Source organism: Lolium perenne, chromosome 4 (genome assembly GCF_019359855.2).
Source record: "Lolium perenne isolate Kyuss_39 chromosome 4, Kyuss_2.0, whole genome shotgun sequence".
Lineage (NCBI taxonomy): Eukaryota > Viridiplantae > Streptophyta > Magnoliopsida > Poales > Poaceae > Lolium > Lolium perenne.
This window is the reverse complement of record NC_067247.2, coordinates 184587478-184659566: the sequence shown is the minus strand read 5'-3', so window position 1 is coordinate 184659566 and position 72089 is coordinate 184587478. Positions and strand designations below refer to the sequence as shown.

Below are 72089 nucleotides of genomic sequence, written 5' to 3'. Positions count from 1 at the left end.
TAGTCCCTGTAGAACTTTTATGGAATACAAAAACAACAGAAAACAATGAACTGGCACTGTGGTATCTTGTTAATAGGTTAGTACCGAAAATGCATAAAAGTGCCACGAAGTGTAAACAAAACATGTAGAAATTGGTGTAGAACAAGCATGTAGCATCAAAATTATACATACATTTGTAACGTATCACGGCCGCCGTTGGACGGAGCTCGCCTAGCCGCGCCATGGCGGATCTCGCCCGCGCAATCACCTCGCAGATCCCGTGCCAGCCCTAGCCGAGTGCGTCCGTGTTGACCTCTGGGAGCTCGTTTGCGCTAGCCCCTAGTCATGGTCGCCCGTGCCGGCCTCTGCGGAGCTTGACAATGCCTCCCCGGGCGGATCTCGCAGCGCCGCTCCATGGACGGAGCAGCGGTGGCTGGTGGCGACGACACAAAGGCTCCCGCGGCTCTGGCCTGGTCAACGCAGACGAGAATAGAGAAGTAGATACACAAAAATAAATATTTTTGTGAACACATCGCCACCTGGCACCAGACAGCAGGACCCATCTATCATAAACGTGATTAACCCAACAAAACGTGGAATCAGTTCTTTGTGTCTAGCACCGGCCCCTGAGTTTGTGGTTACGTTTCGCTTAGCCTCCCGTCCGTGGTCATGTGACACCGCCGCCCAAATTGTCATGGCTTTTTGTCATTTCCTCACGGCGGAGAGAGGGACGAATCGCGGCGTGGAATGCTACTCGCGAGGGGAGAGGAGTGACGCGACACACAAGCAAAATGCGAGTGTATTTTCGGAAACACTGAGATTTCGGGAGCGTGACGAAAATTGAACGCGGATTTCTTCCCGGAGGGCATCTCCGCACAGTCGAAAAATACGTCTGGGACCAAGCCTAGCGACCCGACGCAGAGTGACCGGACTATCCGTGGAGACGTAAACTTGGCTCAAATATGCATCTCAGATGCAACTCCACGGACGGTTCGTCGGGCCCGCCTGGCAGCGACCCAGGCTCGATGCATCATCTCAGCCGCGGTAGTACTGGCGCCGAGGTGTCGCTTCGTCAGTCTGTGTCACATTAATGGCGATGCCTCGCGTGCCGAGCAGCCGCTGCCCACCTCTGCCAAGGAAGTAATGGCGATGCCACTCGTTCCACGCCCCTGGGCTGCCTCTAGCAAATATAAAGAGGGCATTCGCTCGTCTTCCTCATCCTCTCCTTCGATGTAGCGCCGCCTCCACATAGCCCTCAGCCTTTGCCATGAGCACCGCCGGGCGTGACTAGGCTACTGCGCCTCCACCAGCAGCTCTACCTCCCCATGTCGAGATCTCCGACGAGAAGGGGGAGGACGACGAAAGCACGGACAACGTCATCGACGCGGCCATGGACACGAATTTCATGGCTGACACGGAGCAGGAAGCTGAGAAGGACCGGCGGCCCACACATCGTTCGATGCGAAGATGGAACGCCGAGGGAGGCGGCCGCCGCAGAGGACATGACTCCTTCGAGTTCAACTGGTCCTCTGACGATGGGCCTGACCCGGAGGAGAAGGTGGCGGAGTAGAGGGCTTTAGTAGAGTTCTTCGAGATGCCCAAGAATGCCGAGGATGCCGCCAACAAGACGTTGCGGCGGCGCCTACTAGAGGACGCGGCGGCCCACCAAGCTCTAGGGGCAGCACGGTGGGCGGCGGAGAAGCAGAGGAGGGAGTGACGCAACAACGGGACCGGGCCATCGGGCGGCAAGTAGTCTAGGCCTTGTTTCTCTTTTAGCTTTTTACTTAGTAAATGAAAAATATTGTTGAAAAAAATGGGTCGCTTCACTGGAAACACACCCAGACGCAAACAAATGCGTGGTAAAAACAACCATTTCTATGTCAGTGGACGACAGAAACGGACACGCGATTTTGAATGTCCGATATGGGTCGCTTAGTTGAAGATGTCTTTGTAAAAGTAAACGGAGGGAGTAAAAGCTATGGCATTAATACTTCATTATGTCTGAAAAAAGTTATTTTTTGAAGTATTGGAAAGACAACCCGGACCGCTTGTTCAGATATTGACGTATTATTAGCAGCTCTAAATACTATCGCTTTGTAATAATTCAATTAAGCTAGGTTTAACTCTCTCGGGTTTTTTAGTGCAACTAAACTTAGCATCCCACCTCACTCTGGGTCGGGAAATTCTGAAATTTTAGGACGGGAAATTGGGGAAGAATTATTTCAGGTTCCAACAAATGACAACCGAAAATGCACCACACCACAATATTTGATTCCCGACAATTCAGGATCGAGATCGGGAATTTCCGAATAGCCCGAAATTACACACTGACAAAAAAATTAACAGCAACCAACGCGCTGGAGGTGTTGCTTGCCATCGTGGGACAGGGAGGTTGGAAGGCAGAGGTGTCCCGTCCAGCATCAAGGACGACGAGGAGGCGTCGACGAGAAGAGGACGATAGGGAGTTTTCGAGGAGTTAGCAGCAGACGACAGCGGCGACCGACAAGAGTGGTTGTGGCGAGCGGTGGTGGCCAGAGTATTTGGCTGTGGCGAGCAGTGACAGGCATGTGCGGTTGTTGCTAGCGGTGGCGGTCGGCGGGTGATGTCGTGGCGAGCGGCGGCAGTGAGTCTGTGAGGGTCTCGGGAGACGGGGCGTGGCCGCGTGGGGAAAGTAGAAATGTAATGCGATAGTCTAGGGTTACACGTCTTTCTACTTGGGCTGGTTTGAAGTTGTCTCCATGTCTGGTCTGGGCTTTCCGAAACCAAAATCTTGCTGGGCTTCTTGAGATATTCAGGAAATTCGGGTGACAATACTATAAGCCCGAAATTCCTAAAATAAATTCGGGACTTTCAAATCCCATCCCGAATAGTTGCTCAGGTCTTTCGGGTTCGTGATATACGAGTTCAGGATCGGGAATTTCGGTTCGGGATTTGGAATTTATGCGCGAACCTATGGCTACACCTCACTTTTTTTTAGGAGAGCTATGCCTCAGATGAGATGTTACAAACATGGGCGTTAAGATTTAGTCAAAATTTAAAATGCTACATGGGCCACATGAAATTGGTTCATTATTTCAACGAAACTAGGGTTGGAGAAAATCAGTCGACCCCTAAAAAAAAATATCCAAGAGACAAGAGGATCGTGGACGACGATCGTTGCGGCGCGCGTGCTCTCCAAGAATCGGATCCTAATCGTGCGCGCTCCCGGCTGCGCTCCAAGAATCGATCTGTTAAAAGGGGATGCACGCATGACACCAAATCAAATCTGCACGATTGCATCTGCATCACCATGGATATCTCCCGCAACCGCAAGGCGAAGCTCGGGGACGCCGCCGGTGCTCGTGGCCGCGACCGCCTGAGCGAGCTGCCGGACTGCCTCCTCCACGTCATCCTGTCACAGCTCAAGGCCCGGCAGGTCGTGCGGACGTGCGTGCTGTCGCGGCGGTGGCGGCACCTCTGGCTCTCGTCCCCGTGCCTCGACGTCGACACCAGCGAGTTTCTTCTCCCACACGCCGCTCCCCGTCCATCTCCACCTCCAGATATACGCATGTGGTCGTTCGACGTTGCCGTTGGTCCCGTAGCTGCAAATCACGCGCCTCCCCCACTTCCACGCCAGCACATTGCGCACGAGGAATTCTACTACGAGTTCGAAGATTTCGTCGACTGCCTACTAGTCCACCGGAGCGCCGGCGGCACGCTGCCGCTGGACACCCTGCGGCTGCGTATCCCGCTATGGTCGCTAAACACCCAGTGGATGCTCAGCGCCCTCTCCAACACGAGCAAGTACACCAGTTGGGTCCGTCGTGGCCTCAGGTGCTCCCCGGCGGCGCTCGACGTCAGCGGCTTCGTCAAGCTTCCCGCTCTAGCCTCCTCCGTCACTCGCCGTCTCACGAAGCTGCGCCTCGACCGGGTGATCCTCCACCATGATTTCGCCGAACACCTCATGTCCGGCCTCCCCGTTCTGGAAGTCTTGGAGATCAGCGGCACCGACCTGTCCGGGCTCCCGCGGATCCAATCCGGCACCCTCAAGCATCTGGCCGTCGATTCCTCCTCAGCGATCACGCTGAACACCAACGGCAGACTCGCGTTCCACATCGTGGCCCCTCGTCTCGTGTCTCTGCACCTCGCCGTCGAGTTCCGTCACCTGGTCTTCTTCGGCGTCCTCGTCCAGGAGGCGCCTCGCCTTGTCCAAGCATCCATCCGCCTGGGGGACAGACCTGAGCTCCGGCAGATTCGGGGGAGCATCTACCACTCCCAGGATGACAGAGCTCTCGTGAAATCTCTGTGCGACCTCCTCGGCTCTCTTTCCCACGTCCGCGCCTTGACGCTGTCAGGATTCCATGACACGGTAAATTAACTTGCTTAATCTCTATCTCTATTATACAAATTTTAATTTGATGCCAAAGTTTAACAACTGTTTGCTTGTCAATCTCTTGAACGCAATGTAGACGTTGGTCCAGCAGCAGATTCCTCTTCTTCCACAATTGCCTCTTGAAAATCGATGGATGCAGCATCATCTTTTTATGCAGCCTCCTGGTCTGGGGATTGGGCCTCCAAATTATATGCCACTTCCTGATCCGGAGACGATTATTGCGGCTTACAATCCTTACCAGTATATGCTTAATCCATACAATATGCATCCGCCGCTGGTGCGCCCAATGTTACAGACAATCCTCGAGGAGGAGAGTGTCGGATTGCCGGTGTTCAACGGCCTGACATCCTTGGTCCTCGACGAATGCGAGACAGGCCTCGACTTTGAGACGCTCTGGCGTTTTCTGCATAAGGCTCCTCTCCTAGAGGAGCTCACCTTAAAGAATTGTCAGGTACGCACGCTTAATGGGTTTTGCTTGATGTAGTGTAACTATGCGCGTACCTCCTATAATTTTTCTATATTTGCCCATATGTTTGCAGTGCCAAATGTTTCCAAACGGTTCAGAGATGGAACCACCTCAGACTATCTTCGAAACGGCGACTAGTACTGTATCCCCTAATCTGAAGTCGGTCGAAATCATGTACGACGACCGAAATGCTGGTGAGGGTAGAGGCCAACATAAGGTGCAAGTCAACGAGGTGTCATCGGACATGATAAAGTGGAAACTGCCGGCCACTACCATGATCCGATTTACCAAACTGCCAAAACACTAGACTTATTTTGCCCCTGTTTTGTTGCTTCTGAGATATATGGTATCCTCTTGTCTTGCACTAAGTTACTGAGTTTCGGCGATTTTAATACGAGTAGTTAAGTTATGCTGAGTTTCACAACATGAATTATGTGCATATTCTAATATTATCATACACACTTGTATAGAGTGCACAGTACGTACGTAGTACTATATATCAGTCAACCAATGTTGCATCCACAAGTTTAAAGGCGCTAGTTGCTAATGAACATATGTTACGGCAATTAAGGTTGGCAGTTGGTGATGAACATATGCTACTTTTACGGCAATTAAAATATTGGTACGTAGTTGTGATGAACAAAATGGTACTCTATCCGGTTCAAAATAATTATATGGTATCCTCTTGTCTTGCACTAAATTACTGAGTTTTGACGATTTTAATAGTTAAGTTACGCTGAGTTTCACAACATGAATTATGTGCATATTCTAATATTATCATACACTAGTTGAATGCCCGTGCGTAGCTACGGGCTTCTAACTTTTTTTAAATCTCATTATACATGTAAACACAATACAATATGCATGAAAAATCATGCGTATAGAAGTAGATATCCATATAGTTTTTTTAAAAATGATGCTAGTTTGTTTCAAATGTAGTTTCAAAATTTTGTACCAAATAATTATTTCTTTTCATCTAGTATTAATTTTTAATTAGTTAACCTATCAGAAATCATTGTACTTACCATTTTGTGCTAGATCTTATGTGCATCCATTTTGCGGTACCCACCAATTTATCATTTTTCATAAACAATTGAGTTCTTTTTGACAATAAGCTATTCACAATTCCATTGTGTAAACCTGAAAGTTTATATAAACATAATTTCAATCCTATAGAACCATGGATCATTCTATATTTGAAAATACCCCTTTGAAAGATGAGGTCCCGTCTTACTCCATGTACAAATAACAAAATACATTGATAAAAAAGTAGGATGTTTTTGCAGGCTTGCAATTCTTAAATGACATGAGGAGGAAACATAAGATGGGTCCATTTAGAGGTAGAACAATAGCAGTCTTACATTTGCTTCTATTTTCTGGGCATATGAAATGATCCAGCTTATTGAATTATCAAGAACAAGGTTTGTGCCCAAAACCAACATAACCATTTCTCATCACAACATCCGGGTAATAAACACATGGTATAATTAAAGGCCAGCTCTTGGCTTGAATTGAGTCTTCCAAAACTCTTCAATTCTTCACACTGATGACGTGCCTAAAACAAATGTGGATCACCTCTTTTAATAGGTCAATTTATCTTAATTTTTGTTGCTGAATTTTTTTAAGGCATCTAAATTTCCGAACACCGCTACTCTTTAAAAATAAATATACATTTTAGAATTTGGACCAATATCTCCTTTAATCCCATTAAAAAAACTAGGACAAAACCCGTGCGTTGCAACGGAGTAAAATAGAATTCCGATTCCCATTTCTCTATAAAAAAAAGGCATGTCGATTCCCCATCGTGCATACAAGTACATCTCGGTAGTGGTCACATAATAGATCCTCCATTGCTCCAACTTCTTCTCCAATCCATAAAATTCTCCTGGCGGATTGACAACATAGCTTTCTTGCCGATGCAGTAGCTCCTAGTTCGACGCATCTCCTCCATTTGGAAACGTTCCCCCAGCTAGCGGTGGTTTGACTTTCCGGGCTTCATCGCCATGCTCTCATCGGTGGGGATGCTTGTCATGGAGTGTGGGCATACATGAAGTGGCGACATGTTGGGAGAGGGAGCATACAGGCCATTGATGTCTAACTCAGAGCCGAGCACCTCCATACAACGGATGTTGATACAGCTTAATATTTATTGAATAGGCTGTGGAGATTTTCACTACCGGCAAAAGAAGACCAACATGCAAGCCATGATTTGCAAAATAATATTGAATTAGTATAAAGAATTTTGATAATCATGATTTTTTAAGGTAAGTAACTCATTTAATGAAATTTGTTATAAAGTCAACCAAAACATATGAACTAATAATTGTATCTAAACGACTAAACCTGAAACATTTATGCAATTTGTTGTCATACACTGAAGCCTCACAGATATCATGTACCAGATAGTCTGACTTATGAACATGAAATTAAGTATATGTATTAAGAAAAATTAAATAAAATAGGGAGAGAGAAACTCATCATACCTGAAGAGCTATGGAAACACACGGAAGATCACAATGTTCGGGATTTTGAGTTCTCAGAAGTAGTGCAAACAAAAAGTATTTCATGAGACAATCCTAAAATTTCCAGTGCTAATGTAACCGTGAAATCCACACAAACTAATGCTGCTATTAATTCACAAAATCTTTGACATTAGAAGTTTACTTCAGTTATATAATTTCCATGGACATGTAAATAATAGCCCCAGATCGACGAGTAGTTTCTTTCCGGTCCGAGCTAAGCTCCTATGCCTGAGCGACGATTCTTCATCACTTAACCATTGGCTTCAACCGGGCAGCGCCCGTGGAGATGTGCAGAGGCAGCAACGATTTCAGGCAAAAGCACATCCTAGAGAGAGGTGAGTGTGCGTCTGGCTCCGTGATAATCAAAACCGCTTCGCCAGGGTTTTCCGGTGCTCTGCTTTTCTCGTCTGCACATACAACGTGTTTTCGTGGTCTGCTTCTCTCATATGCACATACAACCTCACCGATGCGCCTCTGCCGATACCGGCCGGGCCTGACACCTTTCCTGCTCGTAGCTCTCCTCCTACTCTTAAGTAGACGCATCATGGCCCTCCAGGATGGATCCGTCCTCTAGGGCCATAAAGTCTCACGCGAACAACATGGGCTGCGAGAGCATCATCATGTGCAGGGATGCCGGGGATGCAGAGGATCCCTAGGTAATTGATCCATTGAGCTTCTTGATCGAGTGGCTTCTTGGGATGGTAGATGATTCCCCGAAAGAGAATCCACAAGCTCACCGTCGATTGATCCGCCAATCCCCGTTGGGGCCTTGCTCTTGCGTGTGGTGGGCGAGGAGGCTTCAGGCGAAGTGGTGGTTTCCGTCCGTGAGCCGGCGGTGCAGGTCGGACAAAGGCCATGGGCACCAGGTCGTACTCCTCCTATTCCCTACCGTCTTCGGTCCCGTCGACTGCGTCGCGCTTCATCTCAGCCATCCTTCGCGCCAGTGCTCTGGCGGCGATCGGCCATGGCAACACAGCCTTAGGGCATCCCTGGTTTCCCGATAGGCCTTCCTCCTTGTTCATGTGAGCCGTGCCGCTCGTCGTCGAGATCGATCGATTCCTGGACGCTCGGCTAAGCGGTGTACATATATGCAAGGGCACAGAGGTTACGTTTATCTGGACAACTCTTACGGAGCAAGGACGAAGACCAAATCTTATACGATTAGGTGTCGTGGGAATTTGACAAGGGAAAGAAACGATCACGCGACGGACGAAGAAAACACAACAGACGAACCATAACACACGGACGAAACCGCGGAAACCTTATTTTCTTTATTATTAGGTATAGATAACAGGATATCCAATGCATATCTCTGCAACCTTCCGGTGAGAGTAGGCCTCCAACTGAGCACTATATGAAGCTATATCTAAGACTCTTCGATCTTCCAAGTACTGAATATGTTATCAATTTCAACTCTACATATTTTGCAAATTAAAAATGCACAAATTTTGCATGCTATCTATATATTTTCATAAAAAATGAGTAGAACAATTATTCTAGTAATTACTAATTATCATTTATTCAGCTAATTGGAATGAAAAAGTTCAAATGTGGCTTATGTAAATCTGTGCATTTCACACATCACAAGTTATTCATTAGTAGACCAAAGGAATTGAAGTTCATGAAACAACAACGTCTAATACATGAATATAATAAGGGACAAAACACAATGTGGTGTCATACATCACCATAACTAAAAAGTATTGGTACCAACAAACTTATTTCGTTTCTCAACCGATCACCATTGACATTAAAACTATAATAATTCGAATACAACTTTGCTAAATTTTTAAGTTGTGTCCATTATTTAAATTGGTAAGCTTGTTGAAGAAATAATATGATGATAGTTTGATGTAACCTATATAGATGCAGACATAGAATAAAAACGAGATAACTCTTTATAGTAATGATGACCAAGATATGAAACATGTTCCATAAGCTTTCATTTCTCTAGTGTCCCACAGTGCTTGACACGCTACATTCGAATATTCGATAAAATAGTTACCAGTCCTAGAAGCGTTCCTAATTTCTCGTGCGGACAATTGTTGAATTCCACCTTAGCATCTATCAACAACTTCCTGCTGCTACATGGCGTGAGGATCAAGCAATCAAATAGGTAAAAAGAAGGTTAAACTCGCCATTATATAGAAAATTGCACAAACACAGCCAAGACAATGTGACAAGTTCCATATGGAATATTACAAATGAGATTCACATAATATAAATACACCTTACCAGCTTCCCGAAGGTCAGCTCTATCAATTTAGATCTCTGCAAGTGTGCTAAGTCAACATGAGCAGGATAACAATATGTGCTTTAGACCCATGAGATTTTAGACAATATCTCCAAGATGATTGTAAAAGAAGTCGCGCATATGCAATGCTTAATTCACAAGGCGCTGCCTACCCGTTTTGTATTGCACCGGTGCCCATCCCCATTTCATCATACTCTCTTCCATGTCGCACTCCGATGACACTATCACATGCCCTCGACAGCAGCAACATGGTGTTTAGCTCTCACGTGGACACCAAGGCGGGAAGCAGGCCACCACCGGCTGGTGACGAGCACTGTGATGGAGCTGGTAATCACCATGCACACCGATTAATAGTCCATGTGTTCTGTGGACATTGATTCTAATTTTCAAGATGTAGACAAGAAAAATCATCTTAAATCGTTCATTCCAACTGTCCATGAATAAGTTGTAGGAAACAATATGAAATCTTTGCTGGCTTGATGAAAGCATCTGCATGTATTACTATATTACCCCAACCTAAAGAAGGTGCATGACTTCCCAATTTCTCACATTCCTATGAATCTATGATGTCCTGAATGGAATAATGTTATAAAAAATATGGTAAGCTAAACTAAATTTTCAAAAAAAAAATCAAAGTTCACCTCCTTCCCTTTATGTCTAGTCATTACCACAACTCTACGTTTATCAACAACAAATTATGCTTTTGTATCCTTTCCGGATCGTCCTCTTTCCATTGTTAGCACGGAAGAAACATTAACCAATTAGACATTTCATCAAATAGGGTATATGCAGAGATGGCATTGATAGCAGCGCATGTAGGTGGCAATAGTGCGTGATGACGTTGCCGAGAGACGGTGCAGCGCAAGGCATCGTGGGTAGGACGATGCCGTCAGGAGGTGGCGGTATGCGATGGAGATGGGCAGACGACAGCGGCGTACGATGATGATGGTGATGCCCATGCGATAAGTACGTGGGGGCATGAGGCACATGTGCACGGTGATTGGGCACTCACTTGCAGCTGAACGGGCCAGCGCCTAGGGTATCGTGTGTGGGCATGCTATAGTTTGGAGAGAGACGAGCAGACTGTTTTGAAATAAAGAGGCATAAACGATAAATAAGGAAATGGAAAAACATACACGTAATATATTACATGATTGATTAACTACCGTGATTTCTGTAGTTTCTAATCTCTAATTATGAAGGCAAAGATTGATGCTGGACGGATCTGTTTCCTTGTGGACGTGATTATGTTGGATGTATGTCCTTGATTGATTGAGCACGCGTTTCCTTGATTGATGTTGCATGCGATATGTTTCCTTATGAACGTGATTTGTAAATATCCTTGATTAATGCTGAATGAGTTTGTTTCCTTACGCGTGTGTGATTGACGCTGGATGTGAATTGACGTTGGATGTGATTGTGAACGACTAGGATCTTCTGAATGTTTGATGTCAAAGTGACACCATCCTCAACTCCAATATAATACCGAGTAGTAAAGATTCTGTAGTTTCTAATTTCTAATTATGAAGGCAAAGATTGATGCTGGAGAGATTTGTTTCCTTGTGGACGGGGTGATTGTGTTGGATGTATGTCCTTGATTGATTGAGCATGCCTTTCCTTGATTGATGCTGCATGCGCTATTTATCCTTATGAACGTGATTTGTAAATATCCTTGATTAATGCTGAATGGATTTGTTTCCTTACGCGTGTGTGATTGACGCTGGATGTAATGATGAACAGCTAGGATCTTCTAAATGTTTGATATTAAAGTGACACCATCCCTAACTTCAATATAATAGTAAAGATTTGTAAATATCCTTAATTAATGCTGAATGGATTTGTTTCCTTACGTGTGTGTGTGATTGACGCTGGATGTGATGATGAACGGCTAGGATCTTCTAAATGTTTGATATCAAAGTGACACCATCCCCAACTCCAATATAATACTCCCTCCGTTCCTATATTAAGCCATATAGTTTTTTGAGAAAAATTCCAGAATATAAGGTTTATTGCGTTGCCCTACTTGTATGGATAATATTTTTGGAGATTTGATTAGGTTTACTTATCTTATCTTATCTTATACAAAGTCCTCTATTAGCTCACGGCAATTACATACGGTTAACCCTAGCCAAATATGGTGTAATTTTTCCTAAATATGTGTTTCTTAATTTCCGTGCTAAAAATTATATGGATTATATTTAGGACCGGAGGGAGTAGTAAAGACTTGTGCAGAGTACTATCAGTCAACCAATGTTGCAGCCACAACTTTAAAGGTGCTAGTTGCTAATGAACATATGTTACGGCAATTAAGGTTGGCAGTTCGTGATGAACATATGCTACTTTTACGGCAATTAATGTTTTTTTTTGCGAATACTTTTACGGCAATTAAGATTGGTACGTAGTTGTGATGAACAAAATGGTACTCTATCGGGTTCAAAATAATTACCTGAAAGTGGGTGGGTAATTATTTTTTAACGGGAGGGAGTACTATTTTCCTTATTAAGGTTGCTAGTTTCTAACGAACATACGCGCTATCAATTTCCTAATTAAAATTGTTAGATGTTAAAGTGGAACTAGACTCTTATTAGGGCCTATCTTTGATTCAAAGAATTTTAAAACCACAGGAATAGAAAATACGCAAGAACAATATGTCATGACATGTGAACTCCTACTGAAATAAGAAACACATTTTTTTAATAAAAGAAATATATTAATATCAAAAGATACCAATTAAAAACAGAAAAGAAAAATAAGACATAAAAGTCCTGCAACAGTATCCCATGCCTAGCAATAGCAGTACATCCACCACCAAGACAATATCTGAAATACAAACTCTCCAAAAACGACGCCTCCAAAAAGAAAACAGTGCACCCCAAGAAACACATGAATTAGTTGTAGAAGTTGTTTCGTTGCACCATAGGAAAAACAAAGAAAAATTCTTGACTACATCTCAGTTGTCATAGAGACACACGAAGCTTCCCAAGAACCTCTAAAAATCCTATGGGATTGTATTATACAAAAACAATCCATAAAATATTTGGAGGGTTCAATCCTTTGAATCAAATGGCCAGTGTAGGAAAAAATTTATGGGTAAGAATCCTGCAAAATTCCCTTAAAAATTCTTTGAATCAAACAAGCCCTCAAGTTGTTCTCTTAAAGGTTCGGTTCAGACGGACATTTTTCATTAAATTAATCTGAACAGAGTACCATGTCATTTCTGAATTCAGCTAAACTGGGTATATATTGTGGTTGATGAATCGATCCTCTGTTCGTGTGTTCTGGAACATCTAGAAAGGCAAACAAATATATCATAAATTGGATTGTTCCTTAGAGTCATCACACCTGATTAATGCTCACACGTATGTATTAACAAAAAGGGTGTGATGAAAAGAATCTTGTACAATGGAGAGAAATCTCGTATTTTATACTTGAAGAGATCTCCCATTTAAAAGGAGACGGAGACAACAAATTTCTTTTGTCTCTCGCCATAATACGAGCAATCAACCTACGTGACTCGGCTACCTCGTCTATTGTGAACTTAACCACTAATAGAGCGACCCTCCTCATTCGTATTATGTCACGCGGAGCATGACACGGGAGGAGCTACCTCCAGGGAAGGCGCCTACGGGGGTTACGTCTTCAGAAGTGGATGACGGGAAAGTGTGACCTGTGGTCACGTAGCTAGCAAATGCCAGCTGTGTCTGGCGAGAGTTAAATACAGGCGTGTGTCGCTGTGTGAGTGGTTAGGAAGAAATGAAACGAATCTGATCCTTCTCTGTATTCTTCTTCTTCTTCCCCAAGACAATCTCTAAAACGAATCCTGTATCGTTATATCAAGGTGTGATTCCAAATCATACACCTTGTCCATAACAATTGGTATCAGTTGCTTTGTTCGATCCGTTCGCGCGACTAGATCTCGAGATCGTACCGGTAAGGCATCTGCTCACGGTTGCTAATTGCTCTCGAGCGATCTAGCGTAAATCCCACGCAGCGTTCGGTTGATTCAGAGAAGTCTGCTGCAACGGCACCGTTCAAGCCGAGTGCGCAGGTGCGTTTCACGGTGACGGCGATGGAGGCGATGGAGGCGCGGTTGATGGAGAAGATGGGAAAGCTGGACACGCTGGAGGAGCGTTTCCTGTCGATGGAGGCGAAGATGGATCTCCAAGGGCAGCGCCTGGATCAGGTACAAATCAAGGTTGATCTGTCCATGGAAAAGCTGGGGAAGCTGGAGGACGAGCAGGTGTCGCTCGCGCACGGGGTGAAGAACAAGGATGCTGCGCCCACCCACCCACCGCCGGTGTTGGTGCGCCCTCATACCACGGGAAGCATCTTCGGCCCAAGGCCGACAAGCGCTCCAAATCCGCAGGTAGCTATCTTCTCCCCTCGCCCAGAGGAGTACCCTGAGAGTTCCACTGTGCGTGATTCGTTGTCACCGGAAAATGAGGATTCTCACCAGAGAAGGCCATGGATGCCACGGATGGATTTTCCTCGATTTGATGGCACTGATGCGAGCATTTGGGTCGATACCTGTGAGACGTTCTTCACTCTGTATCAGATTGCTCCTGGATTTCAAGTAGCTGCAGCAACGATGTACCTGCAGGAAGCTGCAGCACACTGGTATCATGCGTTCAAGCAAAACCGTCAGCGGTTGAGTTGGGAGCAGTTCAGGCAGGCAGTGCTCCAGGAGTTCGATGTCGATACGCACCGAGTGAAACTGAAGGAATTGCTACAGCTGAAGCAAACAGGAACGGTGGCAGAATATCGGAAACAGTTTGATAAATTGGTATATCACATCAAATTATATGATCCAGCATTTGGTGGCGTGATGCTCGTTACTCAATTTGTGCTAGGCCTGAAAGAGGAGCTGCGGGTGGCGGTGGAAGCACAATTGCCAGATTCAGTGCAAAGGGCGACACTGATGGCACAGGTGTTTGAGCAGACACCAGACAGTTCCAAGCCCGCATATAAACCGTACAAGCACTATCAAAACACGCCATGGAAGGAGAAGAACAAATTCACTTCGGGGGAGGTGTGGAAGGCACAACAACCGAAGGAATACAGAAGAGCAAACAATGAGTGTTTCAAGTGTGGGGCAAAATATGCTCCAGGACACCAATGTGCAGCACCAGTGGTGGCACAACTCAAAGCAATGCAAGTTGATACAGCAACTGAAGTTCTGTCGGATGAAGTGCTGGAAATGGTGACTACCATGGAAGCTTTAGCAGTAGATGAGGCAGAACAGCTGTCTATGAACGCTATTAGTGGAACAGATGCTGACAGCACGATCCAGTTACCAGCTAGAGTCAACAATTTGACGGTACTGTTGTTAGTTGATTCAGGCAGTACAGGAAGCTTTATTGATGCAGCTAGTGGAACAGATGCTGGGGTTTGTTTGGCTTCTTCAGACTTTGTTGCTCCACCAGGAGCTTCTCAACTCGATGGCACACAGCCTCGGAGCTAGGAGTCGCCTCACCTGCAATTGCCTTGTTGCGGACGTTCCACCATTCCCACATCAGGGTCACAGCCTTAAGCTGTGTTTCATCGCTGCACTTCCAAAGATCTTGCAGCATGTTGTGGGCTGAGGTACAAGATATGAGCTTCTCACGTCTCTCTCCTAGAGCCAGGATATTCCAACGCTTTTAACTTTTTTGCACTTCAGGAAAACATGTCCCCCATTCTCATTCAAGCGATGGCACACAGGGCATGTCATATCGAGGTCCACCCCAAGCCTTCGGATTTTCATTCTGTTGGCCAAGCTATTGTGAGGAAGCCAAATATGGTTTTTAGAGACCAAATATGGTTCCAATCAAATTTTACAGTGCTGTTTGCCAGATTCTCCTTGGGGCATGCAGCATCTCTGCCCAATCTTCTGTCCCTCAGCTGAACCCCAACCTTGTATGCAGACTTGACTGAGAAAAGGCCGCGCGGATCAAAATGCCAAGCATGGATGTCCTCCATTCCATCACAGATGGTGATGCCCTATTTAAGACATGAACCAACATGGGACCTGAGCTAGACGATGTCAAGCCTTTCTTGTGCTTAATACTAAAAGTTTTGTTTTCTCGAATTTACATTCAGATGGGTCATAGTTAAACAGTTAGCAGGAAGTAAATAGTAAGAAAATTAAAGGCTTCTTTGATTCTGTAACAGTAGGAACGGGTACCTCTTTATTTGCACGAATATGATGATACAATTAATTGCCATTGAGATGTAACCAGAACTTTCTTGTTGCAACCTGTAATTGTACAAATGGTGTTCCCTGTACCTGCAATGCACCTGACCATTATTTCCTAAATCCAACATAATTAAAGAGAATGAAATCTAGAGAATGGATCGTTAGGGTGGTGGATAGTAAGACTATAAAAAACCAAGAAAGAAATAGAATGAAAAATAACATTTAGCTTGAACCACATAGGTACTGGCTACAAGGACAATCATGTAATCCCCACTCTCCTAAATATTAACTAACCATATCTAGGTGATTTTACTGTAAAAAACAACTAGATGCACCTAGATATAGATCTATGAACTGCACTTGTTAATCAGTTCAAATGGAACATGCTAGCATTCATTTATTTCAAGTTAAAGGTGATTCTTATAACACTAACTGCAGACAAAAGTCCTAAAAATATAAAAACTAAAACAGAAAAAGAACAGTCTCACGAGTTACCTGGTACTACTCAGCGGAAAGGGTGAAGCTGGAGTTCAGACCTTGATGAGGGGAGAGGCGTGAGCAAACAAGTGCGCAGTATAAATTGTGTGCAGTGGCCCATCATCAAATTTCGTTAGCTAATTGATGTTCTAAATGATCGGCAAACTGTCAATCTAGTTATTAACAAGTGTAATCACATCATGTCACCACTGCACCAGAAATGCACTAAACCAAGATTACACGCGGAAATATGTATAATAAATAAATAAAAATATAGGAGAATTGTTCTATGGAGGGGGCGGGGAGTGGATAATCACATTGGAGAGATTGTGGCCTCTGGATAAATATGTGAAATTTACAGCGGATAACTCCGTAGAAAATGACACTGAGAGACCAAAGAATGGAACCTCTCAGTCTCCTATATTATCTAAAAAGCATTCCTACTGAATCAAGAAACTAAATCAGAGCTTCTTTGAGAGCAGTATGCTACTTTGCAGCTCTTCTACTTCTACTTTTTATTTGAGAACACTCTCCATCACACTTTTTCTTCAAGATGAAATAGATTTCAGAAAGTTGGAAGGGAAATCAAAATAGTACCGGTGATTGAGAACAAATTAGGATGTAAGAACTTATGAGGTGCTTAGAATGATAACATTATTACTTATGAGGCGCCTAAAATGATAATCAGGAGCAGGAAGCATATATGCCACTATATGATCAGATCTACGATAGCTTGAGAAAAGCACCTTATATGAGCAGCTTTGGAAGAAAAAAAGTTGTGCATCTGCGAGCGGACTGATCAGGGTAAAAATCTGTGTATTAGCATTATTGATCCATCTCTGCATGGAAAACTAGCCTGAAGCACAATAATCCGATAATAAATCACTACTCAATAAAGAGCCCGCCTCAAAGGGTATGATCAGATCCCGATCAAAGGGAGTACGCCCTAACCGAAACTGGCAGTTCATCAAAGCAGAGGGCTGCACATATCAATTACAGAAAACCGCCTAAAACTCCTAAATCAACACCCTGCTGATCAGTACTGCTGCTGATGCCCTGTCCTGAAAGCTAAATTTTACACAGATTGATTAAAATATCCCCATCACGCAACCACTATTCTTAAATTGGACATCATGGATCGCAAAGTAAATGATGTGAACTCAACGCAAATCCTCAAGTAAGCAGAATCAGTTCATCACAAAGACGATTGCACGGAAGAAACAGGTCTTTTATTCTCTTACCATCCTCGCTTGCCAGAGCTAGAGTCGATGTAGGTAACAGACACGACTTCGGTAGTTCAGGACCGAAGATGCAGTGCTGAGATGTGAGGTATGAGGGGTGAGGTCTTTATCGCTTTGGCCTTGCTGCCATTGCCAGCCAGCATGTAAAGTTACTGTAATCTGCACATATCGAAGCACAACAAAGTCACATAAAGAATTCTGTACGTATAAGAAATGACTAAACTGCAGAAATTTGCAAAGAAATGCATAAGCCTTCTTTACTAATTAAAGATACTTGCTGGAAGCATTCAAATAATACAGGGGGTTACAATTCCATTGGAATTACCAAACTACAAACATAATCAAGCACATAATACCAATTGCAGAAATATTTTTAGATCTTTTTCACCAATTAAAGGTAGCATTTAGATATCAATTAACAGAAAAGGATAGATGTGCTTTGGTTGCACCTGATTTGAGCAGTGGCTGCTCGATATGGTCATCCATGACCACCGGTGGTAGCATCCAAGTGATCCCTCTTTTAACTTTGGTCAGCAATTACTTAATTTTAATCACAAACTGATGAAAATTAGAAGACAAACGTTGCTTGGTGTTGAAGAATTTCGAAGAGAAGAAGAATCATAATTAAATGAAACCTTCTATTAATATTAATAATAATTCACACACTGATTACATAGGATAGCTACTATCCCCTAAGCCGTAGGTTTGGGTGACCAGTTCAGAGTGCAAATGAACTAACCTATTACTACCTGGGTCACATTTGAAATCACACCAAGAATCAACTAGGCTACCATCGAATCTGACTAGAGTTAACACAAGCATCCATCAATCGGTGGCGCAACTGATTCAATTGGTCCGGAGGAAGTAGGGGCAGACGGCTCCCATGGTGGGCGTCCAGTTGCCACACCCCCAGTAGCACCTCCCCTGCATGGGCCTGGCATCGCTACAACGCCCCCTCTGCTGGCCACTCCGCAGTAGCACGCCCCAGCGGCGCCACCGCACAGACTTGTTCGATGTTGATGAATTTCGCGGAGAAGAAGGATCATGATTAAATCAAACCTTTATTAATATTAAAAACTGACACAGCGATTACATAGGATAGCTACTCTCCCGTAAACTGTAGGTTCACAGTGAACTATGCTAATGCCAGCTGGGTCACATTTGATTCCAGTGACCAAATCACATGAAGCTAATATCTAGACTGAGCCTGAAATCGCAATCGGTGGCGCAACTGATTCAGTTGGTCCACAAGAAGTAGGGGCAGGCGGCTCCCATGGCTGGCGTCCAGTTGCCACACCCCCAGAAGCACCTCCCCTGTGCCGGCCCCGGCACAGCTACAACGCCTCCTCGGCTCGCCACTCCGCAGTAGCAGGCACCCCCGCACAGACTTGTGTGAGGCTGCTGCCCCTCCTCCTCCTTGTGCTGGATCGGCGGCGGCGCCAAGGAGCCAGTAATGGCGATCTTGGCGCCCCTGCGCATAATCTCCACAAGAAGGTGCGCCGTGTTGCGCGCGTCATCGAGCCCGCAGTGCAGGCGGCCTTCCCACTGTAACCCCGCGGCCCGGACGGCCTCCTGCAGGTTGACTCGCCCTCCGCCCCCGAGCACCGCCTGGAAGGGAACCCTGAGGTTGACCCAGCGATCGAAGTAGGCCGGCTTTGCGATCCCCTTGAAGACGCACTCCGATTCTAGCATCGTGCGGCAGTCCCAATCCCCCCACGTCACCACGGCCAAGCTGCCGCCTTTCCTGGTCCCCGCCGTCGCCGCCTGCAGCCAGCGGTCGTGCAGCAGGAGCGCCTCGCGGAGATCCACCCCTCCATCGACGTCCTCCTGCCTGATCCCTGTGAGGTCCCTGCAAAACGGGGTCAGCACGGGATGGTACTTAGGGCGGACGTACCTGCGGAAGGCGGATTGGATGCGGCCGGTGGCGCCGTCGACGAGCACGGAGGGGAACTCGATTATCTCTTGCGGGTAAATCCGCTTGTCCTTCTCGCACGTGGCCTCGAAATCCACGACCAGGAAGAACTCGAACTCCTGCAGCAGCTGGTGAGGCACCTGAGCCCACGGCGCCGCCGCGTTCGACATCATCATCCGCCGCGGAGGGAAAGCACGCACGCGCGCGCGATCACCGGGAAACAGAGCGCTGAGAAGCTAGGGTTTGTCGAGAGCTGGATCAGATCGAGATCTCGGGAGGGGGAGCTAGGGTTTCGATCCCGCGGGCGAATCGCGGCCTTAAATCCACCGGAAGGATCTCCGTCTCCGACATGAACTCGAACTCGAACTCCGACTGCGTAGAGTTTACGCGGGATTCAGATCTGGGCCGCGTTGACGCGGGTTATGCTGGGCCCGACATCGTTATTTCTTTTTCCTGAATTGGTGCGTTTTTCTTTGGCTCTTGCTGCACTCGCGTGCTCTCAGTGTATGTTGTACTGATATGTACACGTGCTTGCAACATTTTCTATGGGTTCATAGTGTAGCATATAACCACACGGACTAAAATCAAAAAATAAACGCTAGTTTGCGGTACCGGGCCAAAAAAAAATCACGCACATGCCAGAAAAATAGCTGGCCTCCCAAGCAAACCCGCATCGCTTCTCAAAATGAAATACTGCATATACGCGGACTTGAGACCTAGATTCCCCTTCGTCGCTCCAAAACGGTTTGCGGGAGGGAATATTCAGCTGGGAAAGCCTCCTTTTCTCCCCTGATGAGGACATCCCTACTACACCACTACCTCCGTCATTGATGAATGAAGATGAACCTGCTGTGAAGCTCAAGTCCGATGAAGTTCGGATTGGTCCAATTACAAGAGCTCGTGCGAAGCTACTTAAACAACATGTGAACTTGTTCCTAAACGATACTTTGATTGATGAGAACTTTATACTACCTAAGTCCTATTACTTATGTATCATCAGGTATCAAGAGGAGACGAGCATCGCACGAGGAGTAGAGAAGCAGCTGGACATGAAGATGGACGTCAAGATGGACGTGAAGCTGGACATGGAGCTGGACATGAAGATATCTCATGGTCGCGCGAGGGAGGAGCGGGAGGAAGGCGCGAGAGGAGAAGACGACGTCCAGGCCGGTCCAACACCCGTTTAGACGGGCCTCCGGACGGGCCCGCCGGTCCCTGGCCCGGTGACCGGGCGCCAACCGGATGGGATTTATCGTGCAGGGCAAAAACCGGATTTTTGCGAACTTTCCGGTTTGCCGCCGGTTGACGGGTTCTATGCCGAGCAGCCCGGTCATGGCCCGGTTGACCGGATTCTATGCTAGGCAGCCGGTCACGGCCCGGTTGACCGGATTCTATGCTAGGCGGCCGGTCAACTGGCCGGTTGACCGGATTCCGAGCCGGACCAGTCAGTCTGTCTCGACCAGATCTATTCTGGGTCGGTTTTCTTTGTATCTTTTCGACCAGAACTCGTCCCGGACGCCTATATAAGTGCCTTGGACGACCCCCTAGCTGCTTTAGACCACGTTTAAGATAAACCCTAGTTCATAGTTGTTTGCTAAGCAAAACTATTGTTCCCCAACTCTCCAATTCGTTGCGATCTGGAGTTTTATGCTACTGAAAGTTTGTGTGATCTGCTGTTCCATTGGGAATTAGAAGATTGCAATCTACCGCTTCGTGGTCGGCGGCTACGTGCGCAAGTGTGTGGAGTTGCGAATATCTTGAGGGTTGAGAGCTGTTGCATTGGCATCAGGAATCAATCGAGAGACTTCGTCGGCGTCATACAAGTTATCCTTCTCATATCATCGATTTCATCCGCTGCTACCATCGTGTGTTCATCACCACCTGTCGCTTACTGAGAAGATCGGGCAACCCCTTATCATCTTGGTATCAGATTTCCAGTTTTCCTCGGTAAGCCATCCACAATCCACCCCATAGTTGAGTTGTGAGTGTTTCCTATCCAGAAAAAGCCATAAAAAGTTAGGGTTAGGGTTTGCCATAGCCTTAGATTGCACTAATTTCGAGTTTTAGTTGCTTTTCGTAGTTGTTTTTGCGTATCTTTTCTTTCTATCTAGTATTTTAGGGTTTGAGTTTTACTCTATCATCTAGTTTATCATAGTGTGTCAGTTTTTGTTACTCCGAGTCCACATAGCGTACAGTGTGCTTGTTCCCAACCATAGACACAGCCTATCGATATACGTGACTAGGAACTTCCCCAGAAGAGACTAATTTTACCGCTCGACAGGCTGCTCATTAGGGTTTTGGTGCTTTGCATATCTTGTTGGCCGTGTTATCAAGGAGTTGAGTCATAAAATCAAAAAAAAAAGAGAAAATTGAAAAGAAGCAAAAAGAGCTACATCGCTGCGTGTGTTATACAAAAGAAAATCCAAAAAAAAAAAAAAGTGTTGTGCTAGTTGAATCAAGTGAAGGCCTAAGTTTACTTTGCTGCACCCGTAGTTGAGCAATCTTGTGCCTGTCTCGTTGAGCTTTGCTAGCGTCTCTCTTGTGCATTGCAACCTTTTCTCACATATAGTTGCATTATCCCATTATATCGCCTTGTGTGAGTATCATTGGTTGTCTACGGTCAGCGCTAGAGCTTGTTATTGGTGCAAATAGGTAGCCCACCTACAGCCCCACATATATCCTGCTTTGTCGTGTGATTTTTCTTATACCCTTGATATTCGCTTCGCTACATCCGTGCACTAGTCCGTCAATCCAAGTTGGTAAGCAATACTAATTCACTTTGGAGCGGTAAGATTTACCTTTCTTATCAGTTTTGAGTGAGTTGTGAGAGTACCACCAAAGATTTTTGTTTAGTGCACTAACCTACTAATCATGTCTTCTACCGAGAATGTTGATGTGATGCAGAAAAAGGACGCCGCTACACCAGTTACTTGGCGTGAATTTGAGGCACTTCGTGATCACATGCAACGTGAAATACGAGTTGCTAGTGATGTGTTGGACAAGGATATTCAGAGTGTACACTAGTTGGTCCTGATAAAGCTTGCAAGGTCATTATTGATGGCGGGAGTTGTCGCAATCTAGCAAGCAAAGAGTTATGTGCCAAGCTGAAACTGAAGTATCTACCGCACCCGCATCCATATTATATTCAGTGGTTGAGCAATAATGGTGAGATGAAGGTGAGCCACATGGTGCGAGTTGATTTTGAGATTGGACCGTATAAGGATTCCATTGATTTTGATGTGGTTCCTATGATGGTTTGTCACCTGTTGTTGGGTCGGCCATGGCTCTATGACCGTTCGGTGCAACACAATGGCCGCGCCAATACATATCACTTGGAGTTCAAGGGCAAGAAAATTAACTTACAGCCTATGTCACCACAGCAAATTGTCAATGAGTCTCGTCAGAAGATTGAAGTAAACTTGGAGGATGCATCCCTAGATAGGCGAGAGAATTGTAATGCCGTGAGTGATATAACGAAAAGTGAGAGAGTGAATTCCTTAGTCTCATTAGCCACCAAACAAGACATGAGAGAATTTTGTGAGGATCCTACAGCCATGCCTATTGTGCTCATGTACAAGGGTACGGTTTTGGTTTCTAACGACATGACCCCTCTTCCTTTTGGTGTTTCTAATGTTTTGCAGGAATTCAGCGACGTGTTTCCGGAAGAGGTACCCGCAGTACTTCCACCATTGCGAGGTATTGAGCATCAAATTGACTTGATCCCCGGAGCATCGCTGCCCAATAGGGCGCCATATAGAACGAATCCCGAAGAAACGAAGGAGATACAGAAGCAAGTACAAGCGCTACTCGACAAAGGTTATATCCGCATAAGCCTTAGTCCTTGTCTTGTTCTCGTTATTCTTGTTCCTAAGAAAGATGGTACATGGCATATGTGCGTAGATTGTAGAGCGATAAACAACATTACTATTCGATATCGTCATCCTATTCCCCGTTTAGAGGATATGCTAGATGAATTGAGTGGTGCTGCTGTTTTCACTAAAATTGATTTGCGTAGTGGTTATCATCAAATTAGGATGAAAGAAGGGGATGAGTGGAAAACCGCCTTTAAAACAAAATTTGGTTTATATGAGTGGTTAGTAATGCCTTTTGGTTTAACTAATGCACCTAGCACTTTCATGAGACTGATGAACCATGTTTTGCGTGATTTTATTGGCAAGTTTGTGGTTGTGTATTTTGATGACATATTAATCTACAGCCGCAATGAATCTGATCATATTATACATATTCGACATGTTTTGCAAGTGTTGCGTGATAGTAAACTCTATGGTAATCTTGAGAAGTGCACATTTTGCAAAGATAAGGTCATATTTCTCGGGTTATGTTGTCTCTAAGCATGGAGTAGAAGTAGATGTGTCTAAAATTGAAGCTATTCAAAATTGGCCTACTCCCATGAATGTGAGTCAAGTTAGAAGTTTTCATGGTCTAGCCTGGTTTTATCGCCGTTTTGTGCCCAATTTTTCTACTATTGCTGCACCTTTGAATGAATTGACTAAAAAGGGTGTTGTCTTTGAGTGGGGCATTGCCCAAGATCATGCTTTTGATGAACTGAAACGATTGTTAACTTCTGCACCGTTGCTTGCACTTCCTGATTTCAATAAGCAATTTGAGATTGAATGTGATGCTAGTGGTATTGGAATTGGTGGTGTGTTGATGCAAGAGGGTCGCCCAATTGCATATTTTTCTCGAGAAACTTTCTGGTGTTAAGTTGATCTATCCAATAAATGATAAAGAATTGTATGCTTTAATTAGAGTTCTTGAGGTTTGGCAACATTATTTGTGGCCAAAAGAATTTATCATACATTCTGATCATGAAGCTTTGAAATATCCGAAAGCCCAATCTACTTTGCATAGGCGTCTTGCTAAGTGGGTTGAGTTTATTGAGTCTTTTCCGTACATTATTAAGCATAAGAAGGGAAAAGATAATATTGTTGCCGATGCTCTATCTAGGAAGACTATGCTATTAACCCATCTTGATGTTAAAATTCCTGGATTAGAGGTGTTATGTGATTTATATGCGATCGATCATGATTTTGCTGAACCATACCGCTTGTGTGCTATTGGTAAAGCATGGGAAAAATATCACATACATGATGGGTTCTTGTTTAGAGCTAACAAACTATGTGTTCCGAGAATCGTCTCGTGCGTTTGCTCTTATTGCGGGAATCACATGCTTTGGAGGTTTGATGGGTCACTTTGGGCGTGAGAAGACGCTACTCATGCTCGCTGATCATTTTTATTGGCCAAAGATGAGGCGGGATGTGGACAGTATGTGAAGAGGTGCATTACTTGCAACAAGTCCAAGTCCAAGCTGAAGCCTCACGGTTTGTATACTCCGTTACCGGCACCTACTACACCTTGGGAGGATATTAGTATGGATTTTGTGTTGGGTTTGCCGCGTACTAAGAGAGGCCATGATTCTATATTTGTGGTAGTGGACAGATTTTCTAAAATGTCACACTTTATTGCACACTGCCACAAAAGCGACGATGCGTCGCATATTGCTAACCTATTTTTCGTGGAGATTGTTCGACTACATGGAGTCCCGAAGACTATTGTTTCGATCGTGATGTAAAGTTCATGAGCTACTTTTGGAAGACACTTTGGGGAAAGGCGGGGACAAAGCTACTGCTCAAGCACTACTTGTCATCCCCAAACCGATGGTCAAACTGAAGTGGTGAATCGAACCTTGTCACAACCGTTGAGATCCATGATCAAGAAGAACCTGAAGGAGTGGGAAGAGTGTTTGCCGCATGTGGAGTTTGCTTACAACAGGGCGGTACACTCTACCACTCGAGCTGTGTCCTTTTGAGGTGGTGTATGGTTTCAATCCCATTACTCCACTTGACTTGTTGCCTTTGCCCATACATGAGCGAGTGAATATGGTGGCCTCCAAGAGGGCAGAGTTTGTGCGTAAGATCCCTGTGACGACTAAAGAGTTGACGAGAAAGAAAGGCAAGAGCAATGCCGCAAGGATGAACAAGAAGCGCAAAGAGATGTTGTTCAAGCCTGGTGATATGGTCTGGGTACATTTTCGCAAGGATAGGTTCCCGAAGCTACGGAAGTCTAAGTTGAAGCCTCGTGGTGCTGGTCCTTACAAAGTGCTTGCCAAGATCAATGATAATGCATACTCAATAGATCTTCCAGTTGATGAGTTTGGTGTCAGTAATTCTTTCAATGTTGCTGATTTGACACCATATGACGGAGAAGACCTTGGAGCGTCGAGGTCGACGCCTTTTGAAGGGGGGGGAGATGATGAGGACATCCCTACTACACCACTACCTCCGTCATTGATGAATGAAGATGAACCTGCTGTGAAGCTCAAGTCCGATGAAGTTCGGATTGGTCCAATTACAAGAGCTCGTGCGAAGCTACTTAAACAACAGGTGAACTTGTTCCTAAACGATACTTTGATTGATGAGAACTTTATACTACCTAAGTCCTATTACTTATGTATCATCAGGTATCAAGAGGAGACGAGCATCGCACGAGGAGTAGAGAAGCAGCTGGACATGAAGATGGACGTCAAGATGGACGTGAAGCTGGACATGGAGCTGGACATGAAGATATCTCATGGTCGCGCGAGAGAGGAGCGGGAGGAAGGCGCGAGAGGAGAAGACGACGTCCAGGCCGGTCCAACACCCGGTTAGACCGGCCTGGGACCGGCCCGCCGGTCCACAGCCCGGTTGACCGGGCGCCAACCGGATGGGATTTATCGTACCGGGCAAAAACCGGATTTTTGCGAACTTTCCGGTTTGCCGCCCGGTTGACCGGGTTCTATGCCAGGCAGCCCGGTCACTGGCCCGGTTGACCGGATTCTATGCTAGGCAGCCCGGTCACTGGCCCGGTTGACCGGATTCTATGCTAGGCAGCCCGGTCACTGGCCCGGTTGACCGGATTCCAGACCGGACCAGTCCGAGTCTGTCTCGACCAGATCTATTCTCGGTCGGTTTTCTTTGTATCTTTTCGACCAGAACTCGTCCCGGACGCCTATATAAGTGCCTTGGACGACCCCCTAGCTGCTTTAGACCATGTTTAAGATAAACCCTAGTTCATAGTTGTTTGCTAAGCAAAACTATTGTTCCCCAACTCTCCAATTCGTTGCGATCTGGAGTTTTATGCTACTGAAAGTTTGTGTGATCTGCTGTTCCATTGGGAATTAGAAGATTGCAATCTACCGCTTCGTGGTCGGCGGCTACGTGCGCAAGTGTGTGGAGTTGCGAATATCTTGCAGGGTTGAGAGCTGTTGCATTGGCATCAGGAATCAATCGAGAGACTTCGTCGGCGTCATACAAGTTATCCTTCTCATATCATCGATTTCATCCGCTGCTACCATCGTGTGTTCATCACCACCTGTCGCTTACTGAGAAGATCGGGCAACCCCTTATCATCCCCGCCATCGTCACCGTCGGTGGTTGATTCCGGCGATCCCTGCCTATGTCGTCGCGCAGTGCATCGCTGCCGCCTGACTTCTTGTCATTTTTTGTCAAATTACGTTGAAATTCAGTGTATTTGGAGCTATAGCGGCATGCGCGAGCCGCTGAAACCAGGGTAGGGTAGTGCAGCAGCCTAAACAAGGTGCGTTCAGCCAGTAGGGGGAGGGTCGTGCGGCGCTGCCTTGGGCGAGGGGGCGGGTCTGTGCAAAGTGCGGTAACGCGGCGCGATGGCCTAGCGAGGGGTGGGCGGCGCAGCTGTTCATCGAGGGGCGGCGGGTCGGCGCGGCCACGGGATTCGAATAGGAGGTGGGGTGGCAGGTTTCATGGAGGAAGAAACTTAAAGAAAAAGAAGGTGGCCCCTCCTAAGATTCCTTTTAGCAGATAGAGGATATGTGATCTGTTCTGTCCCGATATTTTTTGCATAAAAAAAACTAATGCAATTATGCGATTCGGTCAGATACGGTATCTACTACAGATGCTCTAACTTGTATATGTACGCATGCTGGTTTGTGTCCTCACGATATAAAGATAGATGGTTTGTTCTCTCGTTATCGAGAACCAAGTGCTAGCTTGATGGCTAAAGTTCAGCATGTCGAGCTAACCAATCTGGGTTCGAGTCGTAGAAGAGCTCGTAGACCGACGGGGTGCAAGGTGATATCCTGTGTGAAAAACACACGCTGGAGAGGTCTCACCTACCTAATAGTAACATTTAGGTCTCACCTACCTAATAACATTTATTTCTTTGGCTACCCCAGGAGGAGCATTTTGCTATGGATATTAGGTGCAACCAATTGAAAACGGCTAACATGATGATGCAAAGATGTTTCGTGCTAGTGCTTTTTAGATAGCTTTTTTAGCAACTTGGAGTGATCATGATGTAATAATATCCAAATCATATTTCGCTGGTTGTAATAACTAAATGTTTTTAATAAAGAAAGTTGTGTGCTTTTAATAAAGAAAGTTGCGTGAATTGATTGATGCATAGGGGAAGCCCCATTTCGAAAAGAAAAGAAAAAAAAGGTATAGTTGGAATGTCGCCATCTGCACCACAAGCAAGCTCCGCGACAAGGATGGTGTTGAAGAAGAATTCAATCGAGTTGCTGAGGTCCCTCTACGACCAACAAGGACGCATGAATGTCCAGTCTACATGGATCAAATTGACGAAAATGGTGTATAATTTTGTACCTCATAATCAGCCTCGCAATTACCTGAGCAGGTCTAGTTGTCGATGCCGGTGGACGGGTTCGCGTTGATGGGCAGCGAACATGCTCCAGGAACGATACCAACAAGTGCTCTCTAGGGCTGGAACCAGTCCTGAGTCTTGGCCTTCGTCGAGCTGCGGTCAGCACAGAGTATGCCGTCAACGGTGAGGGGATATGGTGGGTGGCGGCGCCGCTCTAGGGTTACAAAGGGAGTGAGGGAGGGGTGCCTTTGGTGGCTACTACGTACGGTGTCCATGGTAAGCGGGCCCGATGGCTAGTTAAGGGGGACACCCATCACGTCCGTGTTGTGTCCACGCCGAGGCATTCCTAACCCAATAGGTAACTTTGCATCGAGCTAGGTCTTACCCATTTACTGTCCATGCGGACCGAAATGGATGTGTTTGGAGCTCCTTTGATTCATAGGATTTGCATAAGAATTATGTAGGATTTAGATCCATAGAAAAATTTCATACACTTGTTGTTTAACTAATACAAACATATCCTATGCGAATTAATCGTATAAGAGTCTTGTAGTGTAAATCCTATACAAAAAAATTAGGTCATACATCATGAAATATTTCTTTGCTGCTACAATCAAACACGCTTTATTTTCTGATATGATTCAAAGAGATATGACATCCCAATCCCATGCTTTTCTATTTCTACACTTTTGTTATCCTATGAATCAAAGGAACCCTTGATCCATTTGCTTCGGGCTGATGAAGATGCCCTTACCACAAAACATACATGTATACTTCCACAGTTCTACAGTTCTACACTTACGAGCAAAAATGGTACCAGATGTCTTGAACACCCTAATCAAGTGTAAGAGTAAGACTTTCAGCTTCTCATAACTTGATCGCAGGATACCACTGTCGTCTATCGCTTTAAATATATTCAGGTAATAATGCATGATGTTTTATACATACCAGAGTGTGTGCTGCTTCTGGTGAAAGGCTTCCCTTCTTCACAAACTACATGGTCAGCAATTAATTCAACAACACCTGCACCAACAATGGTGAAACTTTAGTAAATCCAGCCATTTTGCTCGGTAGCTTCAAAGAGCTGTGTAAGTGTAAGGGAGCTACAAACCTCTGTTTAGGCAAACTGGCAGTCCTTGTTTGCCTATAAAGGGTTCCATTTCATGAAAAAAACTGTTCCACAAGGCCTTCCTTTAGCTCCACCTGAAACATTGTAAATGTGTAAACTGAGTTAACCATATATCATACAAGAAACTGCAATTTATTTCTGAACAATAACACAATTTAAATATTCATTCATTGATGTGTGTCCCTATCATAAACAGTAACTCTCAACAGAGAGCTACTATCTGAATATAGACGTGATAACACAACTAACTCCAGGAATAATGTTGACCTTCCTTTTCACAGTCATATCACTATTACTAGTTAAATGTCCAGAATCATGAAAAGGAGAACATTTTGTTTGATAACGGTACGACTTTGGTTCAACGCATCCTGTTAATTTGTTTTCTGAAACTAAACGCTATGAAAGGAACACATGAAAGAAAAATCAATACCGTTTCAGTAGCAATATACTTCCTGCACATCTTTAAAAAGCTCTAAGCTTCCAGTGTTAGGAGCGCTCGTGGACGATCGGCAAGTCGCTATCGCTGACCCTACCCGGGTCGGTTCTCGCTGCTCGCATCTCGTGGGTCGGTTCGGGGTTGTTTTGACCAAAGATTCATTGCTGCGGTGGCAGTTCTAGCTCCTTGCCTAGGTTGTCTCCTCGCCGGCTCCCTCCTGCTTCACGCCGACTCCCTTCGTGAGATGTACCAGGCCACCACCGATCTCCTGGCTCCTGGGATTGACGAGCTGATTGCCAGCGAGCCCCTCCCCGACCCGCCCTTGTTCCTCTGTCACACCCTTTGCCGTTCGGCGGGTCGTATGCAGAAGCTGCCGGTGGAGTTCCAGATCGCGCACAGCTAAGAGAAGAGGGGCATGGCGGTGCTGGGGATGCGTGGGAAGTCATGGTCCCTGAAACCTGAAGCACAATATCTTGCAGAAGTGGGATTGCTAGATGCGGAGCAATGATAAGAAGATGATTTCAGTCCAGATGCGTGCTGCATGTTGATCCACAGTAAGTGTGGATTTCAGTTATTCAGTTACGTCTTGAGATTTCAATTTGCGTTGCAGTGAAGTTCCTATTTTCCTTGGCATAGGCTATGTAGCCCAAATCAGTCATATATTCCAAATGATTCTCCATTTCAAATGTAAATTTTGTTCTTGTTTTCGGATTGGCATTTTCTATAGCATAAGATCAATGCTTTTGTTCAGTTTATGTACTGATACATCAATTGGTCAATGACTCTTTTGCATTCTTGAACAGGTCAAATGAAAATATACTACTAAACTTCAGGAGAACATTGTTTACCAATTACTTATTATTTGGCTGGAATTTATTATTGAAGGAGTTTACTGAGAAGCGTAAAGATGTATTCCATATAATTTACAAATAGACACTGTGTTCATTAATATTTTCTTTTCCTTTTCTGCTAAACATGCATAGACGTCGCTTGCTTTCATTTCTTAACCAAGCTGGAAGAGCAAATTCATGCTATCCATGCTACGGAATTTGGTTTAACGGATTTGCAAAGAAATTCTAAAGTTATAACTGCACGCTTTCATAGTATTTATGTCAAACCTTAGGATTATATTTCTGATTATAAGAAGTAATTTCTTACTCACAAGATATATAAGGTTAAAATTAAACACAACAGGAAGAACCTGACGCTAAAAGCAGCACCCGTGCTATCCTATGATTGATGTGCATCTTATTATTCTATTTGAAAGTAATATTCACATATTATCCAAGAAGTTCTGATTTGCATTATGGCCTATGAGTGCTCTTATCTTAGGACAAAAAACTAATTGGTTTATTTCTTCCTTGCAGTTCCGTACGATATTGCTAGGACATTTGCAATGTTCCCTTTATTGTCAATATATTTATTTGATTTTGTTAAGAAGTATCATTCCCACATATGGTGGTGAAAAGTAAAGCTGCACTTCTGGCTTCCTTAGGATTTGGTTATCAACTAACCGACATGGAATGATCATAGATCTAAGCTTTATTCTGGCTCTGCTTTTATTATATAGTTTCCCCACTTGGAATGCAATCATGAGATAATTTATTTTCTTTCTGTCATGTGTTTATTGTTCTGTAGCATCTGTTTTAGATTTGGTAAGCTTGCCAAAAATGTGGATATAGTTTCTAGCCAATTGACCTGATGTTTTTTTTTGTGCACTTGGTTCTTGTCGCTTACCAGGATAGAACACTCTGAAGAAGATAGATTTTACACCTTTATAGCCTTTCACATGGCATGGATGATGAAAGTTGTTGTTTGGAAATGCTTGAATTATATTTACGTTGTCATGTTTTCTGTTGACATTATCTGAAATGACAAGCATACTGAAACAATAGTTTTAACCTTCAACTACTCTAATTTTTTTTACGTTGATCCCTTATTTGTTCTTCAAGATAAGTTCTGTAATTTACTGATTGGCATGCTTGATATCAGGTTCTTATAAAAGATTTTCCAAGAGGTGCAGATATCATATATATGAAACTGTAGTTAGGGAAATGTTCGATTTGTGCTTTGAATGCACTTGCAGTCCGTGGACGAATTGATATGATCTCTCAGGTAAAATCGGCAACTTCTGAAAATAGTTTTCCTGAACGTGAATATAGAAATATGGGTAAAAATTTCATAGTTCATTACTTGCTTGATAACATTTGCTATTCGATTTGTGTGATTTTCATTTGGTGGAGTGGAGAAGCACCCCTCTGAGCATATTCCTGAGCTCCATTGCTAACTGTTAATATATCATGCACTAGTGTCAGCTATTCATGCAACTCTTTTTATACTAGATGTCATGACTTCTGGCTGAAGTGATACAACTGGTTGTGACTTATGAAAACCTTTGATGTTTCCAGTATAATTAGTTGAGAGTTAATATTTGAGTTTTATATATTTTCTATGCTAAAGATTTGATATGCCCTTCTATTTCTTTTACGATTATTTTTCATTTAGATGTGGTTCTCCACGAACATGGCATTGCATTTGCTATATTATCTCACTTTAGAATTCTCTACAAACTAATAGGGCGCTACCCACATAGTTTTCATTTGTGTGGGCCAACTTTCGATCCTGATCAAGAAAAACAAGGATGGTTAGATGCTAGCCTACGAAGAGGGAAACAAATAATTTCTACTAATAAGTTACGGATTGGTGGTGTTGGTATGTCAAAAAAACCGAAATAAATTTTCGTCCGTCAAATAAACCGGTCCGTGTCGCCAGATTTTCTGCGGTTTCCAGCTGCCTTTTTACGTTTCCCATCACGCGCCCTTGGTTGCTATCTCTTTCTATTTTTGTTCGTGTTGGTAAAGGAAACCAATCGATGCGACCTATTCGTGTTGGAAACAAATCCATCATACAGCGCATCCTTTGGACGTGCGCCCGTCTGTTTAGGCACCCGTCTAGGAAAAGGACTCCACCTCCGATTACCTATATATAGCGACCACGATGAGATCGATCCATCATATCACGAAAACTTCTCAGTGCCCTCCAGCAAAGTGACGTCTCCGCTCAATGCACGTCGTCCTGAGCCGCAAGACCGCTGCCGCTATCAAGCTCTCGTCGGTCGCCACGCAGCCGAGATACTCATTGCCATCGACGATGCCGCCGGCCGGGTACAAGACGCCGACGCCGAAACAGATGGCCTCCATGCTGCTCAGCTCTGATGGACTCCATGCTGCTCAGCCTGCGGGGAGCGACGACATCGGCGTCGTCTAGATGGGCTCTGGCAAGACGCCTCCCAAAGTTGTCCTATATCACTTGCATGCCGCCGATCGTCAACGTGGCTGATGCGGAGAGAGGAGTAGAAGGTGCGGATGACGGAGAACCAAGGACAGGACGCGCCCGCCGGTGGGCCGGTGGAAGGCTCCTCGAAACCCCACGACGAGACGCCCACGGTCCACAACCCGACGATAACGCTGCGGCATGCGGTTCCATCTCCTACCAGCCATCAGGAATCTGCCGATACGATGTCCTGATCAGCATCCTTCCGACGCCGTCATTGCCTCCTACAGTCCTACCTCGCCGCCTGGAGGTAAGGGTGAAGCGTGCCGGCTTTTTGTGAGACCGTAGTGCGGTTGCTGGCACTCGGCCGCGGCAGCGGCGCCGTTTGAGCATGGACCAGGAACAACATGGTAAAGGTCCTCGCCGTTGCGTAACCCGCTGCTGTGACATTGGTTTTTGTAGATTGGAATTAGTTGAATCGTACTTGCTCTGTGCCCAGCCGCCTGGGAACTGACCCAGTTTGTTAAGCCACGAAATAGCGTGACGCCTGCTCTGCCGGTTCGACATGTTGCTTCCGCTCCTACTATTCCCTACACTAGAAATTTTGGATCGAAAAGTTACGATTTGATTGATTGGCTTTAGTTTTCATTTTTCTCTTCCTTCTTGGGTGATGTTGCTGGCGCATTCTGCACAAAACCATGATGCATCTCTCCTGCTCAGGATTGTAAGATTGGTTCCTGTTTGCTGCACATCCTGCTGGCGCATTCTGCACAAAATCGTGATGCATCTCTCTTGCTTCTCATACCAGGTTGATCTGCTCTATGAAAGGTTAGCCGCTATGGAATTCCTCTGTTACCACAATTATTATTATTACTCTTCTAATTTAGGGGTTAGTGTTTGTGCTGGAAATTCAAGGGTTAGTGTTTGCATTCATTGTTGTGGGGATTTCAGACTGACACATGTCAAAGTTAAGAAGTAGAAACACATGTGTTTCATGATCTCCTTTGACAGGTCTTTCCTATTTGTGCATGTTGCTAGAGCAATGTTTTATTTTAAATTTTGAATTTAAAATACTTTACTCTTTCGCAGCAACGCGCGGATACTGTCCTGCATGAAAGATCATTCAATTGATTCGGTTCAACATGGAAGAGGCTGCCGATGTGAGCCTCCGGCAACCCCGGAGTTTATTATCTACGGATGCGCCTTGGTGTCTACCGGGTCGGCACCGAGACAGAGCGGACAAAATTGGGTGACGATGGGCGGTGCGCCGGGGCGAAGCAGCCGTAGTATAACTGCTGACGATGAGGCTTAGCATGAGCAGCGCAAAGCCCTGGTTCTAGAGCACGAATCGTGCGGTGTTTGCTTGGAAGTTGCAACGTCCAAAGCTAGCTGCCTGAGTAAGAGCATCTCCACTCGTCTCCCCGACGAGGCTCCCGAGCGACGTTTTTCCCATCCGGACGGCAAAATTCGGTCCAGTCGCGCCCCCGGTTTCTCGTTTTCGTCCGGATTTGGCCCTTCATCTATCCGGCGAGCCCACGCCATCCCCGGCCCCCCGGGGACCTATCGGGGACTCCGGACGAGTGAAAAGCGGGGAAGGACCCGATCTGTCGGCGACTCGACAAACGAACCCCACCGCCACCTCGCTCAAAATCTCCCCCACCCCTCGTATCTCTCTCGCCGCCGGCACCACCCCGCCGGCTTGTTGCCCAGATTCCGCCGTCCCTCCTTCCCCACCTGCATATATTCCGTCGTCTTTCGACGACGGCCTATCTGGCTGCGCCTCCGCCGGCCTGTTTTCCGACTTTGGCCTACTCCTCGTCGCTCGCGGCTCGGGTTGCCTCGACCACGCCCGTCAGGTGTTCGTCCATTTGCCTCGCCGGCCAAGGACTCAGACGAAGAGGAGGAGCAGATGTTCGTCGAGCTTATGCGAGAAGAGATGGCAGCCGCCGCCCAAGACGAGGAGCACATGATGATCCTCGGTTGCTTGTCAAGCATGTACGCCGGACTGGCAACTGGTCGATGTGGTGGGTCGGCACCAGGTCACCGGAAGTGCAAGCCGAGACAGCGAATGGAGGGCTACTGCATGTTGTACGCCGACTACTTCGCCGACAATCCATTGCACGGTGAGAGTGTTTTCCGGCGTCGTTTCAGGATGAGCAGAAAGCTATTTCTGCAAATTGTGTATGCCATCCGAGACTTTGACCCCTACTTCAGATGCAAGGCGGATTGCACTGGTTTGGTTGGATTTTCGTCACTGCAGAAGTGCACAGTGGCTATGAGGATGCTGGCGTATGGAGCTCCCGGTGATAGTGCAGATGACTATCTTCGGATGGCGGAGTCCACCGCCCTTGATTGTTTCTACTGGTTCTGCAGGGCCGTCATAGCAGTGTTCGGGGACTATTACTTGAGATCACCCACTGTCGAAGACACTCAGAGGATCGTTGCAACAAATGAAGCTAGGGGTTTTCCAGGGATGCTTGGAAGCATTGACTGCATGCATTGGCAATGGAAGAACTGTCCGTTTGCGTGGCAGGGAATGTACAAGGGTCACAAAAAAGGTTGCACTGTGATACTTGAAGCAGTGGCTACCCATGATCTCTGGATTTGGCACTCTTTCTTTGGTATGTCTGGATCCAACAATGACATCAACGTCCTAAACTGCTCCCCGATCTTTTCCAAGCTTGTTGAGGGTCATGCTCCCCCGGTGGACTATGTGATCAATGGTCGGCACTACAACAAAGGATACTACCTTGCAGACGGTATCTATCCAAAGTGGGCAACATTTGTGAAGACTATCTCGAAACCTAGCACCCCCAAACTTTGCGAGTTTGTCAAGAAACAAGAAGCTTGCCGAAAAGACGTCGAGCGTGCATTTGGTGTCCTCCAGCAGAGATTTGCTGTCGTCCGGTTCCCCGCTATGACTTGGTCCAAAGATCAGATGTGGGAGGTGATGAACTGTTGTGTGTGCCTATACAATATGATTATTGAAAATGAGCGAAAACATCCGGTTCCTCTGGCTGAGCAACAAGCACCATATGAGAGAGAGGGTCCTCTTGCACAGCCTAATCACCAGGTGCCTCCATCATGGGCCGCCTTCATTGCTATGCGCCAGGAGATTCGAGACTCTACAATGCATCAGCTGCTGCAAGATGATCTGGTGGAGCACATATGGATGCTCCGAGGCAACGCCAACGCCGACGCCAACTAGTCTGTCATAATTTGTTTGAAAAATTGTGAAATTGTGTGCTTCATTTATTTCAGCACTTGTTAAACAATGTATTGATTATCGCTGAATTTGTTTCAGCAATTTTCGTACTCTTGCTCGCCGAACTTGTTAAATTTTATGTTAAATTTGTTTGAAATATGTCAAATGGTCGAGGTTGGGGGTTTCCTGCCGGGGGAGACGGCTGGAACTTCGACGCTCCCCAGGCCAAATCTTCCTCCAATCCGGACGAAAATTTCGCCGGATTTGGACGTGGGGAGCGCAACGAGTGAAGATGCTCTAACTCCGTCAATCAATCTGTAGAGAACGCGTCGACGGTGTTGCCGGCTAGGTGGCAGCCTCCGCACTGCTTCTAGCAAATGACTAACATGGATTCCATGAGCTCCGACTTTTAACCATCCCGTGCATGATAAAAGCAGTTCTTTGTTCTTTGCTCAAAGTTATTTAAAGTATATATGTACGGGCAGAGAGTGAACGAATGGAACCGGGCGGCATTTGATCCTGCGCCAAGTCAGGTTCTGATTGGTCCAGATTTTTTGCGTGGGGTCCACTGTTGTATGGGTGTTTTTCATTAACTGGTACAAAACGACAGTGCATACCCCGTGTGGGGCTCATCTATCTTCTCCCCCGACCCATCAATCCTCATCCTCACGCATCGCTTCACGCGGCGTGCGCGACGGCGGAGCACCACGGCCACAGCTCGTCCAGCTCGGGAGGCGGCGGCGTTGGGGACGGAGGGTTGTCCACGCCCTCGTCCGCGGCGACAAGGAGCGTCGCGGTGGCGCGCAGCGTGCGCCAGCAGGTCGGCGCGGCCGCGCAGACCTCTGCTCGTCGTCCGCATGCGCGAGCAGGTCGGGAGCGCTCGTGCGCGACCGTAGCGCCACGGCCTCCGCTCCTCGTCCGCATGCCGTAGCTCGACGGCAGCGCCCGCCGCCGGTGGTCGATCCAGGTTCCAGATCGACGCCGCCCGTCCCCGACGCCACATCGACCCCCACATCGACGCCGCCCGTCCCCGTCCCGAGTTCGCCCGGACCTCGACGCCGCCCGTCCCCGACGCCACCTAGACGCCGCCTCGTCCCCGACGTCGGCCCGCCGTCCGGCCGTCCCGAGCTCGCTCGGACGTCGACGCCACCCCGTCACCAACGCCACTTCGACGCCGCCCGTCCCCGATTTCGTCCCCATCCCGAGCTCGCCGGACGCCACCTCGACGTCGCCCGTCCCCGACGCCACCTCGACGCCGCCTGTCCCCGACGCCGGCCCCGCCCCAAGCTTGCCACGCCATGGTGGTCGCCTCCGCGTGGTGGAGGTTCGCGGCGGAGGGCGCCGCGACGAGCGGCGGTAGCATGAAGGCGGCGCGGGCCCCGCGGTGCGCATGAGCTTGGGGGCGGCGCGAAAAAATGATTGGGGAGTGGGGCGGTTGCTCACCGGAGATGCGCCGGAGGTCACCGTGCTTCTCTCTCTCTCATTAGTGTGGACCACTCCTATGTATTGTATCCATATATCCCTTTGTATCAAAAAAAATCCTCAACTGCTATGTGGGGCCCACCGCACACCTGGACCAATAGAAGCCCGCTTTCCGGCAGGTGCACATGCCCGCCGGTTCAACTATGGATTTTCCTGTACGGGCATCTAAATCAAGAAGTTTCACAACAAAAATCAAGAAGATTTGTGCAACTTCTGAAAAAAATATGTGACATTAAACAGCAAAGCGATTGTAGGATGGATCAATCTACAGCTAGGCCTGAACTACCTGGCCCAAAAATCCTAGGTAAGGTCGGACGTCGGGCCAGGCCAGGCTTGGGCATGCATCTTTCACGATTTAGATAAGGATTGAGCCAGGTTTCTCGGGTAGACCAACCTCGGAAAACTCTAGAAAAAGGCCGACCATTGCGAAGGGAAGGCAACTCACTCCGCACGCGACAAGTGGCGCGACAAGTGGCGCGCTGTGGTGCCAGAAAATCCCTGGGAAGTGGTCTCCCTGCTTGCCACGTGTCGCAAGGGGAAGCAAGGTGGGGATGGGGGAGGAGAGAGAAGACTGAGTTGTGTCAGTTTTTCCCTTTTTCTTCTAGATTCGTTTTTTCAAAATAAAATATCTTGAGAACCGTAAGTCCAAATTGCTAACCGTTTTCACTTTTGAGATCCTCGCGCCGAGATCTTCGAAACTAGATCCCATGTTGATAGGTTTGGAGATACTTTTTTTCGTACTTCCAATAGTAGTATGATTGTACCTGTGGTGTGTACCTAACTGTACCTGTGTTTCAACTGAAAAGTACTTCTGTTTTTAGTGTGTTTGGTGCAGTTTTTCCCTTTACTCGCTAACTATACCTGTACTTGCACGCGACTGTACCTGCTCGTGTGCCATCAGATTTCATGTACTTGCTCGTGTTCACGATCAGTACGCACCTGCACGATCATCTGCTCGTGCGTATCTTTACTTGTACTCGCTGTGTTCATCTCGTACTCGTGTGTTGTGCGTGATCGCACTTTCGTGTGCACGATCAGATCTCTCGTGTGCGTGACTGTACATGTACTCGCATGTATGTTCAACTGTGTTCGTGTGTTGTGCGTGACTGTACTTGCTCCCTAAATATTGTACGTACATGTAAAGAGTTTGTAGTATGCGATGTACTTGTCTTTTTGTTGTATTCGATCTAGCATGGAAAAGCAATCAGATGTATGCATGCAAGCTAGGTACCGGATCGATCCTCGTACTCGTACTCGCGCACGACCTGCTCATGTGTTTGCCCACGCGACCTTGTACTCGCGCACCCTCGCGTGCGGTACTCGCGCTCAGCTCGTGTCGGGCCGACGCGCCTACGCGCTTGCGTATAGTAGTAGTAGATCGTGCCACGCGTCGCTCGCGGAGCGCGGACGGTTCGGACCTTTCCGAAGGTCGGCCTCTAGCTAATCATACCCACCAACCTCTTGCTTATTCGGAACAGGTTCGGAGCCCATTTATAGGCCCGACAGTCGGGCCGAGCTCAGGCTTGAATTTTTTAGCATCGGGCTTTTCCTTGCTTGGGCTGAAGCCCGGCCCGGTCCAAGTTTTGCCCAGGGGTCTCCAGCCCCTGCGGCCCATGCATGATCAGACTGACCCAGCAAACAACAAGTCAAACCGATCGGTAGTCAAATCGAGCCAAACAAACAACCAAGTCAAAAGAACGGCTCAACCCGGCGATGGCAGCCATGGGCATGCTGCTCCCGATGAGCATCTGAGGATTGCGGGCCTGACGTCAGCCGCTCATAGTGAGCAACTACTACATATGGTGAGATATGAGCACGAGTCAACGTGAAAGAAGGGATCGCGTTGGTCATGTCGCTGCTGGCGATGCTGAAGACTGAGTGCTCCTTCCAAAGCATAGGGCGGAGAGGCTGTAGACGCTCACGGAGTCACAGGCAGGATCGTCGACCAGAGTAATTAGCTACGCGGTCGACTATACATGATCATGCATGCAAGGGCATGTCACTATCCTGCCATTGCTGCTCGCGAAGCTAGAACCGCCAAAAAATAATTAATAGATAGCCGGTTTAGTTTCACAAGGGGGAACTACCAGTGGCAACGCACGAGTATTATGCTAGTAGTAATATGCCTACAAACGGAATCTACACTTTTGGGTGTATATACATTAGAACATACTTGTGTATTCCTAATAGTTTAGTTTTCGGCTTGGCAAAAATCTTCACAATGGTTCAGCTTTATTAGATCTCTATCCATATTTTGTATAGGATCTTATAACTCTAGGTCTAGGCAGATTTTGAGATCAAACCTTTTGCTTCTTTCAAGGGGCTTGACTATGTTAATAAGAAATGGACACGTGACATTCAACCAAAAATAAAAATACAGAAACCACCATGTGATAAACATGAAAGACAAAAATACATGTTCGTGACGAGGGTAAAAAATAACGCACGCAGCTGCGCGCGTGAGGTCCATCTAGTACATACAGTACTTAGAGCATCTCTAACAGAGCCCGTAAATCCCACCGGAAATGAATTATTCCGGTGGATTTACGGGTTCGGGCTGAAAGTGGCGCAGAACAGCACCCGAATCGGTGGGCTGGCCCGTATAGTAAGTTCGGGGGCCCGAGAAACTGGACCGTCGATCCGTATATATACATGTCACGGAGGGGAGTTGCGTTCCAAAACCCTACTCCCTCCACCGCCCCCTCCCCCTCCGCCGCGCGCACGGTTGGACTTCCGGCGAGCAATCACGGAGCCACCGCCGCCGCTTCGCCTCTCTTTCCACCACCACCGCGACCGCATGGCCGGGGCGAACAGCGGAGGCAGGGGACGCGGGCGGATTGGCGGGAGCAACTCTCCGCCGTGCCCCCCGTCTTCCAGTCGGAGGCCGAGCGGCGCAAATGGAACCGCAGCGAGGGCGCTCGGAAGCGAAGCGCGCGGCGCTGGACCAACTGGGGTCTGACGCCGCCGGGGAAGCTTGCGCGCTATGCAAATAGCGGCGAGGGGTCGTCCTCGGGCGCGTCCGGCCGTGCGCTGTGGCGGCCCGCCTCCGACGACATCGACAAGGAGGAGGAGGAGGTGCCGGAGGAGGAGGTGCCGGTGCGCACCCTCCAGCTGCAGTCCGGGGACTTCGTCCTCAACGACGACGAGGAGGCGACGGTGGTGCAGCAGGTGTCTGTCATCTCCGCCGCCGAGGCGCGCGCGCGCTTCCATCGCGAGGAAGCGGAAGTCGTTCGTGCCGTGCGGGAGTACGAGGCGGCGCAGAAGGAGGCGGCCGTCCGCCGCGTGAAGCAGGAGGTCATCGACCTCGACTTCGAGTAGGCCGTCGTAGGCGTAGTCCGCCGTGGCGCGTATAGTAGCTCGCCGCCGGCGAAATTAGTTAGTTTTGGAGGTGGTTGTCGACGACCACCTCAAATTCAATGTATCTACTGATCGTAGCACCCGAACTATGCATCAATATGTTTGAATTTCAGTTCTACTGCTTGTTTGCGATGATCACTTTACCGGCAATTTTTGAAACCGGCATTTTCGGTTCCGAATACGGGTGATGTTTTGCGCCACGCTAAAAATGGCTCGCTTTTTGTTTTTCGGGAGACTGAACTCGGTTTTTTCGGTTCGGAATAATAAGGGATCTGTTAGAGATGCTCTTAGCATCTTCTCAGCTGGCTCGGCGGTTACGTGCCACCTGCTACTTATTCCCGCGGCTACATGATCGAACTGCATGCGGCGCACAAAACCTCAGCTCTATATCGTCGCACTGCCACTCACATGTCGGAGACGCCGCCGCGGCTCTGCTGCTGCTGCTGGCCAACGGAATCCGTCTGCGCGCCGATGACCCTATCTGCTGCCTCCCTCCCCTGTCCGCCGAACACGATCGCCCTGGCCGGCGCGTCCAGCTGCTTCAGCAAGTTGTTCCCGCCCGCCAGGAACACCTCCTCGTCGTTGCCAGAGCCCACGCCAAAGCAGACCACGGCCAGGTTCCCCTCTGATGTAGCCCTACCCAAGGTCGATACTACATCAAGACCGACAAGCCCTCCTCGTGGTCCAATGACACGAGCTCGAGCCCAAGCCCTACACCAAGAGGTGAATTCGCTCCTCTCCATGTATGCTTTTGACACCCCTTTGGATGGCTTGCTACTTCATGCCAATACCCTATGTTCAATCAGGTACATCGGCCAAGAAGCGAGCCATGAAGACCAAGCCAATGGAGAGAGAGCTGGAAATGATGAAGATGGAGCTACCGCGCTCAGGCCGGAACTTCCGCCCCCCAGGACCGGAACTTCCGGCCAGATTCCCTCCAGATGCCTTCCAGCGCCCAGAAGAAAGGATCCAGCCGGAACTTCCGCCCATGGAGACCGGAACTTCCGCCCACCGGAACTTCCGCCCAAGTTCCGAAAGTCGGCGAAAACCATACTGGATGTTACTGCGGGACAATGGCGCAATTCCGGAACAAGGCCGAAACTTGGCCGAAACTTCCGCCCCGACCGGAACTTCCGCCCCTCTAGACCGGAACTTCCGCCCCTGACCGGAACTTCCGCCCAAGATGACCGGAACTTCCGCCCCATCGAACTTCAGCAAAACATCACTTTTCAGCGTGTAACTTAACCCTTCGCCCCCACCTATAAATAGCCTTGTTTGCTCAGATCTGAGATTAGACTTGATGTGAAATTAAACCTGAGCTTAGCTCACCCTTGTGGGAACCCTACCTAGATCTTAGATCTTGTACCCACCCGGGCTCCATATCGACTTGTCAAGATCTCTTTGGTGACTTCTACCGTTTGTTTGATCTTTAGCTTGCACTTCTACCTATTTGGTCTTTTGCTTGCACTTCTATCAACCTTCCGGTCTTTTCACCCTTCTAGATCTTGCGAGCTTCGATTTTGTCGATCTCTTTGCGGGACTTCTACCGGAAGGTCTTTTCTCGCAACCTCTATTGAGTTGGTGTATCGGGCCATGTGAAGATCGGGCACATCCTTGGACTTAGTCCACATCATATGGTATCAGCAGCTCTTTGGTTGCCACAGATTTGACCCCCACATCCCCCAATTCCACCAATTTCGCCCAAAAAAAATTCCAAAATTTTTTCCCAAAAAATAGCCCCAAATTGGCCTTGGATCGATCTCTCGATTTGTTGAGTTATTTGTGGTTTTGCTCCAATAGAAACTTGTCTTTGGTGTTGATCTGCAATTCCCCCACCTTCCCACAGCTTTTAGTGCCAAATTTTCCTCGAATTCGAAGGATTTCGGCCCGGATTTCCGCCCAAATCGACGAACAGCCCGCAGATCTGATTGCGACCGGAAGTTCCGCCTCGGTGGACCGGAAGTTCCGCCCGGGGACCGGAAGTTCCGCCCCTCAGGACCGGAAGTTCCGCCTGGCCGAAATTTTGACAGCAACCTTCGTTTTTCGTTTTGGTACTAACCCCCTTGTGTTTGGACTTCGGTTTGAGTGCCATTTCGGCTACCACAAAGCTTCCGCAACATCGACAACGATGACGGCACCCCGAGGATCCAAGCGGTTCATTTGACACCTCCACCATAGCAAGTTCAAGATCGTCGGCCACCATCATCAAGTGGTATAACTTGCTCCTAACTTGTAGCCTTAGCCTCTTTTGCGTACCTTTCCTATCGAGAGTGGCTTTCTAGTGTTGCGAAGCATTGCGCAAGCGTCCCGACCGTGAGGGTGTGCTTGTGTTGAGCAAAGCTTCAAAGCAAGCTCGTGTGAAAAGATAAGCAAAAGAAGTGTGACATACTTACATAGATAGTAGTATCCTTACATAGTGAGAAAAAGAAAAAGAAAAATACAAAAAGAGAAAAAGAAAAAGTGTGTGAGTGACACCTATACACAAAAGAGTCCAAAGCTTTTAAGCAAAAGAGAGAAAAGAGAAGAGAGGCGTCTTGCGCAAATCTTGTTGCTTCTCAATTTTGCAACCAAGCCACGGTCTCTCTTGTGTTGGCGTGACACCGAGCTAGTAGTCTTCGTTAGGACCATTTTGTTCTTGCTCATTTTCCAAGTTGCGCTAACCCCGTTTTGTCCCACGCGTGTGTTCCTCATTGTGTATGCCTTTTGTGATCACCGCCTTTGACTTGTGACTTTTGGATCTTACCCACTTTTGACAATAGACTTTTCGTTTGGTTCTTCCATTTGGCTTTCCACATCCATACCTAACACCATATAGAGTTTTTGTTTTTGTGTGTGTGCATACATATCGGTTGCCCTCCGTCTTGAAACACCTTTTCGATTTTGGTTTGCAAGTTTTAACATTCTTGGTAGTCTTTCCTAACCACCCACCACATAGTTCTTGTTTTAGTTGTAACCATGTCTAGTGGAGAAGGGAACCAACTACCGATGACGCGGCACCAACATTGGATAGCTACTCAAGCCGTCCACGCCAAGCTAAATCAATTTGAAGCCATGCTCAAGGATACCAATGTCCGCTATGAAGAAAGAGCTCAAGTGCAAAGGAATGACCTCAACAATCAAGTGCAAGACCTCAATGAGAAGATTGAAACTCAAGGCAATGAGTTGAAGGCCACACTTGCCATACAAGGTCAAGAGACAAGGGAAATGAAGACGGCGTTGGACAATATCCTCCACACACTCAACCGTCAAGAAGAGAGAAGACACCACTCAAGGTCTTCGCGCTCCCATAGCTCAAGGTCAAGAGCTCCTACACCATCTCGCCATGATTCACCATCTCGCCATGATTCTAATGAAGACCCACGCCACCATAATGTGGATGTTCAAGTGCTTCACCAACAAGCTCAAGAAGCGGAGCAAGCTCGACTTCGACTTGTCCAAGAGCGTCAACGCCCTGAAGAAGAGCGCCTTCACCAAGAGAACCTCAATGCTCAATTCCAACAAGAGCAAGAACGCCTTCGACATGATCAAGAGCTAGTTCGAGCAAGGGAACAAGAGCGTCTCCGCAATGAACAACAAGCACTTGAAGAACAAGAGCGGCAACGACAAGAAGCTCAAGCTAGAAGACAACGCCTTCATGAAGAGGAACAAAGGCAAGCGCACCAAGAGCGCCAAATCATCAATGTTGTTCGTCCTCAACGCCCTCAAGGTCAAGATAATCGCCGCCATCATTATGATCGTCCTCATGCTAGAAGACCTCCTCCAAGGGCAAGAAATGAAGAATCAAGTCATCACCAAGCATCAAGTGAAGAAAGTGTGATGCCTCGACGCCCCCACAACAACGATGATCAAGATGAAGGTCATGGAAGACCACCTCCTCGTCAACAACATAGCAACAACAATAGAGATGCTCAAGGTCCACAACATCCACCTCAACAACGTCAAGATATTGGTGAAGAAAGACCACCTCCTAGGCGCAATGACCGCAATGAAGAGGAAATCTTTGGGAAGCTCAAGTTCACCATGCCCAAATTCCACGGAGAAGAAGACCCCGATGCATACCTATCTTGGGTTCTCAAGGTTGATAAGATTTTCCGCATACACAACTTCTCCGAAGCAAAGAAAGTGGCCATGGCATCACTAGAGTTTGAAGGGTATGCAAATGTTTGGTGGGAAGAAGTGAACAAGAAGCGTGACAAGGAAGATCTAGACCCCATTGCTACATGGGAAGAGATGCAAGAAGTCATGCACAAGCGCTTTGTGCCCAACCACCATAAACGCGACCTCTTCAACAAGCTCACTCAACTCAAGAAAAGCTACAAGTCCGTTGAGGAGTACTACAAGGAGATGCACATGACCATGATGAGTGCCAATGTAGATGAGCGAGAAGAGCAAACAATGGCAAGATTCTTGAATGGATTGAACATTCCCGTCAAGCGGATAGTGGAGTTCTTGCCTTACACCAACATGGTTGAATTGCTTCATCAAGCTACAAGAGCCGAGCGCCAAGTGCGAGAAGACATAGCAAGTGCAAAAACAAAGTCCTTCTTCGCCGCAAGAAATGCAACAAATACCTCCTCAAGCATCAAGAACACAAGTGCTATTGCTCCCAAGGATCCTCCTAAGCAAATGAACAGTGCCTTCAAGACAACAAGCTTCAAGCCGGATCAATCAACTATGTCCTCCAAAGCTTCCACGGGATCTAGTAACATCACTTGCTTCAAGTGTGGGGCTCAAGGACATAAATCCTTTGAATGCAAGAACACAAGAGTTATGATAACTCGAGATGATGGAGATGTGGATTACTTGAGTGAAGGTGAATATGAAGCTTTGGTACAAGCCGCAACCAATCATGAAGATGATGACTTGGAAGACCAAGAGCAAGTCCTATGTGTGCATGATGCAAGCCCATCCCTTGTGGTGACCAAAGTGTTGACAACCCATACACTCCCAAATGAAGATCAAAGGTGCAACATCTTCCAAACAAGAGCCGGAATCAATGGCAAGTCAATAAAGGTTATCATCGATGGAGGGAGTTGCCACAATCTTGCAAGCACCGAACTATGCTCCAAGCTCAACCTCACACTCCGGAAACACCCCCATCCTTACCATGTGCAATGGCTAAGTGATAATGGAAATGTCAAGATACAACACACCGTCTTCGTATCCTTCAAGATTGGCGCCTATGAAGACACCGTTGATTGTGATGTAGTGCCCATGACGGTGTGCCACATGCTACTTGGTCGCCCTTGGCAATATGACAAAAGAGCAAGCCATGATGGCTACACAAATGCCTATAGCTTCAAGGTCGGCGACAAGACATACATCCTACGCCCAATGACTCCTAGCCAAGTGATTGCGGACAATGCAAAGGCTTTAGCGAGGGCTAAGGAAGCTACCATCACTAGTGAGATGAGTGGTGAGAGAGTGATCCACCAAAAGGAAAGTGATCGCCACAAGCCATATATGAGTGAGATGAAGAGTGTCCTCATAGCTACCAAGAGTGAGATGAGAGAATTGCACCACAACCCATCCACCATATTGCACTACGTGCTCATTTGCAAGGGGCCATCTTCGGAGACTAACAACTTAACAACACTTCCTTCATCTTTGTTGTCTCTTTTGAAGGAGTTCCAAGATGTCTTCCCCGACGAGCTTCCTCATGGACTACCACCACTTCGAGGGATTGAGCACCGCATCGACCTCATACCCGGCGCCCCTCTACCAAACCGCGCCGCCTACCGCACCAACCCCGAAGACACAAAGGAGATTCAATGCCAAATTCAAGACCTCCTCGAAAAAGGGTATGTTCGTGAAAGCTTAAGCCCTTGTGCGGTTCCCATGATTCTTGTTCCTAAACCGGATGAGACGCAACGAATGTGTATGGATTGTCGCCCCATCAATGCCATTACCGTTCGATACCGCCATCCCATTCCGCGTTTAGATGACATGCTTGATGAATTAAGTGGTGCCACGATTTTCTCTAAGATTGATTTGCGTAGTGGCTACCACCAAATCCGCATGGCAATAGGTGATGAATGGAAGACGGCATTCAAGACCAAACTTGGTCTCTATGAATGGCTTGTCATGCCATTTGGTCTTTCAAATGCTCCATCTACTTTCATGCGCCTCATGAATCACATCTTGCGACCTCTCATTGGCAAGAGTGTGGTTGTCTATTTCGATGATATTCTCATTTATAGCAAAAACCTCGAGGACCATGTGCAACATGTGAGAGAGGTCTTGTGCATCTTGCGTGATGAAAAGCTTTATGCTAAACTCCCCAAGTGCACCTTTGCTCAAAACAAGTTAGTTTTCCTTGGCTTTGTGGTTTCCGCTAATGGGATTGAAGTTGATTCTTCCAAGGTGGAGGCCATCCACAATTGGCCTACTCCTACAAATGTTGGTCAAGTCCGAAGTTTCGATGGACTTGCCGGGTTTTACCGCCGCTTTGTGAAAGATTTTAGCACCATTGCTTGCCCTTTGAATGAGCTTACCAAGAAGAATGTTCCGTTTGTTTGGGGCAAGGCCCAACAAAAAGCTTTTGATGAGTTGAAAAAGAGACTTACCGAGGCACCACTCCTTGTTCTTCCAAACTTTTCCAAAACTTTTGAGATTGAGTGCGATGCAAGTGGACTCGGTATTGGTGGAGTTCTTATGCAAGATGGAAAACCCGTGGCATACTATAGTGAGAAGTTGGATGGCGCACGCCTCAACTATCCTATATATGACAAGGAACTTTATGCTTTGGTTCGTGTTCTTGAAGTTTGGCAACACTATCTTTGGCCAAAAGAGTTTATTATCCACTCCGACCATGAGTCTTTGAAATATTTGAAAAGTCAACACAATTTGAACAAAAGACATGCAAAGTGGGTTGAGTTCATTGAGTCCTTTCCATATGTAATCAAATACAAGAAGGGCAAGGACAATGTTGTGGCGGATGCTCTTTCCCGCAAACTCACCCTCTTACTCACTCGTTTGGATATTAGTGTTTTGGGTCTTGATGAAATCAAAGATTTATATGCTTCCGATACTTTCTTTGGCCCAATCTTTGCAAAGTGTTCTAGTGAGAAGGGCATCGATGATTTCTATTTGCACCAAGGATTCTTGTTCAAGGGCAACAAACTTTGTATTCCCATGTCTTCGCTTCGCCTTTTGCTCTTACAAGAATCGCATGGTGGTGGTCTTATGGGACACTTTGGATGAGACAAGACATATGCCATGCTCTCCACTCACTATTATTGGCCAAGAATGAAGCGCGATGTGGAGCGCCTTTGCCGACGGTGTACAACATGCTTACAAGCTAAGTCAACTTCCAACCCCTATGGTCTTTATACACCATTGCCTATTCCTCATGCTCCTTGGTCCGACATTAGTATGGATTTTGTGTTAGGATTGCCTAGAACCAAATATGGTCATGATTCCATTTTCGTAGTGGTTGATCGATTCTCTAAAATGGCACATTTCATACCATGCTCCCGAACGGATGATGCTTCACACATTGCTTCCTTGTTTTTTAGGGAAATTGTGAGACTCCACGGTGTACCAAGAAGCATTGTGTCGGATCGAGATGTCAAGTTCATGAGTTACCTTTGGAAGACACTAATGGCCAAGTTCAACGTCAAGCTTTTGTTCTCCTCGTCTTCGCACCCACAAACCGATGGGCAAACCGAAGTGGTGAATCGAAGCCTCTCCACCCTACTACGAGTCCTTGTCAAGAAGAATTTGAAGTCATGGGAAGATTACATCCCGCATGCGGAGTTTGCCTACAACCGCGCCAAGCACACTACTACAATGAGAAGCCTATTCATGGTTGTCTATGGCTTTGAGCCTCCTACGGCGATTGACCTCCTTCCTCTACCGCTACATGAGCAAGTAAACATGGACATCGACAAGCGAGCACAATACATGAAGAAGCTACATGAAGATACAAGGGCAACAATCGAGCAACAAGTTCTTCATCAAGCAACACGCCTCAACATGAAGAAAAAGGCACGGATCTTCAATGAAGGGGACCTAGTGTGGATACATCTTCGCAAGGACCGTTTCCCTCAAGAAAGAAACTCCAAGCTCAAGCCCCGAGGCGATGGTCCCTTCAAGGTCCTCAAGCGAATCAACGACAACGCCTACGTCATCGACATACCAACATCCAAGTACTTGGTGAGCAACACATTCAATGTGTCCGACCTCTCGCCATACCATGAAGATGAAGAGATGTTAGAGTCGAGGACGACTCTTTCCCAAGGGGGGGAGATGATGTAGCCCTACCCAAGGTCGATACTACATCAAGACCGACAAGCCCTCCTCGTGGTCCAATGACACGAGCTCGAGCCCAAGCCCTACACCAAGAGGTGAATTCGCTCCTCTCCATGTATGCTTTTGACACCCCTTTGGATGGCTTGCTACTTCATGCCAATACCCTATGTTCAATCAGGTACATCGGCCAAGAAGCGAGCCATGAAGACCAAGCCAATGGAGAGAGAGCTGAAAATGATGAAGATGGAGCTACAGCGCTCAGGCCGGAACTTTCGCCCCCCAGGACCGGAACTTCCGGCCAGATTCCCTCCAGATGCCTTCCAGCGCCCAGAAGAAAGGATCCAGCCGGAACTTCCGCCCATGGAGACCGGAACTTCCGCCCACCGGAACTTCCGCCCAAGTTCCGCCCAAGTTCCGAAAGTCAGCGAAAACCATACTGGATGTTACTGCGGGACAATGGCGCAATTCCGGAACAAGGCCGGAACTTGGCCGGAGCTTCCGCCCCGACCGGAACTTCCGCCCCTCCAGACCGGAACTTCCGCCCCTGACCGGAACTTCCGCCCAAGATGACCGGAACTTCCGCCCCATCGAACTTCAGCAAAACAGCACTTTTCAGCGTGTAACTTAACCCTTCGCCCCCACCTATAAATAGCCTTGTTGGCTCAGATCTGAGATTAGACTTGATGTGAAATTAAACCTGAGCTTAGCTCACCCTTGTGGGAACCCTACCTAGATCTTAGATCTTGTACCCACCCGGGCTCCTTATCGATTTGTCAAGATCTCTTTGGTGACTTCTACCGTTTGTTTGATCTTTAGCTTGCACTTCTACCTATTTGGTCTTTTGCTTGCACTTCTATCAACCTTCCGGTCTTTTCACCCTTCTAGATCTTGCGAGCTTCGATTTTGTCGATCTCTTTGCGGGACTTCTACCGGAAGGTCTTTTCTCGCAACCTCTATCGAGTTGGTGTATCGGGCCAACGAGGGAAAACCGGTTTGTGTGCGTGTGTGTGTTGTATCCCCACAATTCCCCCTCGCATTCCTCGTGTTCATCGCGTTCATCCACCTACCCCCACGAGTTCCACCCAAATCCGTGAAGATCGGGCATATCCTTGGACTTAGTCCACATCACCCTCGTTCCCGGTCACGAATGTCGCCGGGAGCACGATGACCGACCCCTCCTTGATCTGGGTCGTCACTTGCTTGTACCCTCTCGATTTCTTCATCTGCTGCTCCTCACTGCCATGCTCGCGGCGTTGTGTGAGCACGCCATCTCGAAGTAGCCGCTCCCCTCCACGACCACGGCGATCGTGGTCGCGCGGGTGGTGTATCTCCGCGCCATCATCGACCCCTGCACGTGCCACCATCGATCAAGTCAAGTTGCGTCATGTTACAAAAGGAGCCAGCTAACCTTTTCTATGCACACTGGTGATGTTGGCAACACCAACTTCCATGTCGAGGTCGCGGAGGTGGCGGCACTCGCACTACACCACGATATAGATATAGGGGCACTTGTCCTAGTGGCACTTGTCAAAGTGCAGCTAATAGTAGCCAATTAGTAGCACTTTGCCGAAGCGTCCCTAATTGTATACCTATTGGGGCACTTCTCAAATGCCCCAATATGTGTATACCTACTAGGGCACTTTTTGAAGTGCCCAAATAGATGCATACCTTTTGGGGCACTTTTAAATGCCACAATTGATCATTACTGGGATAAAACAATGCTATAGCTAGCATATAGTTAACAGGGATAGAAACATAACATTAGCATATACAAACATCCTATATCAGCCACCAGTAGCATTGGTAATCTGATGACGCGTGAAGCACACGTTCGTTGGGAACCCCAAGTGGAAAGTGTGATACGTACAGCAGCAAGTTTCCCTCGAGAGAAACCAAGGTTATCGAACCAAAGAGGGAGATGAAGGCCACGTGAAGGTTGTTGGTGAAGGAGTGTAGTGCGGCGCAACACCAGGGATTCCGGCGCCAACGTGGAACCTGCACAACACAATCAAAATACTTTGCCCCAACTTAACAGTGAGGTTGTGTTGGCGTCCGAAACCCACCGGCGAGCTACGGCTGGCAACACGAAGAGCCGGGAACAACCTTAGGGCTGCGGCTACGGCTGGCCCTGGTCCCTCCGAGCGACGGCCCGCAAAGCTCCTGGTACGCACGTCCCGATGCTGGTGCAAGGGCGTGCCACCTGATCTATACCTGATCAGGAAGGTGATGGATTTGCTTCGCTTAGTTTCCTGCATGGCATACACGTAAACATTAAATACGAGCCTCGATCGGCTCTCAGGTTGTCCTGTAAATCGGCTCAAGGAGCCTATCCACCCATGACTCGTATGGGGTTTACGATTGCATGGTGGTCCTGCTTGATCAAAACAAAGCTAAAACGACCTACGACGATCTAGGGTTTTCACCGCATAATCGGAACATCCTACTCGTGATTGAGCCTGGCAGCCACGCACGGTGATCATAAACCGACCCTAGACAAGGCCTAAAAACCAACATTAAGTTGATCCCCGGAACATCTTGTCTAGGGTTAGCAAACTACACCCTACGTGCTACTGGATCATTCAACCCGTTTGTAAGGCCTAACTAAGCAGATATTAAACTAATCCTTGATGAATCAAGGAGCGATCATAACGGATCAGATCTACTAAACAATGATCAAGCAAGGTGCCGCCCTTACACCTAAGAAAGGTGTAAGGACGGCTAGACGTCTAAGGGTTGCATGGACGAAAACATGTAGCACGATAAAGCAATGCTAACCCTAACACATCTATGATAACTATGTTGCTCGCCATCAACAAGGCTTCAGCACGAGCAACGCATGGATAACGAATAAACGTATACTGCCTAGATCGCAAGATGCGATCTAGGCAGCATGATGCTTACCCGGAAGAAACCCTCGAAACAAGGGGTCGGCGATGCGCCAAGATTGGTTTGTGATGAACGTGATTGTTGTCTTTCTTGATAACCCTAGATACATATTTATAGTCCGTAGACTTTCTAACGTGGGAATAATCCCAACCGTGCACGAGCCAAACTCTAACTAACCGACACGTATCCTATTATATTTACAGATACAAGGGCAAACTGCCCAAACTTCGTGTACAAGGCCGGTTCACGTATTTCTTCCATGTATATTCTTCAAGCCCAACCTTGATCGCGGCCCACCTCTGATCCGGTCAAATTCTGGTGATAACACATGCCCCCTGGTTTTGGAATTGATAATTCCAAAATCACTCTACTTTTTCTTAGTCGGGTCATGTCGTGGCAGAGCAAAACCATCGCAGTATCCTTCATCATGATGCCCTGCCTTCTCAACTTCTCCACGTGATTTGACCGTTGTTTTTCTTTTTTTCTTTGGGCACCACCTCCTCGGAAACTGCTGTGGCATTGAATCTCCACTATATCCCCTTTATTTAACCGCGCCGAACAGTTCGCCTCTTCATCCCCTTGCTCTGTTCTGGCTATCGGCACCCAAAAATTCCCAATCCACAATTGGCCTACTCCTACAAATGTTGGTCAAGTCCGAAGTTTCGATGGACTTGCCGGGTTTTACCGCCGCTTTGTGAAAGATTTTAGCACCATTGCTTGCCCTTTGAATGAGCTTACCAAGAAGAATGTTCCGTTTGTTTGGGGCAAGGCCCAACAAAAAGCTTTTGATGAGTTGAAAACGAGACTTACCGAGGCACCACTCCTTGTTCTTCCAAACTTTTCCAAAACTTTTGAGATTGAGTGCGATGCAAGTGGACTCGGTATTGGTGGAGTTCTTATGCAAGATGGAAAACCCGTGGCATACTATAGTGAGAAGTTGGATGGCGCACGCCTCAACTATCCTATATATGACAAGGAACTTTATGCTTTGGTTCGTGTTCTTGAAGTTTGGCAACACTATCTTTGGCCAAAAGAGTTTATTATCCACTCCGACCATGAGTCTTTGAAATATTTGAAAAGTCAACACAATTTGAACAAAAGACATGCAAAGTGGGTTGAGTTCATTGAGTCCTTTCCATATGTAATCAAATACAAGAAGGGCAAGGACAATGTTGTGGCGGATGCTCTTTCCCGCAAACTCACCCTCTTACTCACTCGTTTGGATATTAGTGTTTTGGGTCTTGATGAAATCAAAGATTTATATGCTTCCGATACTTTCTTTGGCCCAATCTTTGCAAAGTGTTCTAGTGAGAAGGGCATCGATGATTTCTATTTGCACCAAGGATTCTTGTTCAAGGGCAACAAACTTTGTATTCCCATGTCTTCGCTTCGCCTTTTGCTCTTACAAGAATCGCATGGTGGTGGTCTTATGGGACACTTTGGACGAGACAAGACATATGCCATGCTCTCCACTCACTATTATTGGCCAAGAATGAAGCGCGATGTGGAGCGCCTTTGCCGACGGTGTACAACATGCTTACAAGCTAAGTCAACTTCCAACCCCTATGGTCTTTATACACCATTGCCTATTCCTCATGCTCCTTGGTCCGACATTAGTATGGATTTTGTGTTAGGATTGCCTAGAACCAAATATGGTCATGATTCCATTTTCGTAGTGGTTGATCGATTCTCTAAAATGGCACATTTCATACCATGCTCCCGAATGGATGATGCTTCACACATTGCTTCCTTGTTTTTTAGGGAAATTGTGAGACTCCACGGTGTACCAAGAAGCATTGTGTCGGATCGAGATGTCAAGTTCATTAGTTACCTTTGGAAGACACTAATGGCCAAGTTCAACGTCAAGCTTTTGTTCTCCTCGTCTTCGCACCCACAAACCGATGGGCAAACCGAAGTGGTGAATCGAAGCCTCTCCACCCTACTACGAGTCCTTGTCAAGAAGAATTTGAAGTCATGGGAAGATTGCATCCCGCATGCGGAGTTTGCCTACAACCGCGCCAAGCACACTACTACAATGAGAAGCCTGTTCATGGTTGTCTATGGCTTTGAGCCTCCTACGGCGATTGACCTCCTTCCTCTACCGCTACATGAGCAAGTAAACATGGACATCGACAAGCGAGCACAATACATGAAGAAGCTACATGAAGATACAAGGGCAACAATCGAGCAACAAGTTCTTCGTCAAGCAACACGCCTCAACATGAAGAAAAAGGCACGGATCTTCAATGAAGGGGACCTAGTGTGGATACATCTTCGTAAGGACCGTTTCCCTCAAGAAAGAAACTCCAAGCTCAAGCCCCGAGGCGATGGTCCCTTCAAGGTCCTCAAGCGAATCAACGACAACGCCTACGTCATCGACATACCAACATCCAAGTACTTGGTGAGCAACACATTCAATGTGTCCGACCTCTCGCCATACCATGAAGATGAAGAGATGTTAGAGTCGAGGACGACTCTTTCCCAAGGGGGGGAGATGATGTAGCCCTACCCAAGGTCGATACTACATCAAGACCGACAAGCCCTCCTCGTGGTCCAATGACACGAGCTCGAGCCCAAGCCCTACACCAAGAGGTGAATTCGCTCCTCTCCATGCATGCTTTTGACACCCCTTTGGATGGCTTGCTACTTCATGCCAATACCCTATGTTCAATCAGGTACATCGGCCAAGAAGCGAGCCATGAAGACCAAGCCAATGGAGAGAGAGCTGGAAATGATGAAGATGGAGCTACAGCGCTCAGGCCGGAACTTCCGCCCCCCAGGACCGGAACTTCCGGCCAGATTCCCTCCAGATGCCTTCCAGCGCCCAGAAGAAAGGATCCAGCCGGAACTTCCGCCCATGGAGACCGGAACTTCCGCCCACCGGAACTTCCGCCCAAGTTCCGCCCAAGTTCCGAAAGTCAGCGAAAACCATACTGGATGTTACTGCGGGACAATGGCGCAATTCCGGAACAAGGCCGGAACTTGGCCGGAACTTCCGCCCCGACCGGAACTTCCGCCCCTCCAGACCGGAACTTCCGCCCCTGACCGGAACTTCCGCCCAAGATGACCGGAACTTCCGCCCCATCGAACTTCAGCAAAACAGCACTTTTCAGCGTGTAACTTAACCCTTCGCCCCCACCTATAAATAGCCTTGTTGGCTCAGATCTGAGATTAGACTTGATGTGAAATTAAACCTGAGCTTAGCTCACCCTTGTGGGAACCCTACCTAGATCTTAGATCTTGTACCCACCCGGGCTCCTTATCGACTTGTCAAGATCTCTTTGGTGACTTCTACCGTTTGTTTGATCTTTAGCTTGCACTTCTACCTATTTGGTCTTTTGCTTGCACTTCTATCAACCTTCCGGTCTTTTCACCCTTCTAGATCTTGCGAGCTTCGATTTTGTCGATCTCTTTGTGGGACTTCTACCGGAAGGTCTTTTCTCGCAACCTCTATCGAGTTGGTGTATCGGGCCAACGAGGGAAAACCGGTTTGTGTGCGTGTGTGTGTTGTATCCCCACAATTCCCCCTCGCGTTCCTCGTGTTCATCGCGTTCATCCACCTACCCCCACGAGTTCCACCCAAATCCGTGAAGATCGGGCACATCCTTGGACTTAGTCCACATCACCCTCGTTCCCGGTCACGAATGTCGCCGGGAGCACGATGACCGACCCCTCCTTGATCTGGGTCGTCACTTGCTTGTACCCTCTCGATTTCTTCATCTGCTGCTCCTCACTGCCATGCTCGCGGCGTTGTGTGGGCACGCCATCTCGAAGTAGCCGCTCCCCTCCACGACCACGGTGATCGTGGTCGCGCGGGTGGTGTATCTCCGCGCCATCATCGACCCCTGCACGTGCCACCATCGATCAAGTCAAGTTGTGTCATGTTACAAAAGGAGCCAGCTAACCTTTTCTATGCACACTGGTGATGTTGGCAACACCAACTTCCATGTCGAGGTCGCGGAGGTGGCGGCACTCGCACTACACCACGATATAGATATAGGGGCACTTGTCCTAGTGGCACTTGTCAAAGTGCAGCTAATAGTAGCCAATTAGTAGCACTTTGCCGAAGTGTCCCTAATTGTATACCTATTGGGGCACTTCTCAAATGCCCCAATATGTGTATACCTACTAGGGCACTTTTTGAAGTGCCCAAATAGATGCATACCTTTTGGGGCACTTTTAAATGCCACAATTGATCATTACTGGGATAAAACAATGCTATAGCTAGCATATAGTTAACAGGGATAGAAACATAACATTAGCATATACAAACATCCTATATCAGCCACCAGTAGCATTGGTAATCTGATGACGCGTGAAGCACACGTTCGTTGGGAACCCCAAGTGGAAAGTGTGATACGTACAGCAGCAAGTTTCCCTCAGTAAGAAACCAAGGTTATCGAACCAGTAGGAGATGAAGGCCACGTGAAGGTTGTTGGTGAAGGAGTGTAGTGCGGCGCAACACCAGGGATTCCGGCGCCAACGTGGAACCTGCACAACACAATCAAAATACTTTGCCCCAACTTAACAGTGAGGTTGTGTTGGCGTCCGAAACCCACCGGCGAGCTACGGCTGGCAACACGAAGAGCTGGGAACAACCTTAGGGCTGCGGCTACGGCTGGCCCTGGTCCCTCCGAGCGACAGCCCGCAAAGCTCCTGGTACGCACGTCCCGATGCTGGTGCAAGGGCGTGCCACCTGATCTATACCTGATCAGGAAGGTGATGGATTTGCTTCGCTTAGTTTCCTGCATGGCATACACGTAAACATTAAATACGAGCCTCGATCGACTCTCAGGTTGTCCTGTAAATCGGCTCAAGGAGCCGATCCACCCATGACTCGTATGGGGTTTACGATTGCATGGTGGTCCTGCTTGATCAAAACAAAGCTAAAACGACCTACGACGATCTAGGGTTTTCACCGCATAATCGGAACATCCTACTCGTGATTGAGCCTAGCAGCCACGCACGGTGATCATAAACCGACCCTAGACAAGGCCTAAAAACCAACATTAAGTTGATCCCCGGAACATCTTGTCTAGGGTTAGCAAACTACACCCTACGTGCTACTGGATCATTCAACCCATTTGTAAGGCCTAACTAAGCAGATATTAAACTAATCCTTGATGAATCAAGGAGCGATCATAACGGATCAGATCTACTAAACAATGATCAAGCAAGGTGCCGCCCTTACACCTAAGAAAGGTGTAAGGACGGCTAGACGTCTAAGGGTTGCATGGACGAAAACATGTAGCACGGTAAAGCAATGCTAACCCTAACACATCTATGATAACTACGTTGCTCGCCATCAACAAGGCTTCAGCACGAGCAACGCATGGATAACGAATAACGTATCTTTGCCTAGATCGCAAGATGCGATCTAGGCAGCATGATGCTTACCCGGAAGAAACCCTCGAAACAAGGGGTCGGCGATGCGCCAAGATTGGTTTGTGATGAACGTGATTGTTGTCTTTCTTGATAACCCTAGATACATATTTATAGTCCGTAGACTTTCTAACGTGGGAATAATCCCAACCGTGCACGAGCTAAACTCTAACTAACCGACACGTATCCTATTATATTTACAGATACAAGGGCAAACTGCCCAAACTTCGTGTACAAGGCCGGTTCACGTATTTCTTCCATGTATATTCTTCAAGCCCAACCTTGATCGCGGCCCACCTCTGATCCGGTCAAATTCTGGTGATAACACATGCCCCCCTGGTTTTGGAATTGATAATTCTAAAATCACTCTGCTTTTTCTTCGTCGGGTCATGTCGTGGCAGAGCAAAACCGTCGCAGTATCCTTCATCATGATGCCCTGCCTTCTCAACTTCTCCACGTGATTTGACCGTTGTTTTTCTTTTTTTCTTTGGGCACCACCTCCTCGGAAACTGCTGTGGCATTGAATCTCCACTATATCCCCTTTATTTAACCGCGCCGAACAGTTCGCCTCTTCATCCCCTTGCTCTGTTCTGGCTATCGGCACCCAAAAATTCCCAATCCAGAGCAATGGCTTCCTCCTCTTCCTCCTCCGCCTCATCGGATCTCTCCTCCTAGTCCTTCTCCTCTTCGTCCTCCTCCAGCTCGTCGGTATTCTTCGATTCTTCCTCATCCCGCGAGCCAACGCCGGAGTGGGACCTGGTGGCTGCTCAGATGGCGGCGCACAACAGGCGTGCCCCAGAAGAGTGGGACCAGGAGGACCACGCCTCCTCCGTTTGGTCCGAGGACGACAAGTCCTTGACCAGCGGAGACGAAGAGCTCCAGTTCCTCGCTGACGGGGAACTGGAATCGGAGAGCGAGGATGACTCGTTCTCCTGGGACGGGTACACCTTCTCCGAGTAAGAGGAGGAGGAAGACGACGACACCGACTCCCTCGAGGATTACCCGCCGGCGAAGCGGTTCCGCGCCGGGTTGGATGATGATGACGACGACGACGACGACGTCGACGATGAAGATCCCCAATTAATTTGGCTTCTTTGTCGATTTTGCCGATTGTCAAATGAAGTCAATGCACAAAGAACCGATGGCAGGGCATCGGCTTATGCCATAAACATGCTCTAAAGCCATAAAGTTGCCTGTTCACATGGTCAACAGATCCAATTTGTGTCCACGCCAACCTCAAATTCCAAACGCACAGATTCAGCAAATCCAATCGAGAAAATCATCTCAAATGCCATGGGCTCTGGCTTGAACCTGACTTGTTAACCTGCTCAATTGAGCTTGTTCTGTCTAGAGTCGATGGTAATGCATCGGCTTTTTCATTATTCTAAAGCCGCGATGTCCATGCATCGGCTGTACTGATATCTATATTTCTCAAGTCGATGTCTGCGCATCGGCTATGATTTGTATATAAAAAAAATTTTACTGGCCGATTTCTTGAATCGGCCCCCATTTTACTGGTCATCCCACATGCTTGGGAAATATTTCTTGAGATGCTGACCATTGACAGCTACTGGGAACTTAGCGCCGTCCAGCTGCTCCAGCATGTATGCATTACCCTTCAAGGCTTGAACGACTTTGTATGGACCGTGCCAATTAGGAGACCATTTGCCATATGCTTTATCTTTAGTTCCTAATGGCAACACGGCTTCCCACACTAGATCACCAACTTGGAACTCCTTTGGTCTCACCTTCTTATTGTATGCACGAGCCACCCTGGCTTTATTCTCTTTAATCTTTTCCAACGACCAAAGTCTAAGTTCCGTTGCATCCTCAATAGTGTCACTCATCAAAGCTGCATATTCTTCAGCTGTTAGATCATTCTGAAACGTGACACGTCTTGATCCAGCCGTAATTTCCCAAGGCAATACAGCTTCCTGCCCATAGACAAGCTGGTAAGGCGAAGTCTTTATGGCTCCATGGCATGACATGCGGTAGGCCCACAAAGCTTCTGACAGTGTTTCATGCCACACCCTAGGGTTCTCGTCAATCTTCCTCTTGATCAGCTTGATCAGGCTCTGATTAGACGCTTCAGCTTGCCCGTTGGCTTGAGCATAATATGGAGATGATCAGATCAGCTTAATCCCCATGTCATCGCAGAATTTTCTGAATTCTTTAGAAATAAATACCGAACCTCCATCGGTCGTGATTGTTTGGGGAATCCCGAACCTATGAATGACGTGTTCTTTCACAAATTTGATAACATCTTCTGATTTTACCTTCTTCATAGGGACGGCCTCCACCCATTTGGTGAAGTAATCTGTAATGGCCAGGATCCACTCGTGGCCTTTGCTCGACGCAGGATGGATTTTGCCGATCATATCCATGCCCCAACCTCGGAATGGCCAAGGTTTGATGATGGGGTTCATTGCTGATGCGGGTACCATCTGAATTTTCCCGAACATCTGACACGCTTGGCATCCCTTGTAGTACTTGAAGCAATCCTCAAGCATAGTGGGCCAATAAAACCCTGATCGCCTAATCAGCCACTTCATCTTATGAGCCGATTGGTGAGTTTCACAGGCGCCTTCGTGCACCTCATGTAAGAGCCGATTAGACTCAGTTGGTCCCAGGCACTTGAGTAGTAACCCTTCCAACGTCCTGTAGAACATGTCATCTCCTATAAGGACATATTTCATGGCCTTGTATCTTATCCGTTTAGGTGCCCCCCGAGCCGAATCCTTCAAGTAATTGAAGATATCGGCTCTCCAATCATCCTGTTCCAGGAACTGCACCTGAACTTCTGACCCATCTGGTATGTCCTTGTACCCTGACGCCATTTGCGCGAGATCATTGGCGTCGGTATTCTGAGATCTTGGGACCCAATTGAAATTGATGTACCGAAAATGCGTCATCAGCTCACGACATTCCATCCAATATGGGAAGAGCGACTCACTCTCGCACTTGTATTCGTCCGTGAGCTGGTAAATTACCAACTTCGAGTCTGCAAAAAGCTCCACCGCTTCTACCCCGGCTTCCAGCAGCAACTCCAGTCCCTTGCGTACTGCCTCATACTCAGCGACATTGTTTGTGCAAGGAGTAGATAGTGTCGTCGTCTATTCGACGGTACCTCGGAGGAGGGATCCTCACGAGGGGGAGAAGGAGTAGGGGCCATAGGGCGGAGTGCACACGGGACGGTGGTACGCGAGTTACCCAGCTTCGGAACACCTGCACGATGACAGGGCCTACTGCTGCTTGTCTGGAATTATCTGGGCGCTTTCGCGTTGTTACAATGAGTTGTGGTTGTGCCTCTAGGGCTCCCGGGATCCGGCTTATATAGACGCACGGATCTAGGGTTTACACGGAGAGTCCTAGCCGAAATACAAGTTGCCTATCTACGGTACAATGTCTTGCCGTGTACGTCAAGGATCCGCCTTCCTTCTAGGCCGTGCTGGATCCGGATACTTCATGGGCCTCCACGGATCCGGCCTCCTTCGTAGGTCGGTTAGGATCCGGCTCCTCGTTCCTGGGCTGGACTTCATCCTTCATGATCTACAGCAACTGGGCCGCCCGATGGGCCACACGCCTCACCACCAACTATGGGCCACCCGGGCTTGCCGGATCTAAGCCATTGCGTTGATATACCCATAAAGTATACCCACAACAGTAGCCCCCGAAGTTCTCCGAGATTCATCATTCCTCCGACTTCATACAGCTTGGAAATGAAGAGAATCTTGAAGAGCTTCAAAACTTCTTACTCGATTCCGGGTTCATCCACTCGGAAATCCTTCATCTTCAGATCACGCATAACAACGGAAGTTCCACTTTTCCCGCGCACAACCTCCTCATTTCCCGCGCTAAATTTTCGCAGATGCAAATCTTTAGCCGGAATTTTCGGGAGTGCATGGTTAAGTTACCTCCAAGTCGTTTTACCGCACTTGACCTAAAACACGTGTCATCCATCCAACGGTGCGACCGTTCCATTTCCACCGTCGGATCCGAATCCCGAATCTCCGCGTGCGGCCTATAAATACCCCGCGGCTCGGTAAATTTTCATTCTTTCACCTCTCCTCACCACTTCGTCTTCCTCCTCGCGCCGCGCCGCCCGACAAATCTCGACTCCGGCGAACTTCGCCACGGTGAGCTCCGCGCGCCGCCAGCCCAAGCCTCCCCTCACGCCAAGATTCCTGCGGTTGAACGGGAATTTCTCTCCGCCGCCGATTCGTGGTCACGCGGGACGGTTTTCTTCAAGTCCGGCGACCTCGTCTTCACCGGAGCACCGTCGAGCCACCGCGCCATTAGCGGTAAGTGCGCCGGCCTCGTAGAAGATAGACTTAGTGTAGAAGATAGATTAAGTGATCCGGGTACTCAAACAATTTGTATGGGCGCAGCCGGAAGCATGCCACTTGATTCATCGCACTGTACCGGTAGCTCTCCGAGTAGCCCGGATCCCAATCAAATAGAACCAATATGCCCGGATCCCATATCATTCGTGCCACCATATGTTTCCGACATTAGACTAGCTCAACCGTTTTCCGCATCTTCCAGCACCGCTCCAAGCCGGATCCCCTCCCTCCAAGAGCTCCAAGAAGAACTCGAGGGACAAGCTAGGATGGCTGCCAAGGTTCAGGAGGCGGAAAATAAGAGGGCGTCCAAGGCCCGGATCCGTGAAGGAGAGCGGGGTCAGTGGTGGCCCTACGCAACTACTGATGTGGAGCTTAGAGAGCTCCAGAACGAGGGCATGATCTCCACTCACTGGAGCTTCACTCGTGACTCCGACGTCCCCAAGCCCGAAGCCGAAGAAAACGTTATGACCAAGGCTTGGGTGGAACGCGGACTTTCACTTCCCTGCTCGGAATTTTTCCTCTCCGTCCTCAACACATACAGGCTCCAGCCCCACAACATCTGCCCAAATTCATATCTCCTCCTCTCCAACTTCGTAACTCTCTGCGAAGGGCACCTCGGGATCCAGCCAGATGTCAAGTTATGGCAGTTCTTTTTCCGGGTGAAGAAAGAAACCAAGGACAAAGCAATGGTGAACTGTGGGAGCATGACATTCATGCTCCGTCCTAGCCGCATGTATCCTCCCCACGACTCGTACGAATCCGTCCGGTATTGGAACGCCGGATGGTTCTATGAGAAGAACGCTTCAGTTCCGGACATCCATGAAGGCTTGCCCAAGTTCATCAACGAGCCTCCGGAAGAGCTCGCAAGCTGGAGCTTCGTTCCTTCGCTCGCCCAAACCCCGATCTTGGAGAAGGCAGCGCGGAGAATCTCCTGGCTAGTCCACGATGGACTGACCGGAGCCCAGCTCACCCTTAGCTGGTTTTCCCGGAGGATCCAGCCACTGCGCTACAACGCACGCTTGATGTGTGCTTATACCGGGGCGGACGATCTCCTCCGGGTTACCCGCCACGATCTTCCGGCTGACTCCCTGAAGAGAAGGTTCAAGACTTTGGTGAAGATTCCCAGGGGCCAACAGGTCCCGGAACTGATCAAGGACATCTACACAAACGACCAGTGTCCTCCAGTAAGCTTTGTTCTTTTCGTTACTTCAGACTTCATAAATTTTTGGATGTTAATTCTAACTTTTATTCATATTCCTTCCAGCTCAACACTTTGGCGGAGGAAAACTTCCGCACCATTCTTCGTGTCCCTGTCAGCGGCGACGCGGCGGAGGAGGTTCCGGATGACGATGAAGAGGAAGAGGAACAAGCACCCCGCAAGGCGGCCCCTCGACCTACAAAGCGTCCCCGCGCCAAAGCTTCCGGCTCTGAAGCCGGAGCTAGCGGCGAGGCCTCCGCCAAGAAGCCCAAAACCGTAAAGCCACCTCCGCTGGACTCGAGGAAAGCGGAACGTGCACGCATAAAGATGCTTTCAACAGCTGGCAAACGCACGCGCCCCATCATCCCCGGCGCCCCGTAAGTTTCCGAATAAGGTGCACCTTTATTTTGGCGAAATTGTTTCTTATTCAATCCCTTTCACTTGTTTGCAGGAATCCGAGTACCACCGCCACGCGGGCCACCAGCCAAGAGCCCATCACCAAGTACATTAAGAAGTCTCCGGCTGTTGGTCCTACTACTCCAGCTCCGCCAAGTGCCTCTCACCCTAATCCTCAGCCGTCTCCCCCTCAGGCTGATCCATCTGCCCCTCCTGCTGCAAACACTCCACCGGAAATAATTCCAGTTAGCAGTGAGAAGGTGGGCGGAGAGGATCCTAAGGCCAAAGGCCCTGCCCAAGAAGACGCGGAAGAACAAAGCCAAGGAGAGGCTGAAGTTACTTCTTCTGAGAAGGCTGGAGACGGCGCTGGCGACATCGTCGTTTTTCCGAAGAACTTTGGAGATCCGGCTGACACCACTTCCACCCCCAAGGCATATGCTACCAAGTTTTTCAACAAGCTATCTGAGGCGGAAAAATGGGAGCTTGAGCAAGACTTGCTGAACGCCATGCTGAACAACGCCTGGGGGAAGCCTGACTCCGGGACATCGGAAATCCAGGACTTCAAGAAGAATGTCGGCCAGTTCTTCGACAAGCTCATCTGCAAGCAGAAGGTACTCCCCAGTAGCCCCCAAGCATGTAGGCGGAAACTCAAAAAATAGTTAGCGCTTATATGCTTAGAGAAAGATTACTTCCGGGAAGATTTTTAAATTGGATCAGTAGCCCCCAAGCATTATGGCAGAAAAGTTCCGGCAATAATGCTTTGGAGGAAACCACTTTTACAGGCGGAATTTTTACTCCTGCTCTGTCTATGTTTTACAGGAACAGCAGGCGCTGCACTATGAGCTGCACAAGAACATTGCCCTTCAGCGCCGCGTTACTCTGAATCAGGCGGAAAATATCCGGACTCTGAAGGATGAGAATGCGGAACTGACCAAACAACTGGCGGACGCCCAAGGTTGGTTTCCGCCTTCTTCGTCATTAGCCATATTCCGACTTTGAACTTGCTGTTAACTTATGTTATTATAGGCGCATCCTCTTCCCTTGCGACAGCCTCGTCTGAACTTGAGAACCTGCGCTCCTCGTACCAAGATTTGGAAACGAAACTAAAGGAGGCGGAACTAAAGAGGGAGCAGGCCGAGAAGCAGCTGGCGGAGAAAAACTCCGAGCATATCAGGGAAAAGGGCGAGCTGATACTGAAGAAAAATGCTGACAGCGAAACCATCAAGAGGCAGCAGAAAGAGCTCAATGGACTCCGAAAATATATGGAGACCGCGGAACATCACTGGGACTTGCTCAACGAGAACATCTTGGGTACGATACTGAAGCCTTGTCCAGATATTTGCTCCGACTTTTTACTTTGTGCTCAAATTGCATGCTTATATCCTGATTATCTTTATGCAGAGCCGCTTGGGTATCCGGAATAGCGTCGGAATTTGTTCCCACGGGATGACCTTCTTCAACTTGCAGGCGATGATTGCAAAGATCTCATCTCCGCCTCCCGCAAGATATGCTATAACTTATCCATCAAGAGGAGTCGCACTTGCAACGTTCGCAAGCTTGTTGGAAAGATGGACGTTCTGCCGGAGCTGGTGACGGATCTACAAGCATCATCAGCCCGAGGCGCAGCTGCGATGGCCTTGACCATGTGTTTAGCACATAATCCGGATCTTGATCTTGATCAGGTAACCACGGGCGTTCCTCCGGATGCGGATGTTAACGCGCTCCTGGATGCTGTGAGCGGCTACGACACCCGTATCGCGCGCAGGATCCGGCATGAGGAATTCTACGACAAGGTCGTTCTTCCTGTGGACGAGCCCTTGGAAGCGGAACTTCAAAAGGAGCTCGACGCGAAGGCGCGACCTGCGGAATCCGGAACCCAGTATACCTGGACCAGCTCCAAGGATGCTCCCCAAGAAGAACCCAAGACCAGCGCTGCTGCTGCTGAAGAAGAGGAAAAAAGTGATGAAGACGTGTCATCTCCGGCTGAAGGCGCCGAGAAAAAAGATTCAGAAGGCAAGACTTCTCCGGCCAAGGGGGAGTGAAAACTTTTATTCCTGCGGGAAAAACAATGCATCATTTTGGCCCCAGCGAGGGTTTGTAATATAACTTTAAATTCTTAAGTATCTAGGGACGAAACAACTATGCATGGGCGGAAAACTTATCCTGCTATCCTTTTGAATTATTTGCATGTTTCGTTTGTAAAAAGTAAGTTCTGGTTTGTTAATTTTCCGGCTTACTCATTTGACCTTCCACGAGCCGGAAAACCTTTTGGCCGGAAATGCTCGCCTGCGGCGACGAAGCCCAATGGCGTTCGTCCATAACCGCGGAAACAAGCCCCCAGCCTAGGTGCCGGAAGTCGCTACCAGGAATCCACGAGTTCGCAACGAAAAAAAATTTCCACCAGAAAACTTAAACTTACGTCCTAAAGGACGATTTTGAAAATCACAACTTTCATACACGCCTAGGCGGAAACATCCAGCTCTGCGGTTTTAGTCGGAAAAAACATACACGATCTAAAATGAACAAGTAAAGGAGGTAAAAGACTCAAAGAGTGAACCATAAGCTTTATTTCATTGATCATGTATAACTATTACAGAGTTTGTGACTCGGAAAAAATATGCTAAGTGTAGAAAGGACGTAGCTGTGCGATGTTCCAAGGGCGATCTGTCTCGTCGTAGATGTCATCCAGATCCTCACGCTTGCGTTTCTGGTGCCAATTAGCAGGTCTATCCTTTAGCTCACGGAAATCAACAAGGTAGTACGACCCGTTATGAAGCACTTTGCTAACGACGAAGGGTCCTTCCCAAGGAGATTGCAGCTTATGGTCTTTCACCTGTCGGAGGCGGAGGACCAGGTCTCCTGCCATGAAGGAGCGATTCCGAACTCGACGACTGTGATAACGTCGGAGCTTCTGCTGGTAGATGGCGGAGCGCTGGTCAGCTAGGTTCCGAGCTTCCTCGATCAGGTCCACAGATAGCTGTCTGGCCTCGTCTGCTGTTTCTTCATTGTAGGCGGAAACTCGCGGTGAATCGTGGATGATGTCGGAGGGGAGCACGGCTTCGGATCTGTATACCAGGAAAAATGGGGTAAACCCTGTTGATCTGTTAGGGGTAGTTCGTAAACTCCACAAAACAGCTTTCAACTCATCAGCCCAAGCTCCAGCTGCTCGTCGCAGCGGTTCTTCAAGGCGTGGTTTAATTCCTGATAATATTAGGCCGTTAGCCCTTTCAACCTGACCGTTGGATTGTGGATGAGCCACGGATGCAAGGTCCAATCGAATCCCTACTATCTCACAATAATCCCTCAATTCTCCTTGAGCGAAGTTTATGCCATCATCTGTGATTATGCTGTGTGGGATGCCGAATCTCATCACGAGGCTGCAGACGAATTTTAGTGCCGTAGCACCATCGGCTTTTCTCACTGGCTTAGCCTCGATCCATTTGCTGAACTTGTCAACAGCGACCAGGAGGTATTCAAAACCGCCAGGAGATGATCTTTTTAACTTACCGACCATATCGAGCCCCCAGACCGCAAATGGCCAGGTGATAGGTATGGTCTTCAGCTCTTGGGCTGGAGCGTTTGGTTGAGTAGCGTAGTACTGACAACCTCGGCAGGTCTTGACTATTTTGTCAGCATCTTCTTTAGTTGTGAGCCAATAGAACCCTAACCGAAAAGCTTTTGCAACGAGTGACCTGGGAGCGGCATGATGCCCGCAATCCCCTGCGTGGATCTCTCTGAGGATCTCAATGCCATCTTGATTGGAGACGCATTTGAGAAATACCCCTGCTGCACTTCGTTTGTAGAGCTGTCCATCAACTACTATGTAGGATCTTGCTCGTCTGACGATCTGTCTTGCGAGGACCTCGTCCTCAGGCAACTTCTGATCGATGAGGTAGTCCAGGAAAGGCTGTGTCCAAGCCGGAATGATAGCCATCACTTCCCTAGCCGGAGACACTGCCACTTCTGGGTTTTCCGGGTTAGCGCCCTTCACCGAGGGTATCCGGAGATGCTCCAGGAAAATGCCAGGCGGAATTCGTTTCCTGCCGGATCCGAGCTTGGATAGCATGTCTGCCGCTGTGTTATCGTCTCTCCTAACGTACTTGACTTCGTATCCGAGGAAGCACTTGGCGATCTCATCAACTTCGTCTCTGTAGGCCGCCATGACGGAGTTTCTGGCGTTCCAGGTTCCGGCTACTTGTTGTGCCACCAGGTCGGAATCTCCACAGCATATGATGTGCTTGATCCCAATTTCCTTAGCGATGCGCAGACCGTGTAGTAGAGCCTCGTATTCCGCCATGTTGTTTGTAGCTTCGAAGTGGATCTCGCAACGCATCGCAGTTCTTCTCCGGTAGGGGACTTCAGGGTGACTCCGGCTCCTGAGCCTTGATGCTGCTTGGATCCATCGAAGTGCATAACCCATGTTTCTGGTTCCGGCTCCAGACTTGCATCCGGAGCTTCTGTCCAATCTGCGACGAAATCCGCCAAGACTTGGGATTTAACCGTGGTCCTAGGCTTGTAAGCGATGTCGAAGGAGGATAATTCGATGCCCCATTTAGCCGTACGTCCTATTGCGTCAGCATTGTTGAGAATTGTTGACAGCGGAGCCTTGCTCACGACTGTTACTGGGTGCTCTTGGAAGTAGTGTCTCAGCTTCCGGCTGCCTAGGAACACTCCATAAGCCAGCTTCTGAAAGTGAGGGTATCTTTGTTTTGACTCCGTCAGCACCTCGCTAATGTAGTAGACAGGTCTTTGGACGTCATATTCATGACCTTCTTCCTTACGCTCCACCACGATGATGAGGCTGATGACTTTGTTGGTAGCTGCCAGATAAAGGAGCATTGGCTCTGACTCTGCTGGGGCTGCCAAGATAGGTGGGGAGGTGAGTAAGTCCTTCAACCCCCGAAGAGCTGCGTCAGCTGCGTCGTCCCAGACAAATTTGTCTGTTTTCTTCAGCAGCTTGTACAGAGGTAGTGCCTTCTCGCCAAGACGGCTAACAAACCTACTGATTGCTGCGACGCAACCAGTTAGTCGTTGCACATCTTTGAGACAAGTTGGCCATTTGATACACAGGATTGCCTTGATCTTTTCCGGGTTAACCTCAATGCCTCTGTGAGAGACTATGAAGCCAAGGAGTTTTCCGGCTGGTACGCCAAAGACGCACTTCAGCGGATTCAACATCATCTTGTACCTGCGGAGGTTGTCGAAGGTTTCTGTGAGGTCGCTGATCAAGTCGGATCCTTTCCGGGTCATGACCGCGATGTCGTCGACGTAAGCGTGCACGTTCCGGCCAATTTGGTCCTTCAGGCATCGCTGCATCGTACGTTGGTAGGTGGCACCTGCATTTTTCAAACCAAAAGGCATAGTAACATAGCAGTAAGTACCAAACGGGGTAATGAATGAAGTTGCCTTTTGGTCGGATTCCTTCATCCGGATCTGATGATACCCGGAATATGCATCAAGAAAACACAGAAGTTCCGCCCCCGCCGTCGAATCAATGACCTGGTCAATGCGCGGCAAGGGGAACGGATCCTTCGGGCAATGCTTGTTCAAGCCAGAGTAATCGATGCACATTCTTAGTATTTCAGTGTTCTTTTTGGGTACAAGGACGGGATTCGCGACCCAATCGGTGTGGATAACTTCTATTACAAAACCTGCTTCTATTAACTTTGCTAGTTCCATTCCGATGGCGCAGCGCTTCTTATCTCCAAAGCGTCGCATAGCTTGCTTCACCGGTTTAGCTCCTGGATTTATGTTGAGGTAGTGCTCGGCGAGTTCCCTAGGTACTCCGGACATGTCAGAAGGTTGCCATGCGAAGATATCCATGTTAGCGCGGAGGAACTCGACGAGCGCGTCTTCCTATTTGGGGTCCATGTTGGCTCCGACTGAAACCTGCTTGGAAGAGTCGCCTTTGATGAGGTCGTGCTTCTTGGTTTCTATCGCAGCCTTGAAGGAGGTTTTCTGCTCGGAGATATGCTTCTTGGTGGTCTGCATCTCAGTCGGATCCACCGCAGCTCTGTAGCCTTTTAGCTCTTCTCCGGATATCACAGACTCTGCGAAGGCGGCTTCGCCTAACTCGCACTCATGAGCCTTTTTGTAGTCTCCGGATATGGTAATCATACCTTTAGGACCCGGAATCTTGAGCTTGTTGTAGATGTAGCACGCTCTTGCGTGGAACTTGTGGTAGGTGGGTGATGACCCACAAGTATAGGGGGTGTATCGTAGTATCTTCGATAAGTAAGAATGTCGATCCCAACGAGGAGCAGAAGGTGTTGACAAGCAGTTTCGATGAAGGATTCACTGTAAATGCTCACAGACAAGTATTCAGGGGGTTTTGATGTAACAGTTGAATAAAGTACGAGTAAGTAAAGTGCGAGAGTAACAATTGCAGCGAGTGGCCCAATCCTTTTTAGCACAAAGGACAAGCCGGTTTGTTTACTTATAATGACCAAACGTTCTCGAGGACACACGGGATTTTAGTCTAGTGCTTTCGCTACATACAGCTAAATAATCTTCATTGTTATGATAAGTGTTGTGTGGGTGAACCTATGCTAATGTACAGCCCTTCCTAGAACTAATACATACTTGTGATTATACCCCTTGCAAGCATCCGCAACTACAAGAAAGTAATTAAGAATAAATCTAACCACAGCCTTAAACTCTGAGATCCTGCGATCCCTCCTGCATCGATATACCAATGGGGGTTTAGGTTTCTGTCACTCCGGCAACCCCGCAATTAGCAAACGAATACAAGATGCATTCCCCTAGGCCCATAAATGGTGAAGTGTCATGTAGTCGACGTTCACATGACACCACTAGAAGAATAACACCACAACTTAAATATCATACCATTGAATATTACTCAACCATAGTTCACTACTAACATTTAGACTTCACCCATGTCCTCAAGAACTAAACGAACTACTCACGAGACATCATATGGAACATGATCAGAGGTGATATGATGATGAATAACAATCTGAACATAAACTTGGTTCAATGGTTTCACTCAATAGCATCAACAACAAGTAGAGATCGATACCGGGAGAGTTTCCCCTATCAAACAATCAAGATCAAACCCAAATTGCTACGGCGGTGACGGTGTCCAGCGGTGGAGACGGCGGTGATGATGGTGGAGATGATGATGATGGTGATGGCGATGATGTCCAGCTCGATGACGGTGACGATGGCGTCGATTTCCCCTCCCGAGGGAATTCCCCGGCGGATTCCTGCCCGCCGGAGAGCTCTTTTCTCTCTGGTGTTCTCCGCCCCGCAGAGGCGGCTGTAACTCTTCGCGAGGTACCCTCTGTGGCTTAGGTTTTCGGGACAAAGGATTTCGCAAAGAAAAGGAGGCGAAAGGGGTCATGGGCCCCCCAAACCACATGGCTGCGCGGCCAGGGCCTGGGCCGCGCCGCCCTAGGGTGTGGGCCCACCCTGGGTCCTCCTGGCCCCTCCTTCTGGCTTCCTTCGTCATCTTGAAAAATAGGATTTTTGGTATAATTTCCTCCCACAGTTGATCTTCCGAAATATTGCGTTCTGACGGTGCTTTTTCCAGCAGAATCCTGGCTCCGGTGCTTGATCCTCCAATAATGATGAAACATGCAAAATAGATGAAATAACATAAGTATTGTGTCCCAATATGAAATATATCAATGAATAACAGCAAATTATGATATAAAATAGTGATGCAAATTGGACGTATCAACCCCCCCAAGCTTAGACTTCGCTTGTCCCCAAGCGAAACTGAACTCGATAGACAGGACCACATGTTTATGGAGTGAAGAGTCGATAAATAAAATACGGACAAGAAGCATCATATTCATTCACACAGGACATTATAGTAAACAACCTCTTATAACTCATCTTGAAACAAGTATAAGGTAATCACAAGTAAAGGTGCATAAGAAATCATAATTGGTGATGGCAAACTTCGTTCTTGGTCAGAGAACAATTAACAGATTATATTTATCTCATTGAGCAGCGCTCTCATGTTTAAAGTTTATAAGGCACAACTTGCATACTCAATCATAATGGTCTCTTTATGATCATTGATAACTTGCAAAGGTATATTCATTCAGATAAAACTTGTACTAAACAAGGAAGAATAAAAGACATGATGAAGCAAATCACAATATAATGGTTTGATCACAACTACTCAAATGCTTGCTTGAGATGGAGGGAAATAGGTTTACTGACTCAACATAAAGTAAAAGACAGGCCCTTCGCAGAGGGAAGCAGGGATTAAATCATGTGCTAGAGCTTTTTCAGTTTTGCAATCATATAAAGAGAATAAAAGTAACATTTTGAGGGGTGTTTGTTGTTGTCAACGACTGGTAGCGGGTACTCTAACCCCCTTGCCAGACAACCTCCTAAGAGCGGCTCCCATATTATTTTCATTTTGTGTGGTACTCCTTCCAACCTTTCTTTCACAAACCATGGCTAACCGAATCCTCGGGTGCCTGCCAACAATCTCATACCATGAAGGAGTGCCTTTTTATTTTAGTTTTATTATGATGATGACACTCCCCCCAACCTTTGCTTACACAAGCCATGGCTAACCGAATCCTTCGGGTGCCGTCCATCAATCACATACCATGGAGGAGTGTCTATTTAGTTTGATTAATTTGGGACTGGGAATCCCATTGCCAGCTCTTTTTGCAAAATTATTGGATAAGCGGATGAAGCCACTAGTCCATTGGCGGAAGTTGCCCAACAAG

At 47.7% G+C, this 72089-nt stretch overlaps 2 protein-coding genes and 1 long non-coding RNA gene across 3 annotated transcripts; 1 reads left to right on the top strand and 2 right to left on the bottom strand.

The window, feature by feature from the left end:
• The first annotated feature begins 3268 nt into the window (after positions 1-3268).
• LOC127348748 (MEIOTIC F-BOX protein MOF-like) lies at positions 3269-5243 on the top strand. The gene is made up of 3 exons (XM_051374668.2): positions 3269-4327; positions 4428-4802; positions 4891-5243. The coding sequence occupies exons 1-3, from the start codon at positions 3269-3271 to the stop codon at positions 5122-5124; spliced, it is 1668 nt and encodes a 555-aa protein (XP_051230628.1). The 3' UTR covers positions 5125-5243.
• Positions 5244-15302: 10059 nt separating this feature from the next.
• LOC127294527 (uncharacterized) lies at positions 15303-29624 on the bottom strand. The gene is made up of 4 exons (XR_007846719.2): positions 29595-29624; positions 29147-29238; positions 28984-29058; positions 15303-17645 (listed from the first exon to the last, which is right to left on the bottom strand). It is a non-coding gene; the product is annotated as an uncharacterized lncRNA (long non-coding RNA).
• On the bottom strand, positions 18532-19864 carry LOC127294526 (uncharacterized). The gene has a single exon (XM_051324360.2). It carries the CDS (start codon positions 19572-19574, stop codon positions 18723-18725), a length of 852 nt encoding a protein of 283 aa, XP_051180320.1. The 5' UTR covers positions 19575-19864; the 3' UTR covers positions 18532-18722.
• Positions 29625-72089: the final 42465 nt, after the last annotated feature.

Bases quoted from the DNA above. Each gene is read 5' to 3' on its own strand.
- LOC127294526 (XM_051324360.2), bottom strand. From the start codon at position 19,574: ATGATGATGTCGAACGCGGCGGCGCCGTGGGCTCAGGTGCCTCACCAG.
- LOC127348748 (XM_051374668.2), top strand. From the start codon at position 3,269: ATGGATATCTCCCGCAACCGCAAGGCGAAGCTCGGGGACGCCGCCGGT. The intron at 4,328-4,427 runs GTAAATTAACTT...AACGCAATGTAG, and splicing joins TGTCAGGATTCCATGACACG to ACGTTGGTCCAGCAGCAGAT. The intron at 4,803-4,890 runs GTACGCACGCTT...ATATGTTTGCAG, and splicing joins TCACCTTAAAGAATTGTCAG to TGCCAAATGTTTCCAAACGG.